The sequence below is a fragment of the Lutra lutra genome, chromosome 16 (assembly GCF_902655055.1).
Source record: "Lutra lutra chromosome 16, mLutLut1.2, whole genome shotgun sequence".
Taxonomy (NCBI): Eukaryota; Metazoa; Chordata; class Mammalia; order Carnivora; family Mustelidae; genus Lutra; species Lutra lutra.
The window spans coordinates 9,430,837-9,502,925 of record NC_062293.1 but is presented as its reverse complement, the minus strand read 5'-3'; positions in this window follow the sequence as shown (position 1 = coordinate 9,502,925).

Sequence of the window (72,089 nt, the reverse complement as noted above, 5' to 3'; positions counted from 1 at the left end):
AAATCATTTGGCTGAATTATATCTTTTAGTCTCAGTAGGGTAATCATCGTCATCATCTCAGGAATAAATTTTTTAAAATTCATGATAGTAATAGCAATAATAACAGTAATGATGATACAAATAGTAACTCCCTGACATGCATTCTTCATTTGCCAGGTGCTAGCGTATTTTATAAGAGGCTTTATTTCATTTCATCTTTGTCACAATCTTGGAGAAAAAATTTAATATTTCCCTGTCTTTTCAAGAACATTGAGGTACAGAGAAGTTATATAATTTGGTCATGAATTAGGAGGCAAAACCATGTTATAAACCCCATGGGTCTGATCTCAGGACCAAATTTTACTGTTATTTATAAGGGGATTGTCAAGTTAAATGTTCTATTCCTTGTGTTTCTTTTCTGTAGAGAAATAGAAAATAATTTTTTTTTCTCTAAAGACTAAAGTTACTTCCTAACACCCAGTCATGTTACTGAAAAGAGACAAAATAGGATAAGAAAAGGGGTCCCTGGGTGGATCAGTCGGTTAACTTTCTGGCTCAGGTCGTGATCTCAGGGTGGTAAGATCAAGCCCTGCCTCAGGCTCTGTGCTCAGCCTGGAGTCTTCTTGCTTGGGATTCTTGCTCTCCCCCTCCCCCGATTTATTTTAGGGGCCCTAAAATAAATAAATAAATCTTTTTAAAAAATAGGATAAGAAAGTAAGGTAATAAATTAAAGGGAAACTGGAGTATAAATTCAAAATCTTTCAAGAGGCATGGATACTGATTATTCTAACCATGGTGATTGGAACAATTTCTCCTTTGTGTCAAGTTGGAACACAAGCAAGTCATCCAACCTCTTTAGACTCCAATTTCCTCATTTATACTCCAGGTATTAAAAAGACCAATGACATAAGATAGGTCAATAAACCTAACATAACACCTACATCAATGAGATGATGGTGATTGCGTTATCAACGCTAGGATTCGATTGCTCTCTCCAAGCCATTGGAGAAAAGCTGTGAAAAATAATCATGCGCCTACTTTTGAAATGGGCTCCTGAAATGTCACCGAGTGGGTTGGAAGCATCTATGGTCTTCAGAAGCGTGGGTGAGCCGGGGAGCAGCAATAGCAGGAGCTTCTTAGAAATGCAGATACCCGGGGCGCCTGGGTGACTCAGTGGGTTAAAGCCTCTACCTTCGGCTCAGTTCATGATCTCAGGGTCCTGGGATCGAGTCCTGCATAGGGCTCTCTGCTCAGCAGGGAGCCTGCTTCTCCCTCCCTCTCTTCCTGCCTCTCTGCCTACTTGTGATCTCTCTCTGTCTCTCAAATAAATAAATAAAATCTTAAAGAAAGAAAGAAAGAAAGAAAGAAAGAAATGCAGACTCTCTGGCCCTACCTCAGACCTGCCCATGTGGGATCCCCAGGAACGCTTTCGACGTTTCGACGCACTGGTTTATAGAAGCAGATAAGGAATGGATGTTGTGTGTAAGCCAGCAGAGGAAACAGTGAGAAGGCTTGATTTCTGCCTCAAAAAATTGGAGACCAAAAAATTAAAGATGTGCCCTCCACCCCCAACTATTTGTTTGATTATTGTGGTTTTGGCTTGGCCCATCCATTTGTTTGTTTAAGTAATAAAAGCAAAAGGGCCTCAGAAGAGGAGACATCGTGAATGAGACACTCTAATAATGGAACCAGTTCCCGGAGGGCTTCTCAAACTCAGAAAGGAATGGGATGGAAAGCAAAGGTGTGTGCCTAAGTCTGGGGTGTCAAAGGGGATCCAGTCCTTCCAAGACAGGGAAGAAGGGACACTGATGTACTTCATGGTGTGGACAGAGGGCAGGAAGCTGAAGAAGTTAGGGAGCAAAGAGCAAGATGTCAAGTGAGGCAAGTGAGTAGAGCCTGGCTCGGGGAAAGGGATGAAGGCTTGGAGGTTTGGAGGTTTGGGGGATGAGAGAGGGGGCTAACTGCAGATACAATGACATGAAGAAATACTGACGCGGGTAGTGAGGATGAGGACATTCACTACACCGCTTCCGGGGCCTGAAAGAGGATGAGCTTAAGGGAGAAGTCATCTTACTTCTTACTTACTTACTTACTTACTTACTAAGGCTGTGGTGTATTTCAATTACATAAAGGAAAACTCCTTCTCTTGACCTTGAAAATGCTGGTCTGTTGAGATCAATGGCATGGGGGCTCTAAAGTGTGCAGTTCACTGGGAAGAAGATGAATTATGGTGGGTTGTGGGGGGGGAGGTTAAAACGAGCCTGATAATCATTTTTCACATTATATATTATTATTCACGTATTATATCAGAATAAGGAACTGAATAAAGGAAGGATGAGATAAAGGAAGGCAGAGCATTCTGGGTCCATGACTTATCACAAGAGCCATGAAAGTCATTTGGTTGAATATCCAGATAGTATGGAAATTCTGACTGTCATGTGCATTTGGTACAAACTAGTTTTGAAAAAGAGGGAGGAAGGGAGGGAGGGAGGGAGAAAGAGAGAATGAGAGAGAGAGAGAGAGGAGAACTAATTGCTTTCTGGGACAGCACTTCAGGCTCTAATACACCCTGAAAAGTATGGTTTTGTACAAATTAGGCTTCCATGTTCTAGGGACAGCTTGTTGAACTGACTCAGGCTAGCCATCCGATGAATGCAGCCACCCCGAGATGACAGTAGCATTTATGAAGGGCAGCCCCTCTCTCTTTGCAATTCTGTCTGACTCCTTTTAGTGATGCAGCAATATTGGAATGCTCACTGAATCAGAAGAGAAGTAGATTAGTGGACAAATCTTCCTTCGGAATAGGAAAAGAGCCGGATGGAACCAACACATCCAAATAATAACAAAAAATAAAAGCAAAGAATCAAAACCTCACTTACCAGTTCACCTCAGGGTTTTCAAAGATGAGGCAGAATATATCAACCACAGAAGTTCCCTCTGACCAAGGACACCAATTGTCTCCTCTAGCTTACATTTTTACCAATTAGAGACTGTTTTGTTTGTTTGGTTTTTTGTCTGTTTGTTTTAAGATTTTTTATTTATTTATTTGACAGACAGAGATCACAAGTAGACAGAGAGGCAGGCAGAGAGAGAGGAAGGGAAGCAGGCTCCCCGCTGAGCAGAAAGCCCGATGCGGGGCTTGATCCCAGGACCCTGGGATCATGACCTGAGCTGAAGGCAGAGGCTTTAACCCACTGAGCCACCCAGGCATCCTGAGACAGTTTTGTTTTTAAAAGAAATGTTCCAACTGGCTGGATTTGAGGGCGTAGAAAATTAGCCATCTTGTGGTACCTTTTTCTGATCAGATTCTTTTTTCTTCCTAATCCCTAGATGAATTATTCCAGATGGTTGTGTGTATGTATGTGTGTGTGTATGTGTATAATGTATATACTCTATTTATGTGATAGGCATACTTATATATTATATATAATGACTATATATTATACATAACATATTACCATATATACATAACATACATTTTTTATTTTTAAAAGATTACTTTATCCAAAATTTATTTATCCAAAAACCCTAAGAGAACAAGTAGATATTCAGTGCAAATCATGTTTTCTGTCTGCCAATGACTCTCAGTCTCCTATTTCCACACCTCAAACACAATCACTACTACAACAGTTTTATGTAAAAATCTACAGAGAATATAGGCCTGTGCCAGGGGTGCCTGGATGGCTCAGTGGGTTAAGCCTGTGCCTTCATCAGGTCATGATCTCCGGGTCCTGGGATCGAGCCCCACATTGGGCTCTCTGCTCAGCGGGGAGCCTGATTCCTCCTATCTCTCTGCCTGCCTCTCTGCCTACTTGTGATCATACTCTCTCTCTCTCTCTCTCTCTGTCAAATAAATAAATAAATAAACAAATCTTTAAAAAAATAGATGGGTCTGTCCCAACGTGTGTATAACCTTTTTTCACACAACTTGGATTATTGTACAAATTCTTTTTCACTCTACATTTTCACTTTCTCTTGGAAGTTGGTCCATATGGAAACATACAGACCTTCCTTGTTCTTTGTGACAGCCGTAGCTCTGTATTACTCCGCTGGATGGAACTACCAGTTTTTGTTCACTGACCCCTCTCTTACTGCACTTAAATATCATTCTGGGCCCTTTACTTTCCTAGGCAATGACACAGATGCCTTCTTGCTCCTACATACCTGCACACCTCTAATCTATAACCAAGACCATAAAAATAGAATTCTTTATCAGAAAATGCTCATGTAGAATTTGATGACTTTTCGCAAATTGTGCTGGGGAAGGGTCTATATTCCCTCCATATATGTATATGAAAGCATTTTTGCACATTCTCTTTGAGCTTACACTTTCTGGTCTTTACTAACCTAATTTATTTAAAAAGATATAATTTTATTTTTAATCTTGAACATTTCATATTTAAATTCATATTTAAATTTAACTTAATTTCTCTTTAAAACTCTAGGAGCTATCTGTTCCTGTCCTTTGACACTATTTCCACTGGAATGTTTGGTTTCCCTGACTGACTTGGTGGAGTATCCTATGCTAAGAAAATCAGCTCTTTCCCTATCGTAAGTGTTACAAAATGCATTGCCTATCACTTGACCTTGTTTGTATACTTCTTTTTTTTTTTTCCTTTCGGGCTAAAATGTTTAATAAGTCTTTCTAGAGTTTTCAAAGACAAGCCTCTATTACTATATGAGGACACTGAGTGGGGGCATCATTTCAGGGTGTCTCTGACATACCTCCACGGCCCACCTCCATTTCTAGCGCCAAGCTGCCACCATATTTTGAGAGTCAACCGACTTCCATCAAGGGAAGAGCCATCATCTTGCTCACTTGTCATAGAGTTTACATTTATATGACTCACATCCCCAACTGGCTTAATTGCAAAAGGAAAGAGACTTCTAACACATTCTTCTCCAACTAGGGTTTGGGGACACGGTTCAATGAAGCTATGATATATAATGTTGATGACTCGCTGATTATGAAGACCTGACCTGGAATGAAAGCAGATAGAATGGAAATGAAGGGTGCCTTTGAAGGAGAAGTAGTTGCCCATAAGCAGTGTTCAGAGGTTGATCAGATAAACCTACAAGAATAAAGGATTGAGCCATCCAGAATGGCTCCAGTGGGGAGAGCAGAAGTAGGGCCGTCGTGGATATGTTTCTGTGGAAAGTTGAGGAGCACAGATAGTGAGAAAGCCCAGAGGCACATTTTTCACATACAATTTTTATGTACTCAATTATAGATTCATTTTTACAAGCAGCTGAGTCATATATCAAAAAGTTTTGAGAATGGTCTAAGAGAAATTAACATTTAGCAGACCACGTAGCCTGCACTATAGGGACATACTATTTTGTAGCAAGTTATAATAGCCATGCTTCAATAGGATTGAGATCCCTTATCTAATTGGATCAATTCATTAGGCCAAATGACGGTGCTCTGATGATTTGAAAGCCAGATATATTACTCTGTTGCCTCAGCAAAGTAGTTTCCACCAGATTTTGAGACCTGGGTACACAGACAAAGCAGTCTAGCCAGCTGCAGGGGACCCATATTTCGCCAACTTTATGTGAGTTCCTATTGTCTTAGACCCTTTATTCCTACAGAATTGTTTTGTGGCTAGGAAGAAATGCCGTCTTAGCAAGGCTCTGAGAAGCCTGTGTTGCTGGGAGAGTTGCCAGAGAATGAATGGGAAGCTAAGAATAGCAATCTGTAGGTTTGCTTTTAGGGCTTTGATACAGTACATCTCTGAAGGCAGTATGCCATTAGCTAGAACATTCAGCAAAGCACCTGGTACTGAGCCATTTGCCAGTAAAACTGATGAATAATGAATGGGCACGCATGTAACTATGAGCCAAGAGGGAGGCTTCTCCATGGCTTTAATCTGGCTAATGAGTTGGCATTAATGAAATTCAGCAATGTGGGTATCTACAGGTTTCAGGGGTTGCCCATCCCCTGATTTTTTCTTTAATCGAACATGTCACATGCGCTAGTCTACCCTGCGTACCCTTTCACCCATCAGATGTTAAAATGACCCTTAATCTTTGCAGTTGGTGAATCCAATTTCTTGTCTCCACAATTATCTATTATGGGTAACCAATGCATTTACAAGAACGTAAGCGAGGATGAGAGTCACGGGATCCATTCGGAGGCCTCAGTCAGTATTCGACCTACACTGGTTTAATTGAATATTATCTGAGTTATAACACTAATACGAGTCTGTTGAAAAATAATGCCATTTCTTGTGAGCTCAGATATTTGCGTGCTCTTCAGCATTGATGCAGGCAATCTCCTGATAAGAAAGAGGAAAGGAATCTCTTATGACTCTGATCTGTCGGCTCCTTAGTCATGCACTCACTATTTAATTTTATTTCAAGGCATCTCTCAAAATGATCTCCTTGCCCATTTCTTTTTTTTTTAAGATTTTATTTATTCATTTGACTGACAGAGATCACAAGTAGGCAGAGAGGCAGGCAGAGAGAGAGAGAGGGGAAAGCAGGCTTCCCACTGAACAGAGAGTCCGATGCAGGACTTGATCCCAGGACCCTGAGATCATGACCTGAGCCGAAGTTAGAGGCTTTAACCCACTGAGCCGCCCAGGCACTCCCTCCTTACCCATTTCATCTCATATGGTGCCTAGCACTGTCTATGATTAAATGATAAATGAGAACAGAGTTAGAGTTGGAAAAACTATGGGTACTATTCTATGTCGATCTCATCTCTCCCAAAGGCCCCCCCAGTCCCAAAGTACATAGACTGGAATTCCCATTTTATTCTAAGTGTCATGCTCCATTTATCTTAGGATCTCAAAGTGTATCTGACAAGGGTGATGTTGCACATTATAATATAAGATTTCTCAAACGCTGCCCATCTGTTAGTGATACAGGCAATCTAAGTGTCCTATTTGTAGAACGTATATACATTTCCTGCATTGCATATTCTTTCAAATATTTGCACTTGGCATTGCAAGGTGTCCCACTGTCATAACAGACAAGTCATTCATTAAGCTGTCAGCACCTTGCTACCCTGCTCCCATAGAGGGCCCATTTCTGTGTTCTCTGTTTCTTGTTGGATAACCTATTCACTCATCATGAGCTAAGCAGTTACTCTCATAACGGGTGCAACTGAGTCATTCATGTCAACATATGTAAACCAAAGTTCTGCTTCTTCATTTCTAGCTGCCCAACACTTGACTGGTGGAGGGCACTAATGGGTTGGAAAACCAGCTTGCATTCATGAGAGTTAAGCTGGTGTCCCTATGATGCTGCTCTTGGCTGAGACATCTAAGGAAGGGACATTAAAAGCAAAGAAGTAGAACAAACAAGTGACAGCAAAAAAAAAGTGATTAATTGTAAACATTGTTTGAAAACCTGAAAGGGAATCAAGAAAAGAAATTAGCTACCCAGACCTACACATTGTAACTATTTGGAACAGATTAAGTGGGAAATTACAAAAATATATTAAACCTAAAAGTAAAGCATCTGGAAGATGAAAAAAAAAAGAAAATTAATTTCTGGAAAATTAGAACGAAGCTCTCCTGATTTTTAGCTTTGATTTTGTAGTTTCCCTTTTAAGAGGACTTGTCTTTATGAGAAATTTGATAGTCACTGAAAAAAATGAAGATAATTTATTTTTTGCTCGTTCAATGTCTTAGATTATGGTCCCTGAAATATTCAAGCCCCTTTCCTTAACTCTCTTCTCGACCTTTTGCCTAATCCATGATTATTTATATTCCAGAGAGCAGAAAATGGGGAGGGGGGAAGAAGGGGGAAATTAAATTGGCCAATTTACCTCCTAATTAACAACTTGATTCAAGTTTGACAGAAAGTAGATTAAACTCATTAACTTCTGTGAGATCCATGGAAAATCTGTAGTTTCCACTTAACCATGAACTCCCCAGAATCAGCTCTAATAGAGATGAAAAGATTGATGACAAAATATAAGAGACAAACACTCTCTCACACCATCTTTCTAAGTTACAAAGGTTTGGGTCTGTTATTATGGGGTAGAGCTGTTGATGCATTATGTTACATAAGATTTCTTAGTCTGAGCTTTCTTTGGCAAAGGAATAGAAAAGACCACCTCCCTAATCAATTAAGTCATTGCATATTTTATAGTGCATACTTTCTCGTACTCACTTGAAACTTGGTGATTAGGGAAGTGAAATGTTCTTCTCCCCAGGAATATAAAAGAGGCTTGAGGAGAAAAAGCTAATATCCCCCCCAAAACAAAAATATCAGATGGAACCATCCCCATTCCAGAAACACAAATGAAAACAGGGAGAGGCTGAAATCGAATCCTTATGCTAATTTATCTAACTAGTATTGCTTTTCTGTAGAACAATACATCTAAAATATTATGGTCCACATCGGAATTGGATTTTTTTGTCCACACTGTTTTCCAAGAGAAACCACTTTGTTTGTTAGACCAGAATGAGACAAAGTCATCATTCCATGGTCCTATTATGTATTACTTCTACTTCATTTTTCTGTAATGTAAAGAAGCTTAGCTTCACATAGCCAGTGCCCACCATAAAGAAACCACTCCCCCGTGATTTGAAGATTCAATGATACTGACATAAATGACAGTCTAAGGCCCCAAGATGGGGGTACAGTAGGTTTTTGCAATCTCTTTCTCTCTCTCTCTCTCTGTATGCGTTTGTGTGTGTGTAATAATGTTATTCTTTCCAAGCTATCTTGCTTTGAGTATTTTACATTGAAAAGTGCCTGCCTTTGATTTAACATGTTAATTTTTTTTTTTTGAGATTTTATTTATTTGAGAGAGAGAGATTGAGTGAGCACCAGCAAGGTTGGGGGGAAAGGCAGAAGGACAAGGAAAGGGAGAAGCAGATTCCCTGCAGGTCAGGGAGCCTGACACGGGGCTCAATCCCAGGACCTGAGATCATGACCCAAGCCAAAGGCAGACGTTTAACTGACCGAACCCCCAGGTACCCCAACTATGTTACTATTCTTTTTTTTTTAAGATTTTATTTAGTTATTTGACAGACAGAAATCACAAGTAGGCAGAGAGGCAGGCAGAGAGAGAGAGGAAGGGAAGCAGGCACCCTGCTGAGCAGAGAGCCTGACGCAGGGCTCGATCACAGGACCCTGAGACCATGACCTGAGCCGAAGGCAGAGGCTTAACCCACTGAACCACCCAGGCGCCCCCTATGTTACTATTCTTATCTCTTCATCTGTATTGTGGTCAGAAATTCTGTGTGGAAGCAGCACCTGGGGGAGCCAAGACTTTGGGATAACTTTTTCCATAGGGATGGTGGTCAAAAATTACTTTTTGTTCTAACATTGAATCCACATTAAATCATTTCTTCCAGGAGCTGTAGCCTCTATCAACAGATTCCAAGCAGAAACTAATGCAAGTAATATGATGGTTTACAAGCCTGTTGGTCAGTCAACTGCTTTGTTCTAGGTGACCAAACCTTGTAATTATGGTGACTACACGGTATAGATTTCCCAACACATTCCGACTTCAGATATCCTCCCCTATTGTTCCGAGAAATACACATATGGTTGCCCAAGTACATAAATGATATTTCTATTGGCTTGGAAACTATGACCCTTGTGTCAAAAAAAAAAAAAGTTTGCATACGAAAGTACTATGTAAAAACACTTTCAAAGCTGTGCTCTATCTCATGGAAATTAGGATAATTCCCAGAATAACACCAAAGTATGAGAATTAAAGTAACAGTTCAGACAAGGTGATTAATGAGAGTAAAGGTTCAGATAGGAGACAAACTCTAAATATAATTATTACCAAAGGGACAAATACAATTCCAAGTGAGAATCCAAAGTGTGAAGATACAGAAAAATGGATCAGCAATTTTGGGGGGTATGTGAGAGAACAGATTAGTGTATTAACCTTACCTAATAGGGATCTCGTGAAGATGCTCTCACAAGACAATGTAATGAGCCTGGCATTCACAGAGAAACTATTAACGAAATGGCGAAGCACATTAATGGACTTCTCAAAACTCCAAAACTCTTGCAATCACTTTTATTACCAGTAGACAAACACGATTAGACCCTTTCAGAAATAAATCTGTTAGATTCTGTCCAAGTCGGTTTCAGAGATGGAGTTCTACTAACTGGCTGTATATGTCAGAATAGGTATAACGAGGGGGTTCGTCATAAAACCGAACCAAGTCACTAAAAAGTTGGAGTTTATTTTTCAATCAGTCAAATTGGCTGGCTATTATTTTCATTTTGATGACAATGTTATTTTTAGTCTATGATGCTATATGTCATTGCTTTTTAAAATACAGCAAATTACTCACTGAATTTAATCAGACTCATCAACTTGTTAGCATTTGTTTGCTTCCCTGCAAATGGTCCCATGTCTGGGTTGGATTTAACAAATACATACCTTTGAGAGGTAGGTACATCAATTTTCCCTAGTGATTTGTTTGCCACTGGAGAAATACTGGTAACCAGGACCACCAAGTAATCTGTTCAACATGCAGGACTCCGCACTCTATCACTTATTTAGATGAACAGGTTGGAACTATTAGGGTGTTAGCTTTTCCTTTAAACAACTTATGAACACATCTTACAAATGGGTTTTTTTGTGCATAAAGTTGTCCCTTCATGGGTAGTTTGATAAGTAGGGAGGGGGTCAAAAAAAAGAGCATTACAAAGAAACATGTCAAGACCATTCCAAAGAAACATGTCAAATAATATTTTGCAAATTTAAAATTTCATAAAATATAACTTATTCATAAATAACAGTCAACCACACACAAAATGATTCCCTGGCTAGTGACAGATTTAGGAAATAAAAACTGCACAAGTTCAAAATACCTATTTTCGAATTTTATTTTTCAGCCAGGAAGAAATATCTTTCCATCTCTTATTGACTCAAACTCTACCTCCAAAAACAAAAACAAAAACATAAACAAAAAAAAAGAAAGAAAGAAAAGAAAAAAAACATAATACAGACATATGCAAATACTAAATAATATTCCTTATGTTATAAGAGTCTTATATCTACAATATTTAAACTTCTTAAAAATAATACCCAACTATCACCATTGAGATCTTAGAATTTGTTTTCATTTGGGCGTTACAAGTCACTTACTACCTCCCCCCCCCCAAAAAAAAACCTTCATGAGAAGGTAACCTGTTTTCTGGAAACCTTAGAATTCTTAGTTTAAAATTCGATGTGCTTCTTATTCAATAACATACCATGTTTACTTAAGGAGGAGTTATTCTTGGATAACGTTCACATTGCAATTTTTAGGTTGAATGAAAACAAGAGCCAAATAAACTTGGCAATTAGGTGAACAAAATTTCTGGTTTAAAAATGGCCTTTGTCTAGAAGCGCTGTACAAAGCTTTTCCCAAGTTCCCACTAAAAGAACTATGTAAAGACAGAAAAGATGCAAATTTATGACCTTATAAACTAAGATTGACAGACAACCCAAGGCCTGGATCTGGAAGGAATTTTCAATAATTGGAAGTCAGACAGAGTTGAGTGTATTAACCAATCAGTGCCCTTGTGTGTGTCATCGCAAGAAACAGACCAGCCTTGACAGAATAAGAGATGCTGGGGAGATAGCGAACCTGATCCACACACCCCCAGGCTCAGGCAGAGAAGCAGGACCTACACGGACCATGAATGACTAGAGCTGATGCTCTTCTTTCTTCCCTCCTTCCTCAGCTTACTCATTTTGTATGTTCTCCTAGAAACAGAAACTCCAAAACTACTTGTATAATAAGAGAGAGGGGAGCAAGGGAAACGTGGGCTGACAGTGAAATGTTAAGCCCATGGGTAGCGTAGACCCCACAAATAAAGTTCAGGAGAAGGCACAGCACAAGGTGGATTGTAATTGTTCACAGAGACATTAGGAGTTCTGGACATCCCCCAGGTCTTCAGCTACATCCCTGAGGTTAAATTTTGTTCAGCGAACAGATGACAAGCAAAGGGTTGGCCTATTCAGTCAAAATGTTAAGTCTGGATACATTCTTGTTCATCTGATGAAAGTAATGATAATAATAAAAGTTACAAAGAAGTTGCCATGGGACCAGGTACTATTCCTCCCAGTTAGAGATACTTAATCACTAATCCTCATAAAACTCAGGGAGATGGGTACAAAAATCCCCATTCTCCTGAATTCAGTTATATGAATTATTGATGAATTATATGAATGAGTAGTGAAGCTATGATTTAAACCCAGGCAGCCCAACTATAAAGGTTTTATACCATGATTTTAAATAAGTCAAGATGTAAGAAACATGTTTTTAGGGATGCCTGGATGGCTTAGTCAGTTAAGCATCTGCCTTCGGCTCAGGTCATGATCTCAGGGTTTTCAGCAGAAAGCATGCTTCTCCCTCTCCCACTCTCCCTGCTTGTATTCCCTCTCTCTTGCGCTCACTCTCTCTCTCTCAAATAAATAAACAAAATCTTTTAAAAATATATGTTATTAAAAAATAAAGCCTAAGTATGAATACGGTAGGATGAAATAAAAGAAATATCACTCTGAAAATTTTAGGAAGACCATGTGTCTGAAAATGATCTAGTAAAGGAACCATGATAATAGAAAAAAAAAAAAAAAAAACAACTAGAAAACGTTTAACATCCTGAAGAGGGTCAAGAAGACATGCCCTTTCTGAAAAAAGAATAGAAAGGCAAAAAGAGAGAGTTGGTTGGGCTAAGTGACAAGTGGATGAGATAAATAAAGATACAAAAGTAACCGATGCTTACAATGGGGACACCAATTCAGGGCCTCCCTGTAGCCCCTCCCTTCGCAACATGACTCTGAAGTTCTTCCAAAAGGAGGAGTCTATTTCCTTAGCCAAGAAGTGGGGCTGGACTTGAGACATATTTTAACCAATAGAATGCTCAGAAGCAGTATAATGCTAGTTCTGAAACTAGACCTCAAGAGGTTTTGTGTGCTTTTTCTCTCTCTGTTAGACCTTTCCATCTGTCCTGAGCATAAGCACAAGTACTCTGCTGGAAGTTGACGGGCAACATGGGGAGGCGAGGGGTGAGCCCATCCCAGACCAGCGAGCTCCCAGCCAACTTGCCAGCTGACAGCAGCTGTGCGAATGAGCCCAGGTGACATCAGCCAAGCCTGGCCCAGAGCCACAGAACCGACCACCTGACTCGTGCACACACAGGAAACATGTCACTTCTCTTTTAGCCTCTATGCATTGGATTAGTTTGTCATTTAGCAATAAACATGTACCTGGGAAAATATAAAGGTAGAATGTACCAGAAATATCAATGATACTCTCTACCAATTACTTTCTTCATTTTCTATGCTCCCTTTAGGAAAAAAAGAAAAAAAAAAATATATATATAAATGTGTATATGTGTGTGTGTGTATGTGTATATATATACACACATAAGTATATATACATATATAATATATTTAATAATATATATTATATAACATAATTAAAAATATATATAATCATATATATTTTATATATATGTATATATACGTATATATGTATATACACACATACATATATATACATATATATAAAACTTTTTTTTTCCTGACTAGCTGCCCTCCCAACTTCTTTTGAAGGGGCATTAGGCACCCTTAACTCCTTTGAACCCAGAGCAGAAATCTAGCCCAAGTTAAACCCATGAGATTCTCTTTTATGAGAATTTAAAATTAGCTTTCGAAGACTCTAGCCAGCATCTGAGAGGAAGCCGTTCTGAGGACAAAAATAAAATCAATACACAAAATGAAGTAGTGAAAAAAGCCTGTAAGTCCCCAGAAAGAGAAATAGGGAAAACTACTTAAGTTGCACGTCCTCTCCTTGGGGCCCACAAGATGTTTATATCCTTGTTTCCTTTCTTTCCACTATGAAATGTTTCCATTTTGTGTGTCCATGAGGGTAGCCTGCCCATTCTTCAAGACATCGCCAAAATTGCTAAATATTTCCATGGTTTTCAATAAGATGGAATGGCCATTTCCATAGGATGGAATACTCTTATTTATTGAAAGAGGATAAAACCAATTTTTAGGAACAGCCATGTAGAACTACAAGGTACAAAGGGCTTTAGCTTTTCAGGTTTTTATTATCCGGTAGCTCTCCTTTATCGAGTCGTTTCTTATGAAAGGTAATAAAAAATATAGGCTCTCGGGAGAAAATTTAAACTTAGTCTTTTCTTCCATTTTGGTGATGCGTGTGTTTACATATGAAGAGTAAAATGGCGGGGGACTGATACACTTACTGAGAAAAATCAGCCTTCTGTTATACAAAGAACATTGTAAAATAACAGGAATTTCATCTCCACCTCCTTCCAGTGGGCCCTGCTATGCAGAACCTATTCTGTTTCTTCCAGTGTTCTGGAGTGTTCTTCCCATCAAGTAGAGTTAAGACCTCCACAGCAGGACCCACTGGATGGAGATGGAGGTGGAGATGGAATTCATGGTATTTCCTACTACATTTTGCATGAGTCTTTTCTGAAGTGGTGTAAGGTGTCAAACAAGGAGATTTTGGAAACCATTTCCCTTCTCCTTTTTCATGTGTTCAAATTAACTATTGAAAAAATATTGTTTTGAAGGGTCTTCACATTCAAATCAAATCCACTGGAAAAGTGTGTGCATCTCCACTTTGTTTTATCTTAAATTTTGAGTGTAAGGTGAATTTCCTAGAAGGGTTGTCGTTTTGCCATATTTCCTCTTCTGTGCCTTTTGAAAAATGATATGTGAGACTTCCCTAAATCCAAGTGAACATAATAGCAGATCCAAAGAGATCAGGATGCTGATACCAAAGATGCCTAAATGATTTTTTCATTCCTTGACTGAAAAGGAGAGAGATGAAGGAGAAGAAAATTCCCCTGTGGACAGTTTATTCCCCTTATTTCATCTTTTGTCACTTATGTGCATTAACTTACCACTGGCCCTTTGCATAGGTCATATGTCCTCCTCCCCATTTCCACTCATAGAAGCAGCTCTTAATACTGGTCCAGGAAGTAGCAGCCTAGATTCTGAAGACATCTTAGAAGATGGTCCAACCACCTAATTACACTGATTCAAAACAAACAAACAACAGCAAGAAAGCAACAGCAACAACAAAACGAAACCCCAGAAGACTGAACATGTTGTCATAGACATCAATCCTAAATTTAAATACCAGTCCTAAATACAAATAAATCACATGGTCAGAAAAATAAAATTAATTAAAAAAAAAAGAAAGAAAGAAAGAAAAAGATGAAGAGGAAAAAAATAACATACAGATATTAAACTCTGAGTTTTCTGGCTTAAAGGTGAGAAATTGAAACATTCGTTGACAGCTGGGTGATTCTATAGGGAAGGGTTTGTGTTTTTGACATATGGAGGAGCCAAGGGAAGGCAAGGAATGAGTGGGAAGGCTGGAGCCAGACTGGACATTCTACTAAAGCTTTGTACTCTCTCTGTCTCGTTCTTGTAGGTGCTCAGTAAATATATTTATTTTTTGACCAAATCCTTCTGTAGATCCCCTTAGAGGGAGTAGAGACAACACAGATTTCTACAGATAAGCCCAGATATATACCCCAGCTCCCTAAAGAGTATAAATCTCATATTTTTTAGTTTAATGATCATATGTATTTAATGGAGTTTTTGAATACAGATGATGTATATAAAGGAACTGGAGTATAACAGGCAAGGGGCAAGAGCTTGTTATTATTACTGGTGGTGGAAGTAGTGGCTACAGAACTGGGTGAGCTAGCAGGAGAAGTTCTTGGAGCAACAGAATGTTAACTCTTACAAATTTGGGCAAAGAGAGGGGAAAAAAGTGGAAGGGATTCAACAATAAGAAGTTAATTTGAGGGACGCCTGGGTGGCTCAGTGGGTTAAGCCTCTGCCTTCGGCTCAGGTCATGATCTCAGGGTCCTGGGATCAATTCCCATATCAGACTCTGCTCAGCAGGGAGCCTGCTTCCCCATCTCTCTCTGCCTGCCTCTCTGCCTACTTGTGATCTCTTTCTCTGTGTCAAATAAATAAATTAAATTAAATTAAATTAAATTTAAAAAAAGGAGTTAATTTGAGAACATAGCAACTCCTTGCATCAAGAATGGTTTAGGGACGCCTGGGTGGCTCAGTTGGTTGAGCAGCTGCCTTCGGCTCAGGTCATGATCCCAGTGTCCTGGGATCAAGTCCCACATCGGGCTCCTTGCTCATCAGGGAGCCTGCTTCTCCCTCTGCCTCTGCCTGCCATTCTGTCTGCCTGTGCTTGCTCTCTCTCCCTCTCTCTCTGACAAATAAATAAATAAATAAATAATCTTAAAAAAAAAAAAAAAAGAAGTGGTTTATCTTACCTTCCCCTTAATTTGCTTGGTGAATTGTTTGGTCTGTTATAATGTGGCTGAAGTAAAGTTGTATGAATTCCAAACCCCAGGTCTTCACAGGGTAGACCACTTGGGCCATTTCTATGTTGGAACCCTGAAACCACGATAAGGTGAAGAAGTTAAGTCAAGTCTAATGGATGATGAGAGGTTGGCTGGAAGAAAACCAAGGAAGCCCAGCTTATAGCCAAAGTAGCGAGATCTGTGACCAATGCCATCTTGGAACTCCCAGCTTTAGCCTAACCATGAATAACTGTAGTCACATGAGGGATCCCAGGAACGGTCAGCAGAAGAACTCTCCCTGTTATTAAACCACAGAGTCATAAAAAACAACAAATACTCTTCAAAGCCACTCAGTTTTGAGCTGGTCTGTTAAACCGCAACCGATAACTGAAATAAAAATTGGGAGTGAGTTGCTGCCGTTACAAAGACCTAAAATATTTGGCATCATCTTTGGACTCAGGTGACTACAGTCATCCTTTGTCCTCTGATATTTATAAGGCACTGGATGGGTTGTACTGCAGATTCTCCTATTAAGAAAACACTGTCTTTATAGACAAGATATTTATTATGTTATTAAGAAGATCTAGCTAAGATGCGGCACAAAATCATGGATGTGGGAGACTCACAAACAAGTCTATGATGACATAAAGAAAAGAAAAGAGGGCTAATGGGAAACTTCATGAAGGACCAGACAATTGGGTTAGACTCACAGAACAGTGGGGACTGTAACAGAGATGGCGCTGATGAGCTTTCCAGCTGGGTGGACATCCCGAACAAAGGCAGGGACATGAAAAAGCACAGAGGAGGTTCTGGGACAATTGAGTAGTGCAGGTTGACAGGTGTATGATGTGCAAGACAAGAGGCAGACTTGAGGGAGAAGGAATTTGGATTGGAGGCAGAGTGCCAGGCCTCGAGGTCAAGCTAAGTAGATTGGGCCGTCAGGTATGAATGAAACATAGAAGGGTGCCAGGATGTGGGTCGGCCTGATTTAGTGACTAGCACTTCAAGGAGCTTGATCCAAAATAGTTCAGGACCCTCTGTGTATAATTATCAAATTCTCCTGACCTGTTTGGATTCAAGATATTGGATGATGGGTTATGTGTACTCGCCCTTATACTACTTAGAGAAAAAAGTATTCTGGAATAATGTTTTTTTTTTTTTTTCTCTAAAACAATGCTAGACAACATAAATTATGTCACAGGCTTAGATAACCACAGGATATTTTTTTATTCCCGGAGATGTCCTATAGGTATCTATCCCAAATTAGGCATATATATATATACAGAAAGTGAGAAAAAAAAATGAAGGAATACTTTAGAGTCTTAATTATGCCAATACCATTCTCTGACATAATTGTCAGACTTTTTAAAATCACGTTGTCTGAATTTACTTGCTCACCCTTCTCCTCTATCATCAGATAGCATCTTGTTTGTTGATGGTTCTGCTAACAGATTTTATACTTAAAAATACACAACCTAAAGCAAAACAGATGATCTCATCACCTATATAGGGATATCAGATAATTAAACATAATTAAAAGGTTAGATGTATCAGTAACAGGGACAAACAATCTCCGTGGGGCTCAGATTGTGCTATAACCTAATACTAGGTTGACCTTAGAAATTAACATGATTACAATAAGAGCCAGCACATAATCCCTTGTGTAATTAGTGGTTTATTATCTAATAAGTGATTTAATCTAACATACATTCAGACGCCACCATGAATGGGACTCCCGTGGTCCCTTGTCACATGGTATGCTAGAATGCAATATTCCTTTAAAATCTCCAAAATAAAAGAGGCAAACAGCAGCTTGAGGCCAGACAAGAAGCCTGTGAAACTTCAGACAGTTTTCATCACAGCTGGCCAGGCCTGGGAAGTTTCAGACAAAGGACTTCCGCCTTTATCTGGCCCTTATTCTGATGTCTCATTCAGCTGAAGATAAAAGGAAAGATGTGCTTTGAAATTTAACCATTAGGACGGCAAGGAAATCAACATGCAAATGTCACCCATACATGAATTCGAGATGAATTCTACATTTGTCACTGCAAACTTAGAACTCAGTATTTTTTTACTCCCAAAGCAGTAGGATAAAAACTGGGAATGAAATATGAGGGCTGGGTTTAGTTCAGTTGGAGCTCCTTAACTTACACATCTTATTCGCAAAGTGCACAGCTGGTGCTTGAGCAATGCAGGGTCCAACCCCCGCACGGTCCATAATCTGTGTATAACTTTTGACTCCCCCAAAACGTAATAACCTACTGCTGACTGGAAGATTAACTGATAACATAAACAGTCGATTAGCATCTATTTTGTACACGCATTTTATACACTGCGCTCTTACAATAGAGCAAGCTCAGGGAAAGAGTCATGAAGGAAATCATAAGGAATAGAAAAGAAAATGCATTGACAGAGCTGTACTGTAAAAACTCCACGTAGAAATGGACCTATACAGTTCAAACTTGCGTCAAGGATCAAGGAGAGAGAGACAAACATGTGGGGAGCAGGGCATGGAAAGACTGAGAAGAGAGGAAATGAAAAACAACAATGTGATATTATGATACCCTTTAAGGTAGGCAATCAAGAAGGCTAGGAGTCTCCATGCGTGTGTTTGCAAAAATCTTAGCAATTTCTATCAGGAAAATGAGCTCATTTCTTGGGAAGAGTGCAGGACAATTCTAAAGAAGCTCATGTACCTATAGAAGATCCGATTCACCCAAAGGTATGGACAGAGTCAAGGTTTGCTCTAAACATTCCTGAGGGGACAGATGTGCAAACTGCAAAGTTTGAATTGGCCCCATTTTCAAACTAAGAATAATTGAGTGTATATCTTCTGCATAGTTTCTCATCTCCTGATTCAGAACTAATTTTCTGAAGGGATTCTGAATAGTTTGTGGAATTTTTATGAGAATTTTACATTGGTTCCTGTATTTTTCCTATGAGAAACTCCAAAGAAAATGGATTTGTCACCCCCAACCCCAACTCTCAACACACAAAGTCATAGCTGAATGAAGAAGGTGATTAAGGATCAGTTAAGGATCTGAAGAAGTTTGCTTTAGATCAGAAGTTTTCACATTGGGGAAGGCCATGATGGTTATGTCAAAATAATTAGAAGACTCTAGGGCGCCTGGGTGGCTCAGTGGGTTAAGCCGCTGCCTTCAGCTCAGGTCATGATCTCAGGGTCCTGAGATCGAGTCCCACATCGGGCTCTCTGCTCAGCAGGGAGCCTGCTTCCCTCCCTCTCTCTACCTGCCTCTCTGTCTACTTGTGATATCTCTCTGTCAAATAAATAAAATCTTTAAAAAAAATAATAATTAGAAGACTCTAATATAAAAGATGAACTTTACTTGATATAAGGCCAAACTAAGAACAATATTTTAAGTGCAGTGAAGAAAAATATGTTGCTGTATTTAACTCAGCCAAAAATGAACAGTTCCTTTTAAAAGGCAAGGAAGCTGGAAAATTATCCTCTGGATTCATTTTTTTGGACAAGTACACTTTGGGAATACAAGTAAAATTAAGATATAATTTCTGCTTTATGGACTAACATATTCTTGAAAGGCAAAAGAATTAAAAGTATAGTATATTATGGTGAATACTTTAGGACGAGCTCAGAAATGAGTCACTTAAATCCATTCAAGATAAGCGTATGTTGAAGAGGGAGGTGTTCTGGAATACTTCCAGAATAGATAACATTTCAGTTGAATTTTGAAAGGAAAGTCAAAGATAGCCTTAGTTGAAAAAAATATTCTATGACTATTTTAGAAAGAATTTGTTAGTTCAGGCATTAAATCAAATGGTATTTAAACTCAATCCATTTGTGAATTACGTGATCTTAGATGCCAATCCAAGTTAATGATTTAAAAGTTTTGACCTTATGTCACATATAAAAATTAAGTCAAATAAATCAAAGACTTAAATGTAGGTTAAATGTTGGAAAAGTTTTATGACATTAGATTAGCAGTGATTTCTTAATTATGGCACCAAAAGCACAGGCAAGAAAAGAAAAATTAGGTAAATTGGATTACATCAAAATTGTAAACTTTCATGTGTTAAAAGGCACAATCAACAGAGTTAAGAGACCATAGAATGGGTAGGTAAATATTTATAAATCAAATATCTAATAAGGTTTAAATATCTAGATTATATTAAAGAATTTCTATTGCTCAATAACAAAAATGAACAACAACAAAAAAAAAAAACAACTAAAAAATGGGCAAAGGGCTTCAACAGACATTTCTCCAAAGAAGATATGCAAATGACCCAAGAGCACATGAAAAAATACTCTGCGTTTAGTGAAATGTGAATCAAAACCATGAGATACCACCTCACACCTTTGAGGATGGCTGTCCTAAAATCAAACAGAAAATAAGTAGTGTTGGAGAGGATGCGGAGAAGTTGGAGACTTGTACCTTTGGTGGTGATGTAAAATGATGTGGTTACTGTAGAAAACAGCATTGCAGTTCCTCGAAAGAATTTGAAAAAATAGAATTACTACCTGATCTAGCAACCCATCTTTACGGGAGCTAAACAGAAGAACTGGAAGCAGGAACTTGGCTAGATGTTTATAGACCCATGTTCATGGTAGCATTATCTACAACAGCCAAAAAGGTAGCACCAAATCATGTGCCCATCAGTGGATGAACTGATAGGTGAAAGGTGGTGTTTACATACAATGGAACACTATTCAGCCTTAAAAAGGAAGTTAATTTTGTTTTTAAAAAAAAAAAAAGATGTTAATCCTGACATCTGCTACAACCTGGAATAAAATTTGGAGACATTATACTAAACAGAATAAGCTAGTCACAAAAGGATGAATATTATTTTATCCCCCTTATATGAGGTACCTAGTGTAGTCAAATTCACAGAGACAGAAAGTAGAGTGGTTGTTGCCAGGGGCATAGGAGAACGAGGGATGGGGAGTTACTGTTTGAAGGCTCCAAAGTTTCAATATCACAAGATGAAAACAGTTCTGTGGGTTGTGATGACCGTACCACAAAGATGTTCAGATACTTGGGGGTGTCTGGGTGGTCCAGGTGGTTAAGTGTCTTGGTGTCAGCTGAGGTCATGATCTCAGGGTTGTAGGATCAAGCCCTCCCTTGCGCTCCATGCCTGGTGCAGAGTCTGCCTATCCTCCTCCCTCCACCCCTCCCCACCTCAAATAAATAAATAAATAAATAAATAAATAAATAAAATCTTAAAAAACAAAACAAAACAAAACAAAAAGAATGGCATTGAACTGTACGTTTAGAAATGGGGTCCCTGGATGGCTCAGTCCATTACGCAACTCCCTTCAGCTCAGGTCTTTTTTTTTTTTTTTCAAAGATTTTACTTATTTATTTGACAGAGAGAGACACAGCAAGAGAGAGGGAATACAAGCAGGGGGAGTGAGAGAGGGAGAAGCAGGCTGCCTGCTCAGCAGGGAGCCTGTTGCTGGACTTGATCCCAGGACACAGGGATCATGACCCGAGCCAAAGGCAGATGCTTAATGATTGAGCCACCCAGGTGCCCCACAGTTCAGGGTCTTGATCCCAAAAGGTCCTACGATCAAGCCCTGCATCAGGCTCCCTGCTTGGCGGGGAGTCTGCTTCTATCTCTGCCCTTCAGCCCATTCGTTCTATCTCTCTCACTCTCACCCTCTTTCAAATAAATAAATAAAATCTTAAAAAAATAAAAAAGAAAAGAAATGGTGAAGATGGTAAATTTTATGTTATGTGTACTTCACAATTTAAAAAAATTTTTGAAAATACTTACATTTAAGATACAATAAATTGATGTGTTTTTCTCTGAAAACTTGAGACTATTTTTCTCATTTCTTAGAATCAGTAAATATACTATATATTTACATTCATATATACATACATATTACATATGTATTATATATCTTATATATGTAATATATAGTATATGCATATATAATGTGTATATATGTTAAATATAATTTATATATAGCTATGTATATATGAAAGTAGAAACCATTCTACAATATAACCTACAGCTAAAATCTACAGTGATCTTTTTCTTTTTACAACGCTCCTTTTCATAGGTTTCTGGTTTTTTTCCACTTAGTTAACTTCCCCAACAGCACTGTTTGTGGACAAGAAATTCAGTCCTTAATGGCAGTATTGTCTTCATAGAAGCACCTTTACTGTTACCTCCCTAAACCCCAAAGTATTTCAAAGTGATTTAGGGAGGAGAAAGGGATCGTCTTCATATATATGTTCCACCCGGCTTCAGAGTCCAAGAAGCAAATCAAGCTCAATTATTAACACTTTATGGCACAAACCCTTGTTACCATCACAACAGATCTAGTTCATTGTACAAGGCCCAGTAACTGCGCTAAGTACTTTGCATGCATTACCTTATTTAATTACAAAGGCCCTCTTTATTTATGTGTTCTAAGAAGAGTATTTTAAACATATTATACACCTTTAATACCTTGGTATGAAAAAAAAAATCAACTCTCTGTTTCCTTCCAAAGAGGAAGGCAGAAACTCTAGACTGCACATTAGTCAAGGTCACTCTAGGACCACATCATCCTAGCTTTAGCAGTACTTAATAAGGTCAAACTCCTTTTAAGGAAATGAATTATAATTTAACTCAGCTCAGATGCTTTGGGAACTGATAGGAAAACCTGACTATGGTTGACAAAAGCAATAAAAAACAAACAAACAACAACAACAACAACAAAAAACCCACCAGGTGTATTTAAGTTTTTATGCAATGAATATCTTATCATAGTAATCTTAGCATATGTGAAACCTCTAGCCAAGAGACAACAGAAAAATTACTGAAAAGCATCATGTCTATATTAAGATTGGTAATGTAAGGAATAAACCTTCCGCTATCCTTTTGAGGACTGCTGTACTTTTATTGCTTATTGTCTACTCAACACATGAAACAATGTTTAAATAAAATGATGAATGAAATAACAAAGGAGAATTCCGTCAGTGGCTAGCTGGCTATAATGCGATGAAATTACACTGTTTATTTTCAAGTAATCCAACCAGACAATGGAGAGAGAGGACAAGGGACCAATTACATTGAGCGCTGAAATATTCTCAGTAAATACTTATATTACCTACACCTGTATCCTGGTGATGAGAGGTGAAGTCTAATTTGCCTACTAAAATGGTGGGAAATTTCTCACTGAACAACTATGATGGCTTAGGATTTATGCAATAGATTCCAATATAAAACAATTGTGGTAATAAATGGGCAAATTAGCTTGTTAAGGATTAGAGCTTTATGATATCACACAGCTAGAAGTTCTCAGCATTGAGCATTATTATTTTAAAGTCCTTTTCAGGCTAAGTGTTCAAAATGTGCTTCTTTAACACAAACAACTTCTCCGATTTGAAAATTATACAACTTTGCATCACAGGCATAACTGAGTTTAAATCGAAATTTCTCTGCCTGATTTTTTTTTTAATTACACACAACTCAGAAAATGATGATAGGTATTTCTTCATTGTGGCAGAAATGGCTTATGATCCCAATTTATAGTGCATAGTTGTCAGTGGGAACAACTGTGCAGCCAAGAACTGTATTTTTCAGCTGCCCTTGCATCTGGGTAAAGTCATATGGCTATTTCCCACCAAAGAGATGGGAGCAAAATGGTGGATGTCACTTTGGGGATGACGTTGCTAAGTAGTGGACATGCATTCTCTTGGTTCTCTTTCCCTCTTGGTTCCATAGTTGTATGTTGAAGCCCATAATAATTTTGTAAGGTGTCTTTTGACAATGTTAGAATCTCTACCAATTTGTTTCCTTGAAAGGCTAGGTTAAGAACAGCTCCTCAAACCTAGCCCTACCCCTCTCTATGCTGATTGAACTTTACATGAGCCAGTATCAAACTTCTTCTGCTTTAGGGCACTAAGTAATTGATATTAATTTGTTGTTATTTTGTTTTGTTTTGTTTTTGTCTTTCAGTAAGCTTTTTACCCAGCGTGGGGCTTGAACTCACAACCCCAAGATTAAGGGTCCTGTGCTCTACCTATGGAGCCTGCCAAGTGCCCAATTAGCATAAATTTAAATGGTAATCTCAACCTTACATCGAATCAAAAGTCTGCTAATTCTATCTCTTTGATATGTACTAAATCTGCTTTTTATTTTCATATGCACTGCTAGCGTTTTAGAATAAACCACCATCATTTGAAAGGGAATAGAAATAAGAGTCTCTTAGGAATCTCCCTACTCCCCAGTCTTACTCTTGTATCTAGGGTGACACTTAAAACTGAGAATCAAATTCTATCATCCCTCCTTCAAAAATCTTCAAAGGCCTCTTATGATACTAAAATTATATTCTTTCAAAATCTTACATTAGCCTAAAAAACTCTGAGTGACTTGGGTCCAGCCTGCCTCTCTAGGCTGGACCTGTGCTTTCTGACCATTCCCCTCCCAGCAAGCTCTGTTTTAGTCCCATGGTTCTCTTGTTCAAATTGGCCCCACCTTTTCTCTCTCAGAAACTCATCTTGGCTTCTTCTTCTCCTTGGATGGCAGGCTCTGAGATCTTCTCAGAGATGACTCATTTTTACCTTCCCTAGAAAAGCCTTCTCTTAACTATTCGGTCTTCCATTAGCCTCCCTCCCTTTTATATCACTTCATTTGAGTCACTTATAGTTCTTCCCACAGTCTGTAGTTCTTACTTGTTGCTAATAATGTTTGGTGTCCCCACATAAACTGTAAGCTCCGTATGTTTGGGATATACACCCAGAAGTTGATTCAGAGCCTACAAATAAACAGAGGGCCAATATAAATATTTTTAAAGAACTACTGAATGATTATTAGTTTGATTCTATATGAAGAAGAAATGGATTCTGATGACTGATATGCTGATAAAACCTATGGAGTGTTCCTGAGTCTCTTCTACTGAGTCTTTAGAATCCTGTAGCTCAGGATTGGTTGAAATCTTAAAGATTATCTTGTCTAAACACATTTATAATTTTTTTTTTTAAGGACACATTCTTGGTCTCACGAGCATAGCATGCCAGTCCATTTTGTGATAAATACCCAACAACTGCAGAAGGAGCCCCAGCAACACTATCCTTTACCACCATTGGGCTCTCCCCTCATCAGACCCTGGATACTTCCAAGATAGACTGTTACACATGTCTGAGGAGTAAAGAGTAAAGACTGGTTATTTCATTTAAGGACTAAGTCATGACTAAGTCAAACACACACATACACACATACGTGTAGAACTTTACTGCATTTTTGATGGAAACACTACTAAAGACTAGAACCCCTATGTTAAAAAGAAATGAATGCATATTCTGACTACAAGAATCATGATATGGTCTCTTTTCTCCACCCAGCTATACATTACAATTTGTTCTAAAAACCCAGGTATTCTACTAATGAAGCCTCTTCAATCATCACTTTGAGAGACATTGCATTCATTAACCGTTCTTAAAAAATTTCAGCAGCCTTAATTCAAAGTCTATCTAAAACCCTCTTTGTGAAAAGGATGCCAAAATTTGCTTCAAAGGTAAGGAATCAACTGTGACCACAGGAAAAAAAAAAGTTTTCTTTTTTTCTTTCTTTTTTTTTTTCTTTTAAATTCCCCTGTAAGGAAAGTTCCTTAATTGAGAAGCTTACATTAATTATCACTTCTTGTCTGGTTCCATCCCCAAAACAAGATCTACATCCTTCCCATTAAAGAAGGTAATGACTTACTAAAAACCTAATTCTAGGCTCTGTGGGTTCTGGTACACAGAGGAGGCGGCTGTCTGCCATTTTTCTATGGATCCAGATAATTTACACCATGTATATAGTCATGGGATAACCCTCATTATACAATTCCTAGTCTACAAAACCAGGAGAAAACTTATCAAAATAAATCTTAACTTCTGACCAAGGTAGAAGACCTACTATGGGGTATTAACAGAGTCAGGACTGTCAATCACTGCCTGGTCTCAATGTTTGTGTTATGAATTCCAACTCTGGTGGCATGAACTTAGGGTAAAAATCACTGTAAGCTGAGCAAATCCAAAAAATACAAACCTGGAGTGAAATATATTTGGGGCTGAGGTGACGTTACCAATGTCTGAGATGGGTTTTTCTTTCTTCTCCTCCTCCCCCGCACCTTCCTTTTGAAAGGCGATGCTTCTATTAGATTATTTCTATAGCCAAAAGACACAGCTACTGTCTGGCTGAATTTGCTGCTTTTCTCTTGAATTAAAATAAATAAATAAGAGAAAAGTCTAACTCTTTAAAACAAAACACATTGGAATATTTCCTTTTTTCTTTTTTTTTTTTCCTGCCAACTGAACACATTTTATACATTCAGATAGGACTCTGGGCCACATAATGTATGATATGTACCGGTATGTGTATATCCCATGTACATGACAAGATGGGCTTCTCACCATAAGACTATCTGTGGGTACACAGGTTGGAGGGTAGTTAGCAGCCTGCTACCCTTGACTGACAGCTGCTTCATTGTCAGTTCTGCTGTACACAGACTCCTATCCCACCTGCTTCATCCTTTTCCTTCCTGATCCTTAAAAGCCCTGTCATCTTCTCTTAGCACTCCCTGGGAGTTTAGATCACATGACTCATTCTCCTCACTTGACAGGTAAAAATGGGAGGGCTTGAAAAATTAAATCGCCATCACATTTTCCAAGCCATACAACCAATGAATGGCCAACCTCATGCTAGGAAGCCCTGAATTTAGGGACTGCACACTCTGTGTGTCAGAGGCACTACCAGCACTTTCCTGACACACCCAAGGGATCCCTCAAGGTCGCCCCACTTGCCATTGAAATAAAACTTGAAGGAAAGACATTTCACACGCAGGAGTCAAGCTCCTTTAGGCAACTGCAGATTCTTGTGCAGGACACGGGAGTGGAAGGTTGGCAGTCCTTACAGTTTACCTACCGTCTCTGACCTTGTTTTTGCAAGTTTCTTGGGACTTGCTGAAATTGCCTTTTGTGTGAGCGTCATTCTCTCGCCTTTGCATTGACTCCTATATTCCCCATAATCCATCTGTCCTTGACTTTCCAGCACGGAAAAGGAATTATGCATTGGATTTTGATTTATCCTGCATCACAATTTTTCATTATTTGTGTAAAGAACAGCTAGCACTTTGGGCCAACCATGTGTCAGGAGATCTGATAGACATTTGACCTAAGTTTTGCCTGATCTTTAACATATGCCTTTGTGATTAGGTGATGGCCCCTATGCAGAACTGAAAAGTAAACCTGTGTTTCATTGATTCTAAAATCTGTTCTCTCTTCATTAAGCACTGCTGTTTCCTGTATTCTCCCTGCATTTTAAAGTGCTGTTTTCCCCAAAACAGAGCTGATGTGTTAGCACAGTGCAGTAACACAGGATCCTCTAATCGTGGGATGTGCTGGTGTTCATTGGCATTAATCTTCCTTCCTCTTCTGACCAAGGACAGTGATCTGTTCAGGTTCAAGATGCCCTCTGTGTCCCCATATAGATGATTTTCTCTGAGGAAAATGAGTAATCCTCTAAAGAGATTGGTGAAGGCAGACAGTGGCCTCCATAGATTTTAAGGTTTTTATTACCTACATTACACGAAAGCTCCCCAAAATGTCTTTCAAGCACACAGTTTCCTTACAGATAAGACTGCTATAAAATTGAATAGAAATGATCACATGGAACTTAGAGTTGTCTGGAATGAGGAAAAAGACTTCTTGTGTATTCAATTTCCCACCCCACCTCAGCTCTTCCATTTCTGGGCAACATCAGTGATGCTATTTGTTCTGTGTGGAAACAGCACTCACGGTGGATTCTAGTATAACTAGAGACATGCACGGTGCATAGATTTAATTTGAGTCAGACCACAAAGCAAAACCTAAAGCAACAATCATTTGCCAACCCTCAATCCCTTGAGGGACTGTCAGATGACTAACACTGTTTTGCTATAGTCTGGGAGAGAATGGGGCTATCATTCTGAACAATCCACACAGTGGACCAGAAGTCTTGAGGGAGATTTTCTCTCTCCCTCCATCCCATCCCTCCCGTCCTTCCTCCCTCCCTCCCTCCCTTCCTTCCTCCCTTCCTTCTTTCTCTCCATCCTTCCTTCTTTCTTCCTTCCCATCCTTCTCCTCCTCCACCTCCTCCTCCTCCTCTGTCTCTCTCTCTCTCTCTCTCTCTCACACACACACACAGTTGGCTCAAGGCTTTTCTGAATTACATGTTTATTTTGTCTTCTTGACTGATATTTCCTCATGTCTGAGTATTGTGCCTCTAGGAAGAAAAGCATATTTTTTTTTAAAGGAGAACTTCTCTAAAAGTCTTGCCAAAAATAAAGTGGCTTTAAAGAACAGCACATAAAGCGCTTCTTTTGAAGAAGAGAATAATTTTGAAGAATTTTATTTATAATAATTGCTATTTTCCTACAAGTTTTTTGAAGAAGCAAGAAGGCCTCCATTTGAATAAGATCAGAAAAGACAGAGTCAATTGATGGCTCCCAGGGAAGGTGGGGTCACGGTGAAGGCTTAGGTACTACGGGACACACGGACATAATTCCTCTACTAGTCTTCCGTCATCAGTTTCCCACACCTGCAGTGATTTGGAATGTGAATTATGAATAGTCACTGCAATGGCTCTGTGTTCACAGATTCGTGTCCTGCACCTGCTCCCCTTCTCTGAGCCAGGCAGGGGTACTGACAGGTGTTAAACACACCGCACTCTGGCCTCTATTGTCTGCAGCGCTCACCTGCCTACTGGGCCTGACACTGCTTCTACTCATTCCTCCGGATCAAGTTGCCTATCTTCATCTCTGAAATGGGATCCTCTCTCCTCCCCCCTTGAAGAATTTTCTCCATCCTCCCTTGAACACGACCTGATTCTAGTTTGTCTGTCAATGAGTTAATGAATACTTGCCTGTAGATCTGTCTGCTTGGCTAAGTGAGTAAGTTGAGATGAAGCCCATTTCTTATTTACATGATGTCCTGACCATCCAACCCAGTGCCTGGCTGTTGGAAGGTGCTCAGTGAGCACCAGGGTTGTGCCTGGTAAATTTCAGGACTTGAGGCTGGTCTTGCTTTAAATGATACCTACATGACTCCAGAAACTTTGGCTGGCAGTTCCAATCAATGGTCACTTCCTACAGATTTTTCAGACATTTTCTCTTTTTCTATTAAATAGAAGAAACTGCTTTAAATTAGAGAAAATTTCTGGGACACCAGCATGGCTCAGGAGGTAAGTGTCTGACTCTTGATTGTGGATCAGGTCATGATCGCAGGATTGTGAGATCCAGCCCTGCATCACACTCTGTGCTGAGCGTGAAACCTGATCGAGATTCTTTCCCTCCTTCTCCGTCTGACCCCCGCCCCCCTGCTCATACTTGCTCTCTCTCAAATAAGTAAATAAATAAATACAGAAAATTTCTGTATGAAATTCTGCATTTCTCATACTGTGGGCACAATACTCTGCGAATAGTGAACATTATTAGATAAATGCCAAAAAACATTAGGGTACTTTCTCTAGGTTATGTGGCTAGGACAAACAGTAAATAAGTCCTTTAGGACTTAAAATAAGTCATACATTTCTCTAAACTTTGCAATGAATTGTCTCATTTGATCCACACAACTATGGCGGGGGGAGGAAATAAGTACTATTTTAGCCCCAGTTTATAAACATGCAGAGAGAAGGTAAGTTGCCCACGGTCATACAGTTGGACACGGTGATACCAGGATTTGGAAAGCCCGTGCCTTTAACTAACACCCTTAGCAGCCTTGATTAATGGATGCTGGGTAGGCTTAGAAATGCTGCAAGAAGGAATTCCACCTAGGAAGCAATCAAGAGCAGAGTGGGGAGGCTGCACCAGAAAAGGTAGGAGGAATCGTGTGTTAAATTACATTTTATAGGGGCGCCTGGGTGGCTCAGTGGGTTAAGCCACTGCCTTCGGCTCAGGTCATGATCTCAGGGTCCTGGGATCGAGCCCCACATCGGGCTCTCTGCTTGGCAGGGGGCCTGCTTCCTCCTCTCTCTCTGCCTGCCTCTCTGCCTGCTTGTGATCTCTCTCTGTCAAATAAATAAATAAAATCTTTAAAATAAATAAATAAATAAATAAATAAATTACATTTTATACATCTATGGTCCAAAGGTCTCTCAAGTCCTCTTGCTCATGCCGTTACTGCAAATGGCATTTGGTTTACTCTCGTTTACTCCTCCATCAATAAAACGTGTATGTTCATGGCATTCTGCTCTTGGTGATGTTGCTTTTTAGACTAAAAAAAAAAAAATGTAAATGTGGGGTGAAAAGCTACTTTGTTTTGCACTCATTTGGATTTCTGTATTATGAGAATGGATTGGGTTTGGGTTTGTGTCATCTTAAAAATTGATATTCTGGGTTAGGGAATGAAAAGTTCAGATGATTTTAAAAAGACGCTTTTTCGTCATTCTTAAAACCAACTTTACCGATGTGTAGCTAATACACTATTTTATTTGTAGTTACATTTTATCTCTTCCAGCTTGTCTGCTAGTGTTCCTACTTGGTAACATTACCAGCCTCTTGTTCCTGTTACTGTGCATCCCTAAAGAAATAAAACACCATTTTGAAAATGGCTCGCGACTGAGATTTCTAGTCCCCCCTCCCTTACTCCATACTTGAGTGATTCCCCCCTAATTTCTTTTCAGAATTCCATCTGCTCTGTGGTTCAGTTCTCTTTCTCTGAAATCATCAAATCCAAGGGAAACTACTTTCCAAAGTTTTGGAAGCAAGCTATTTAGGGAGCACTGACTAATGAGTAATCATACTTATCAGTGAAATTCTTGTGGAGTCTGTCCTCTGCAAACACTTAGAAAGTGTCATTTGTTTGTTTTATTCTTTTTTCCTTATGTTAACATTTTTGTTAAATTGGACATTATGGCTTGACCTTGACTCCAGGCTATAGGGATATTAAATAGCATGGGAGACATATCTCTTAAAAGAAGAAGGATCAGAAATTTGGGTCTTGGATATTGTAATGGATTTCATACATCTGGAATTGGAAATATGAAATCATCTTCAAGTGTACCTACATCTTCTCCTGGTGACATAACTGATTGTGTTTTCTTCTGCAATTTGCTTTCAGCTTTTGAAAGAACAATCACAGTTACAGAAGAAAAAAAAATTCCATTACCAGTAGATCAATAGCTTTTTATTTCTTTTTAATTTTTTTAAAGATTTTATTTATTTATTTGACAGAGAGAGATCACAAGTAGATGGAAAGGCAGGCAGAGAGAGAGAGAGAGAGGGAAGCAGGCTCCCTGCTGAGCAGAGAGCCCAATGCGGGACTCGATCCCAGGACTCTGAGATCATGACCTGAGCCGAAGGCAGTGGCTTAACCCACTGAGCCACCCAGGTGCCCCGATTTCTTTTTAATTTAAAGATTCTATTTATTTATTTGACAGAGAGCCCAATGCAGAGCTTGATCCTAGGACCCAGGGATCATGACCTGAGCTGAAGTCAGACGCTTAACGACTGAGCCACCCAGGCATCCCAGATCAATATCTTTAATATGAAACTTTTCTGAAACTCTTCAGGATAAATCAATATTATTATTATTATTATTATTATTATTATTATTATTATTATAGAAATGGGGAAGGAGCAGAGAGAGAATCTAAAACAGGCTCTCAACTCTCAACGCAGGGATGGATCTCATGACCCTGAGATCATGACCTGAGCTGAAATCAAGAGTCAGACACTTAACCAACTGAGCCACCCGGGCACTTCTATTTATTATTTTCTTAACAGAAAATTTATTCTTAAGCATAAAGGGTAACAGATTGTGAGGAATCGACAGTGTGTACTTTGTTCTATCAACATTTTTCACATTTGATAATAAAGAATACGATTCATTGGAATGGATTTCTCTGTTTCCTCTGGGTGGGTTACAGTCGTAGATTTCTACTTGAACATTTAGCCTGTCATTATCCCCACGCTCAAAGTTGAGTGCAGAACATCTAGTGAATAAGTCAAAGAATATAGGAAAGACTGATTACTGGAACTTCAAGAGTCCCCAGAGCAGTCAGGGGAAAACCCAATCTACGTCAGACTCTAATATTTATTGGGAACATGACACTGATGTGGTCACTTTTGCTTGTTTACTGTTGAAGTGCAGTTTACTAAAATTTGAAATTACTGAATTCCTTTTGCATGGCTAGTCATGAAAGCAAAAGGAAAACAGACACTGGAATGAGAAGGCAGCAGGAACATGGAGAAAATAAATTAAAAGAGGAGAAGTATATAAACAACATTCTAGAAGCCCTCCTGTCTCTACAATCTCTTATTAAGTAGTGAATTCTTCATTATTTGACTTTCCAGAAGATGCTGAAATGGTGTAAATACCATCTGCATGGTTGGACCCCGGAAAAACCCAACCAAACCAAAGACAGCCACCTGAGTTCACATATCAACTGTCAGGGGTCTGGGACTATCTGAACTTGGTGTAAAAGGGAATCTCTGAGTTTCCTCAAAGCTCTGTAAATTTGAGAGAAATGCCTTTTCACCCTGCACGTACGTGGGATGAACGCAAACTCACGTGGTTCAGTCAGCAGGAAGACTGACTTATGAATCATCCCCTAGAAAGAGCTTTGAGATGACTGTCTGCTATCACAGATCGGTGAGGTCGCTGTCAAAATCTGGTGACTTGGACTATATTTTATTAGGGTACTCTCTGGGAGCAAGAAAGGTAACTCTTGAGACCTATTCTGTGTGGGTCAAATCACACCTCACTTGTTTGAAAACTCCCTCTCTCAAATAGAATATGTTCTCAGAGAGAGAGAGGCACGAAGTTCCCTCCATTAATGAGACAATGGGGTTGCTGCACCTACAGAAGCAAAGGGTAGCGAAATCTTGATAGGATAGGCGAGCTTGGATGCTGTTGTGCAAAAGAAACTTTAGGGTTGTGGGTTATCCACGGTCAACCTGAAGCCAGTGCAGAAAAACTGTAGGCTGAGGATATTTTAACAGAGTGGAAGATTTTCTAAGAGATGGAGTGAAGTCTTCTAGTTTAAAACAAAAAGAAGGGGCGCCTGGGTGGCTCAGTGGGTTGAAGCCTCTGCCTTCGGCTCGGGTCATGGTCCCAGGGTCCTGGGATCGAGCCCCACATCTGGCTCTCTGCTCAGCAGGGAGCCTGCTTCCTCCTCTCTCTCTCTCTCTCTCTCTGCCTGCCTCTGCCTACTTGTGATCTCTGTCAAATAAATAAATAAAATGTTAAAAAAAAAAAAGAAAAAAGAAAAAACAACTCTGACGATTCTAACTCATTACTCTTCAAGCCCTGGTTATAATGCAAATTGACGGGCACATTATTGGGACTGCTGAGGCACTGGGTAAGAAATTGAGCTAAATAGGAACCACAGGTATTATTTACTAAAAACACAACTTGTGTTAGATCTCGTGGTAACAATGCGTATTACCATCGCTCACGTTCAGAAGAATTCCGTGAAGTTTGTATTACTATCCCTATTACCACAGATAAGAAAACAGAAGATCAAGAATGTTTCATGAAGTTCCCATTTCTGGTGAAAATTGGAGCAGAGGACGACACCAGTCTAAAGCTTTATGCCTACAAAACCTCTATCTTATCCTGGTTTTTTTAGATGCTCACAGAATCTGACACATGAACTATATCTTTCCCACCAATTAAGATGTTTTTTTTTTTAAATATATATATATATCCCCTCCTTATACTACGTCTAAAACCTGCCCATATTCTCTCAGATGTGCTAACAGCCGTGTTTAGTTAAGCTTCTGAAAAATTATGGCAGGAGCCTGTTCTTAAATCTGCTCTTCCCCCCGGCCATCTGTTTTCTCAGACCCGCTCAGTTGCTGCTTCTCCACCAACAACCCTTGGAGGGTCTGGCTTCTCTCCTTCTAACCAATCATTTGGTTGTCAACTCAGGAACAATGGTCTTCTCTCTCTCCTTAAGTATTCTTGATTTGCTATCTCTTAATACTTCTTTTCCTTCTTGACTTCGAGACTAATCTTCTGTGAGATGTCCCTCTGGGAAAGGTCTCCTATTCCTGGGACCTGCCTTCTTCTGACTCAAATCTTGAAGAGTCATAGAATGCCCCAAATATTAGTCACATCCTCTGAATTTCTATGCTCAAATACCTTGTGTACAACGAGGCAGCAAACTGCGGAGTCTCTTGGGTTTCTAGTTGTCTCATTTGCCGTGGGTGCATAGCATTTCCTCAAAAAAGTGTAAATTCCTTAAAGAAAGGGTTGTATCTGTAGACACACTTATTACTCTAAAACAGGGTTCACAATGGAACTTAAAAATATATTCTTTTATTTGACTTATTTACTCAATCAGGGCTTATAATTTGATGCAAAAAGCACCCCGTGTATTTTGGTTGATCGGAATTTTCATGAAAATACCCAGTTGACTTCGATCTTTCCTAAGTAAAAGCCAGTATAAGTTTGTATTTACATGACTGATTATATCAAAGGAAGTGACTAATTCCAGATTTTCTTCTAGTGGAAAACAGATTTGTCTCTAATTGGGAGAATCTTCTCTACTTAAGCTTTGTGTTATCCCCAAATCAGCAAACACACAGTAGATTTGAAAAGAGGACAAAACAAAAAAAAAAAAATCACCAACTCTTGAAGACCAGAAAAAAAATTTAACAACATGCACAATTTATTGAGAATTTATTATGTGCTGGAGTCCAACCACCCACTTCACGTACCTCTAAGGTTTAGCTTTCTAGCACATCTATGTGAACTGTCCATCAGCACCCATGAGTTTAAGGTGTTTAATGTGCAGAAAAAAACTTCCCAACTTTTAGGAACATTTCTGCTTACAATCTTACATCATGTTTTCCCTGTAGATTTACAAGTGCATATCCAAACTGTAACCTTATTTTTTTTTAAGATTTTATTTTATTTGAGAGAGAGAGAGAGAGAGCATGAGAGGGGAGAAGGTCAGAGGGAGAAGCAGACTCCCCATGGAGCTGGGAGCCCGATGCGGGACTCGATCCTGGGACTCCGGGATCATGACCTGAGCCGGAGGCAGCTGCTTAACCAACTGAGCTACCTCAGGCACCCCCGTAACCTTATTTTTTTAATGGAATCGTGGTGTCGTGTCTTTTTTTTTTTCTTTTCTGGTCTACGTAGGTAGTTTGTTGGAGTACCAACAGTGTTAAGTGTGCACACACCGATGCACAACAATGAAACGAAGTATTTTTAGTATCTGTGAGCATAGGTGTCGTGCTCTGAACGTAAGATGTGGAGAAGTGTGGCAACCTTTTTGAAATTTTGCTGCATTTTAGATAGAAAGCGTGTTTACCGAAGTCTGAGGAAGGCGCCTCAGTCACGTGATCTTGACGCGACCCGCAGCTCGCGCAGGCTCAAAGTCGATGTGGAAAGAACTGCTGTGCGCGAGGGACCACGCGCTTGCCCTTGACCTGACACCGCCTGCGCATGCTCTTTAACTAGAAATATCGCTCGGGGTTTGCCAAACACGCGAAGGCTGAGGCTTTCACCATTTCGCAAGCAAAGGACACAGCATTTGAACCCCTTTTGAAAAACTTCTTTTTTTTTTTTTTTTTCCACATTAAGAGGCGCCACACGAACAGAACGTGCCATAAATAACGTGTGCTAACATTTCCCAAAAACTGGACATCAATGAATGCTAATTTATGAGGAAACTTCTTTGGAAGAGATTAGTCCAGACTCATAACTACTGAAAAGGCTCATTAATATAAATGTTAAAGGGAGTTTTTTTTTAAAGGGAGGGCATTAAGGGAAACGCATATCATTACATTGAAAGCTCATAATTTATTGAAAATTCAGTGGAAAGGGAACTTTACACTGTATGTTTCCAAAGGTAATGTTTTAGCACATTAATCAAGGAAATAAAGTCAGGTTGAGGATGTGACCTTAAAAAACACATGCCGTGAAAATCCAGCGTAATGATACCTAACATTTATTGAATAAGTACTACGTGCGTCATTAGCGCACACTATCTTGTTTATTTTTTTTTTTCCAAACAATACTGTGGTGTAGGTCATATTATTTTTGCCATTTTATAAGGGAGAAAAACTGAAAATCAGGCAGATTATGTCAGGTGCCATAAGTCACAAAACTAACAACCGGTAAAACTCAGATTCGGAACCCCATTTCTTAAACCACACACAATACTACATTCTACTGCCATTGACGATTGTCAGATAGATGTACGGACAAATTTAGGTAAACTTATGTAATGCTTTATTCTCTAGGATCTTTAAAAAATCAAATAAATCATTTTTCCATGAGTTAAACTATACATTTCTACACATACACAAATTAATTCAACTCTGATGGTCTTAAGTAATTTCTTTGCTGAAATAAAAATGAAAAAAAGTTTATATTTATTTGGTTTCTTTAGGGATTGTGTGTGTGTGTGTGCAGATGTGAGTATATTTTGGTAGAGAAAAGATGGGGCATTGGGGAGAATGCAAGAAAGCAAGATTTATCCACAATCTTAAGATTGGTTATCTATTGCCTAATAAATGATAGATTTCTGGTAGATTTATTTGACTTTAATGTGCATATTTCTTCTACAACCTGCAATTGACCCTATAATTGGGCAGAGATTCTAGCAAAATATGGATTTTCATTATCTTAGTAGGCAATAAAATATATGGATCCTTCTAGAACAATGGTTCTCAAACTGGATCATGCTTCAGAATCATCTGGAAGGTTTGTCTAAGCAGAGGCTCCCAGGCTCTTGTTTCTGCTTCTATAGGTCTAGAGCAAGGCCTGTGAATTTTCATTTCTGACAAGTTCCAGAGACTTGGTGTTGGTTCTACTCTAGGGACCCTGCTTTGAGAACCTCTGCACTAGAACGGGCACTATTAATGGAATATACATAAGCCCCTAATGTACTTTAGTGATAATAGTCAAATATTCAATAAACAAATAGTGTAGTTTGTTTTTAGATCAATGAATAAAATATATATTAAGTAGTTACTGATAGATTTATAAATAATTATTACATTCAGTTCACAGAACAAACTAAAAGATTAATATCCCAAAATAATTTGCTATGATTATTGAATAACTTCAGACTTTCTAAGTCTTTTTGTAGCTACCAGCATTCTACTCAGGCACTCAATGTAACTTGAGGTTAAAAAGAAAGAAAAAAGATGAACTCTCAGGGCCAGTCCTTCCTGAATTCTCCATAGGAACTGAAAAGCTTTCAACCTGAATAAGTTGAAAGAGGGAATCTCATTAGAAATGGACCACATTCAGCCCACAGAATTAAAGGAGTTATATTTGGATGATTAAGTATTTAGAGCTCATCAGTGAAAAGACAAGGCTCGGCTATCAGGATAAACAAAGAGAATTCACCAAGGAAATAAGAAGGAAAATTAGGGATGAAGTTAAGAGGAATAAAAGATGTCACTTTCAATTGTGAAAGTAAAATCCTGTCTATGTTTTCTCAATAATTCGCTTTAAGGAAAACCTCTCCTCATGAATCTCTTCAGGGGCAGGCGGTTGTTGGCAAAATTGAGTATGAAATACTTCCAAAGTTTACTTAACATGGGTTTCTAAAAAACAAACAAGCAACAACGACAACAAAACCCCCCACAGACCCGTGTTCCCGATTCTACGGGAAACATTTGTGTATCAGTCCTGTAGCGTCCTCTGTAACCAAAGGAAGAAGTATGAGTTTAACATGCAAAATTCACTACATGAACCTGTGTGAAATGTTTCAATTATTTCTATAATAACATTTAACATGTTCCAGATACAGCGCATTAAGCATACAGCCAAGAAATGTTCCCAGCCTATGCTGTTTTTCATTTGGGTGTATTATAAGTGTATGAAACACATGTTAGGAATATATTTCATATTCTGCATTTGTAAAATATCAAATTTATATCAGCAGAAACCACAAGGCAGCACAGGAGCTGCCCCCAGAGCAAGGCCATTTTGCAATCAAACTTTTAACACCACATTATCATTTTAAAGAACAAATCTCCTGGTTGAAATGAAGAAAATGATTTTCACAACTCATGGAAATTTTCTTTATGTATTTATTACACAGGATTCAAAACACACACTCAATAAGAATTAGTCTCAAGTTTCTATTTTTTTGGAATATGTGCCATACTCCAAGTACATATTACAAATAAAATTAATTCAGCTTGGCTATCTTATTCTATTTTACAGCAGAGATAAAATCTTGTGAGACTTTTGAAGTTTATGCTGGGGTCTTCAGATTATTCTGTGCTAAAAAGCAATCAAGGAAGAAAAGTATTCTTCTCGTAAGCTAGATAAGTTTATTTGCAAACTTCTTTAGTATTAAGACATAAAATGTTGCTAGTTTTCTGAGAAATTCACTTATGCCACAGAATTTACCTTGCAGCCCCAAATATTAGGCTTTTCTCCCCATCTTATTTTGTAATTATAAATATTATGCTAACAGCTATATTTTATAATAATTATAAATGACATGGATTTGGGTAGGACCAGCATAGTTTGCCTTATATTGAATTATTTTCTAATATAAGTACTTTTGTGCCTGGTTCCACTATCATTATGGTCACATTTACAGATCCTAAATTACATACCCATTTCCTAGACCTGGCAGGTCCTGGTCAGTTTAGGATATGCTTGAGATAAGCTGATGTCCAAAATAGAACCTGAAATATCAATGCAGATTTCATACTCCACCGGTCGGTATACAGCTAGCTACAGTCATGGATCGTACCTTGGGGTTTTTCTCCCATTAAAGGAAACTATTTGATCAGTGTGTCTCTTGGGCTCCCACACAGAGCTGGCAAGTTACTTAATTTCTCTGTCCTCAGTTTTCTCATTGGGCAATTTAGGGAGAATAGGAACACCTGCCTCATCAATTTTTTTGTGAGGACTTAATTGAATTCATACCTGTAACATACTGAAAATAGCTTAGAGCACAGAGCAAATGCTACACGGGTGTGATAGGTACTATTATCCCTCACCAGTAACACTGTGTTCGCAGTGCCTCCCTAAAAGGCATATGCATTTAATAAATGAAGAGTAGATTAATAAATAAAATAATGACGCTTTTCCTTGGATTCCTCCCCACACTTTTTTTTTAACCTCTCTAATAAGTTATACCATATTTCGTATTAAATTAAAATGTTTGTTCTCATACTATGTTCCCCCTATATTACTTGTGGGCAGGGAGTGTGTACCTTGTTCCTATTTCTAGTGCCTCAATGACAAGGACCAGGGCTGGAACACAGGATATATCTATTATGAGCATGTGTGGAATGAATTAACAACAACAGAAGAGCCCAGAGAAATGTGAGAGACTTTGCCTCTCAATCATTAATTTTTTTAATTTATTTTCATTCCATATTTCTAGAGCAACTAGTCTGTGGATGACATTTTGCTGTGTGTGATACAAAAATGCATCACGGTCCCTTACTTTGAGAAAATTATAAATTAATAGCGAAGGCAAAATAACACAAAATGCTTCTACCTGGGTAATATTGGACTCACAAAAGAGTATTATAAGAAATGCTAAGAAATTCCACCAGAAGAAGACATTCCCAGCATCACAGAGTGCCAGAAAGGCATCACGACCTTGTACTAAGTTATCTCCTGCCTTATAGCAAACAACGGCCTGGCCCCATTTTCCCCCACTGGATTGGTTAAATTGATATTTGTTTGTTTGATGATGAATTAAATTTGTGTCTATTTCTACCCAGACTCACTAAACCACCTGTGAATTCAATCAAAGTGGTGAAGTGCATTAAATAAAATTCATGGGCTTTTTGGATTCTTGTCGGCATAGCTCAGATAATAATATCTGTTTGTTGACTTTGGGGCTATATATTAGGAAGCCAAGGAATTAGTGAAACTGCTTAAACTCATCAGTACATGAGTATTTAATAAAGTGTTCCCAGCTATCAGTGACCACAGGGAAAGCATATTTGATGAAGAGCCAGGAGCGAGTATAACCAAACTTGATCACTTTCAGTGTCGTGATCAGTTAAAAGAGGTAATCGGGCAAGCTTGTGTAGACACAGCATTGACCCACTTTGTGCATATGTGTGCATGTGTGTGTCTGTGTGTTTCCATGATATTCTCTTCCTCTTTTTACTTGGTAGAAATGGCTTGACGCAAATGTGAGTGGACCTGGCAAGACGTGTTCTATTTCACAAATTTCTAATCAGAGTGGAGGACCCAGGAGCCTCCTGCCAGCCTGGGGCCCGAGGCATCCTGCAATTCACATTGTCAAGTGTTCCCTGCCTGTAAACAGTTACCTCACGTTACCTCAGAGCTCGAGGCCATGTTTGCACGTGAGAGCCGCCAGCCACAGTATGGCTTAGCTGAGACTCTGACTTCTGGAAGTCATTTTCCACCACGTGCACGTTTCAATAAATCTGCAAAATAACTTAACCAAGGAGACCCTGGGTGATTTTTCTTCTTTCATTTTTCTCCCCACCCCCACCCCCACCCCCACCCCACGCCCAACTGAGCTGTAAAACTAAGTCCCCTTTATCACAAAAGTCTCCACTGTGTAATCCAATGGGCTTTCAGGGTTGGCTTTCACACGTGTTTGTCTCTTCCTGTGCCACTAAATTGTATCAGCTGCTCTGCATTTGGGCCTGATGGGGACTGCTGAGGAGGGAGAGGCGGTGGCTGTATTTGTTGGCTACGTCCTCACAAAAACGTCCGGATCAGGGAGTGCCAGTTGAGGCATTCGTGGAATTTACTAGATCTGTGTAGGTTATTTCATTTGTTTTTTAATTTGGTCTTTGGTTAAAAGAAGAGATAAAGAAATAAAAGATAAACACCTTGAGATCTGACTTGATTATAGTTTCTGTTTCATACCACCTTATAAATAATAATATGGCATTCTATATTCCATTATGTTGACATAGGTATGCATAATCCTACCGATCATAACAATATATAAATTAAATATATATAACTATAATAACACTATACATAGTAATGATACATATAATACACTATTTCTAATAACATTCCTGAGTAGCTCTGTGGGCGATGGATACAATGTTGTCTAAACTAAACAGTTTGTGTGGTTATGATTTTTGATAAATGCAACTCTCCTAATGTCAAATAAGTGTTTTACATGTATTTATGTGTGTGTGTGCTACTTTTAATAGAACCAACACATGAGATAATATGGCCAACCGGGGGTCTTAAGGGTCTTAAATGTATTTATTAGGAAGAATTACAATTCAGTCTTTCTTTTTTTTTAAGATTTTAATTATTTACTTGACAGAGAGAGACACAGCAAGAGAGGGTATACAAGCAGAGGGAGAGAGAGAGAGGGAGAAACAGACTTCCTGCAGAGCAGAGAGCCTGATGCATGGCTCCATCCCAGGACCCTGGGATCATGACCTGAGCCAAAGGCAGGCACTTAACGACTGAGCCACCCAGGCGCCCCACAATTCAGTCTTATAAAAAGCTTTGATTTCACTTTCCCAGAATGATCCTTCCCCTTAGTTCAGCCTTCTTTGGCGTATGCAGTATAAGTTAGATCTACTGGTCTGAAAGAAACTGGATTTTAATCCTTAGCCATATGGCTAAATTGCTGGGTGACTGGACAAGACCTTGCATCTTTTTGGGCCTTGCTATCATTCCGTAAAATGGAGAACATCTTACTTGTATTACTTCCTCATGATTTGGGGCCTGGTCAAATAAAATAATATATTTTGAAAATGTTAATAGTATCATCCCTAAAAAGATACTGCTAACACTATTGAAATTATAATTTAGTGATCATTATTATTTTCCTTTTCATGTTCTTCTTGGGTTTTCTTCCTCCTTTGCACATCTTGACTTATATTTCTCTGGATATTTCCACTGGTGTTGGAAGCTCAGGTTGGCATAGTTTTCTGTAACAAGCTAGATGGTAAATATTCTGGGCTTCATAAGCACCTGATCTCCATTGCAAACACTCAGTTCTGTCATTACAGCATGGAAGCAGTCACAGGTAATTGTAGGCAAATGGGCATGACTGTGTTCCAGTAAAACTTATGAATGCTGAAATCTTCATTTCATGTAATTTTCACATGTTCTGAAATATCATTCATCTTTGCATGTTGGTTTCATTTGTTTATTTGGGTTTTTTTGTTGTTGTTATTGTTGTTTTTTTGTTTTTTTTTTTCTATTTGAAAACAAAGAAGATACCATTCTTAACTTTTGGTCCTACAAAACAGGTTGTCTGAGCCAGATTCCTCCTGGGGGCCATAGTTTGCTAACTTCTGCTCCAAGCAAAGAGCTAACCTCATGACCATGCTTCAGACAAGAAGGGCAGTTCTTAGCTTAGAGGAAGGGGTACTGGTAGTTGGAGGTCAACCCCAAATCCCAGGTTTTACCTCTAGCTCAAATTCCAGGGAGCAAAACTAAATAACATATGATAAAAATATAATCCATAATGTGTATTTCTTTCAAACTACTCATCCTCAGGCAATCCAAGGACAAATGGCTGATTTTCAATTACTTTACCTTCAGTTTGCTACAACGGGCCAACTCTTCATTGGTGATGTTAGAATGTTATAAAGGAAAACATAAGCTAGAAATCACTTAGATCCTCTCTTTTTCTAGAGGAGGAAACTGCTATCCCACCAAAGTAGAATAGTTTGCTCAAAATCCATGCAGGGCAAGACTAGAACTCGTATGACCCAAGAGGGGGCCCTTTCCACTACATGATTCTGTTTTGCTCTAATTGCTCCTGGAAGCAAATCCCAAACAAAAACAGAACCAAAGTCACAAACTCTTGGACCCTTCGATAATTCTAGGTGAACATGCTGACCCAGTCATTTCTCCCTCGTTTTAGAACTACACGGCAGAGGGAGGGTTTTGAATAAATGCCAGTGACCTGCTCAATATCCCCAGTTGTCAGGTAAAGTTTTAGGACAAGCAACTGTGGTGGCCAGCTCCTGGAAGGGACGGCTGTCTCTGTTTAAATCACATCTTCTTTTCATGGGCTACTAAAAATTTTTAGAGTATTAGCCCTCAAAAAGCTTGCGCCAGCAGACAGGGCACCACAGGGAGTTTCGTTTTGATTTGGCTGGGGATCCACCCCCAGCAACCTTCCCAGTCAAACCCGCCACCCGTCTCTGGGAGAGTTCACCGCTGCACCATCACCTAAGGCCACATTTAAAATCCTGCAGTTTTTCATTCTCATGCAAACAGACACCAGAATGGAAAGGTGGTGCATATATTATCCACATCTGTCTGCTACAAATTCTGCTCAGTTTCATGCTTTTAGGACAAATTCCAGGCAAAGGGCCACTGGGAGAGGCTCCATTTCTCAGTACCCCATGCCCAGCTCTGTCAGTGAGGCGGCAGAATAATTTCTTTCATAAGGTCTGTCCCAGCCAAAAACAACATACCCGTGCCCCGTGGCATGGGATCTCCGAAGGGAAGGGACTGTGTTCTGAATTACACTCCGAGGGGAGCTGACCTGAGATCAGATGCCTTAAGACCTGGAAAGCAGCGAGACAGGAATATATCAAAGATGGACTTTATCATTTGGTATGGTTGGAAAATCAATTTTCTATATATGGAACCGTGGCATGGATAAAATCCTCCTCTCATACTACGCGCTCCTTCTCCCCCGGTGTACGTGAGAAGGACCGCATTTGGAGCTGGATAGCAACACTCAAGAAACAAGCATCTCCAAGTTGGAGCCAATCATTTAAAGTGATGGAAAAACAAGGCTTCTTTAAAAAAGACATGGAAAGATGTCATTTATATGCACAGATTAAATTAGCAAAAAATATAGGCCCATTCAAGGTCCCCACTGTGCTTCTTTACGTATCTAATGGAAAAATGGCTCCTGATCCAGGATTTTATTATTATTGTTATTATTTGAAATGCCACCTTAGAAAAAAAATTTCCATTCGATACCCACCTTACTAGGAGAGGCTCAGTACAAAAATAAATAGTCGAAAATGTGCTGTGACTAAAATAGCGTTAGCCAAATTAATGCTAAATTTCCATCTGGACTTCAACATGCTACCACCCAGAAATATTTTCTGGATCTCATTTCTATCTAGCTCTTTTTTTGTTGTTGTTTCTTTTTTTCTTTTCTTTTCTTTTCTTTTCTTTTGAGATTCTTTCCATTTGACTTTCTGTGGTAATAGGGTTGGGCAGTTGGTATAAGGCAAATTATTTTATCACCGCCTTAGGCTTACCGCCCATCTCTAGGAGGTAGGTGGTATCATGGGATTCCATTGGGAGAGGGCGCCTCTAATGGTGGTCTTCCACCCCACTCTTTGGCTGCTGGGCATTTCAGCAGGTTTATTCTTGGCTACGACATAAGGAGGCAGGCAGAGTCTCTGACAGCAGGGCACACTGTCCCTGCATCTCTTTATCATGCCTTGCTATAACTTTGGCTCTACAACCTTTAATGAGTAAAGGAACAAACAAACGTGGGACCAAGCAAAGCCTCAACCAGAAGAGTTGGACTAACCAGGTAGTGAAATAGTAGAATAGTTCTCATAATTAAAAATATTCTTACTATTGGCAATTCCAAAAACCCTTGGTACGTTGGACAAGTCACACCCACAGGGGCACCTGGGTGGCTCAGTGGGTTAAGTCTCTGCCTTCGGCTCAGGTCATGATCTCAGAGTCCTGGGATCGAGCCCTGCATTGGGCTCTCTGCTCAGCAGGGAGCCTGCTTCCCCCTCTCTCTCTGCCTGCCTCTCTGCCTGCTTGTGATCTCTGTCTGTCAAATAAATAAATAAAAATCTTTAAATTAAAAAAAAAAAGTCACCCCCACAGTCTGACCCTCTCAGAAATGAATTAAATTCTTACAATGGTTGGGGGAGGGGCGGGGGCAGGCAATAAAAACAGATTCGAAATCCTAAAGTCTAGGCCACTGTCCAAGTTTCATTATTAACTTACTCTGTGACCCTGTACAAGTCATACAACTACCTGGGTCTCTAGATCCTTCTTTTAAAAAATGGGACTAATAGCAGCTGTACTGCCAACCTCTTGGTAGTATCTAAGCAGATTCTTGGATAGTTGCAAATGGCCTTTGGAAGCACTAAAAATGTGCCCTAACAGCACTTTTTTTTTTCTTGCCAGGAAGATCAGCACAAATTATTTTATAGCTTAAAGAGATTGGTATTTGAAAATTCAAACTAAAATTTATTGGGCATCTCTTCTATGCTTGGCCCTTCCTAAATACTATCTTCAACCCTCACAAAATCCTTGGAGGTTATGTGTTTTTATTCTAATGTGACAAGAGAATAATCAAATCTCAGAGAGCTGAAATAACCTGTTTAAGATTGCACGTTATCCGTGGTAGAAGTGCTCTGAGCTCCCAGAACTGGCTGACCCAAAGAAGTGGGAGCCAGTCATCCACTAAGCAGTATAGAGACCTATTGCTGGGACTAAAGATTCTTGTTTCCATTCATTTTAGGTCAATTTAATAGTTTTGGGCAAAGCACATCAGAATAGAGTTTTGTTTTTGTTTTTAGGGCAGAGGTAATACTTAGTGGTACTATTTGGAACCAGAGGTCTCAGGATCTGTGATCCTGTCAACTGTGGCCCTTCAGTGATGTTCCACACAGTATGTGTACAGAAAAATAAGTGTTTGTGGGCTGTGTGTGTTGTTGTTGTTAGTAAATAAAGAAATTAAGGTGTTAAAAGTATAATTATCTTCTCTGCTTATATTTTTTAATTTATTAGCAATAGCCACTGTCATTTTCTTACCCCTACTAAATACCAGGTCCTATATGAGATCTTGAGGGGCCAAAGCAAACATGGTCCCAGCCTTAAGATTTGAAAGTCCATGTGGTGGCACAGAGTTAGGAGGTCTATTGGCTACTGGGAAAGCAGGTGGTAGTTTTAGCCTAGGGTCAGGGTGAAGAATTTGGGAAGAAAAAATACCTGTGACAGGTATTTAGAAGGTAAAAGCCAGTAAGTCTTGATTATGGACTCAGTCCATTTGGGTAAGGACATGGCAGGGAGAAAGTTCTCAAGGATGACTTGCAAGTGAGAAGAAAACTCTGGAGTATGGTGGCATTTCCCTTATCATTGAGTAGTAATGAGGATTAGGGCAAATGTGATTACATATAGGGGAATTCCATGTAGGCATTCGATAAATGCTAGATTGTGTCTTCCTGCTTCATTCGTAATTGACAAACAAACCAACGAAACTTCTATTTATCTCAGAATGTAAGTCACATGTGCAGGTGCTTGTTTCTTTTATTAAAAAAAAAAAAGACTTTATTTACTTGAGAGAGAGAGAGCACCAATGGGGTGGAGGGGCAGAGGGAGAGGAAGAGGAAGAAGTAGCTTTCATGCTGAGCTGGGAGCATAAGAGGCTTGATCCCAAGACCCTGAGATCATGACCTGAGCCAAAGCCAAACGCTTAATCAACTGAGCCACCCAGGTGCCTCTAATTTGTTTCTTATTCAGGAAGACATATTGGGAGGAAGGAATCCAAAGATATACTACCTCATTATAGGCTCTGGTACCTTCTTTTCACCTTGGTACAGCAATCTGCCCTCTACTTTTTCCTCCTAAGGCTACAATAGCAGAAGCAGAAATAACCAGGTTGAGTTTCTCTCTCTTGCCCTTCCCTCTGGTCAAGGTTCAGTCAATAGTGCTAATGAGCAGTGAAATGGCCAAGAGTAACGGAAGAAAGGAGAAGGGAAAGAAAGGGAGCAGAAGTCAAATACTATATGTTTTAGTGCTCATCTAAGATTTACATTATGCTTCTCTTCATAAGGATTTGAAATAAAATTTGTAAAAAAAAAAAAAAAAAGGAAGTGTCTCCCATAGTGTATAACAGATTCTTGTTGAACACATCAAATTCCTCTCTGTATCAGTTTTTACTAATATCACCTCACTCATGATTATCATCAGGTAAGCATCTTAGTGACTTGGGTTACTGTAGGAGATTTGTGGAGCAGGAGATCATTTTAGGGGTGTAAGACTTCATCAAAAAATATACTTTAAAACTCTTTACTTCCGGATCCAAGTCAGGATAACAGAGGAGACCTTCCTAGTCCCCATGACAAACAATGGAGGGATACAGATGGGATAAATAGGTAGACTAACCAAATGGCACATAAAGGGATGCATTCAGTCAGTAAGCTCTGAAAATTAAATCACACTGCAATTTATTAGTCTCTAAAAGACTTCCCTCTAGATGAAGAATAATGGGAAACATCACACTAAAATAAATGTTATTAATTTGAACTCTGATAATTAAGACGTTAGTCATACTTTTGGCTATAAGTGTTTGGAATAAATGACTGATATTAAAGACAGATATGAAATAAAGAACCAAACTAGAGTTTAAGGTTTACAGCAATATTCTATAAGTCATATTTTTCTCCTTCCACTCTCTTATTTTACTGTATCTTTGGTACTTGCTTCAGTTTCTAGCTGTATCACATCATCAGTTCCCTTCAGCAAAAGTTAACATCGCAAAATGAAATCTGAATTATTTCTCATTTGGACAAATGTTTACTGTCGGATGCACATTAGTGAGGCTTGGCCTGCTTAGGGTAGAACGACTTATTTTTTACACTTCCAGGACAGTTTCAAGAATAATTTAGGTGAATTATTAGGTTTAGAAAGAAATAGGATTTTTCATTACAGAAGTTAAGTTAAATAAAAAAGTCCCTTTTCTGGTACCGACTGAACACGCTGCTCTAAGGGACCTGTGTAGAAACAGGGCTCAAAGTCACGGGTAGAAGAATCTTTCTAATCCAGCATCGTGGGTCCAGCAGAGCCACAGGGTGGGGATGTGAGTCTGCAGATAAGCCTCTGCTGGTCTGAACACCCACAAAGAAACATTCAGTGGTCCGTACACTGGATCCTGAAACCACAAACCAAGGGAGTCTGTCCAAAGCTCCTTTACCAGGTTTAAATTGTGTGGGTGTGTGTGCTACCTTTTCACCCATCTCCTCAGGTTACAAGCAGGCACAGAACTGACATTTATGTTTCTGTAAAGAAGTCTCATTATCACTAGGTTGGTATCAGCCAACTGTGGGAAAGCGAAATGCACCTTCGGAACTACCTAACTAATGCCTCCTTTTAAAACGTGTGTCATCTTTGGTATTTCCTTTGGCCCCAGTGAAATAAATGACAACTGAATCATTCAGCTAGCTGACTTCCATATCAATTCACCTACTTCTCAGGAAATCAAAGTAAAAGGTATAAGATAATTAAAAGGCCAAGGTGTCATTTTTCCTTAACAAGGACGACTAAGCCCCGGCATATCCCTTCTGGCAACTCTGACGTGGTTTCTACTATTCACCCAGATTTGCAGTTTTCAAAACGTATTAGAATATATCCAACATCTCTTTCTACAAGTAAACTGCTGCTAAACAGTGGGGGGAAAAAAGTAAGAGTTTTACAAGGTTTCAGATGCTTTTACATTACATTGCAATATACAATGTGACAATTTTATACAATTTTCACTTATTCCTGGTTCTGAGTGAGGGTGTTGACGCTCTCTTAAAATTCCAATGCTAGAACTATACCACGAGGAGTATTTCAATCCACATTGCCTGCCCAGCACTGAATATGCTATATTCAGGCTTCTGTCAAAGGAAATTTTCCAGAACCTTCCACATCACAGATTCTTTGGAACAAGGGGACAAGAACAAGTTTCAGGGGTAAATTGGTCCATATCCATGAGTCGAAGGCAGATTATATGCTTGGTAGATAAAAGACTGAATTCTTTACACACACACACACACACACACACACACACAATGTGTCCTGGTAACAAGCCTAGCATTAACATGGTTAAGATACAGGAACATTACTTATTTTTAAAGTTGTAAACAACAACAAACTTGTTTATTTTTCCTGTTTGAATAATCCTTTAAATAACGGTCTTTCTCCTTTTCCTGTCCAAATACTCGTGGCCTTTTGGTTTCCCACCTGAGTTCGGTTTTAATCTTTTCTTTCAGAGCTTCTTCATGAACCCTGCACTCCCACGTAGACAGAACGAGCCAAGCACATGCACCTTGTTTTTGTTGGGGGGGTGGATAATGCATAATGGGTATGCAATCATTTAAATTGTTGATTAATATATCAATTAGTATATCAACATATCAAAATTTTGAAATAACTTAGTAACTTCAAATGCTTGTGAGTGTATTAAAGTTTAAAACTATTCAACTATTTATATGACTGGTTTATCATATAAACAACCTATGACTGGTTAATTTTGTGCCTGTCCTTTTGGTATCATTTAGGGAAGCTTTTACCTCAAGAATTATGTGTCCTAAAGCCTCTTTATAACAGAAATGCACTGATTTGTGATAATTCAAGAATGACGTATGTGATTCTTGGACATAAAAGAACTCATTGAATCATTTTAAGACCTAGCTCATAAGGAAATCAGCAAATTTTAGAGTAAATTTCAAGAGTTGAAAAAGCCCACGCTGTAAGCTTCCAGTAATACATATCTTGTGTTACACACAAAAAAATTTTAAAAATATATTTTACGGTTATTATTTGTGTAATATTGGCTTTTAGGAATTTTTTCAGCATTTAGTATCTTTGCAACTTAGTTTAAATATCATATGTAGAAAGGTTGAAGGAAGAAAAGTTTTCTTTAATTATGCAACTTAAACACACAAGTTCATATGAGTCATGATCTTATATGTACTTTTGCTGATTCTCTGAAATCTAAAAACAAAATGAAAATATAGTTGGCCCTTAAAGTAAGCAGGGGTTAGCGACTTTGACACCCTCCCCACCCTGGAAAATTGAAAATCCATGTATGGTTCTGAATCCCCCAAAACTTAACTCCTAATTTCCTACTGTTGACCGTAACTGGGGGGGCACAGTTGGTTGAGCATCCAACTCTTGATTTTGGTTCAGGTTGTGATCTCAGGGTCATGAGATCTAGCCCCACGTCAGGCTCCACAATGGACATGGAGCATGCTTGAGATCTTCTCTCTCCCTCTGCCTTTCCCCTCTCTCTCCTTCTTTTAAAAAGGAAGAAAGAAAGAAAAGAAAAAAAGAATATCATAATGAAAATATATTTACAGTACCCTCCTTTATTTATTTATTTATTTTAAGAATTTATTTATTTATTTGACAGAGAGAGATAACAAGTAGGCAGAGAGACAGGCAGAGAGAGAGAGAGAGAGGAGGAAGCAGGCTCCCCACGGAGCAGAGAGCCCGATGCGGGACTGGATCCCAGGACCGTGAGATCATGACCTGAGCCGAAGGCAGAGGCTTAACCCACTGAGCCACCCAGGTGCCCTATTTATTTATTTTTAAAGATTTTATTTATTTACCTATTTGAGAGAGCACAAGAGAGAACATGGGAGAGGGAAGGGCAGAGGGAGAACCAGGCACCTCACTGAGCAGGGAGCCCGATGCAGGACTCAATCCCAGGGCTCTAGGATCATGACCTGAGTCAAAGGCAGTCTCTTAACCAACCAAGCCACCCAGGCACCCCTATAGTACTCTCCTGTATTTATTCAATAAAACTTGCTTATAAAGTGGACCTGTGCAGTTCAAACCTGTGTTGTCCAAGTATCAACTGTGATTGCTTTATGGGCAGATTCTGTCTACACTTATTTTTAAATTTTTTTTACTTAAATCTAATTAATTAACATTATTAAGTTTAACATTAATTAATGTGTTATAAGTTTCAGAGGTAGAGCTCAGTGATTCATCAATCTTATATAACCCATGGATTCTATCTTTAAAAGTAGGAGAAAGGGGAAGCTTATTAACTTTTTGATACCTGATTTGCATATCCTGTAGTTATTTTCCTACAACAAAGTGTTAAAATTCCTATTCCAATCAGTGATGTTCTTGCTTTAATGCTTTATTCTGTGTTGTTTTACTCTTAGCAGCCATTCGATATCCATGCAATACAGCAGGTAACTTTTGAAAGAGGTGGAGGGTAGGAGATGATTTTAATTGGAAGGGGAAAGGTGGTTTCAATTTAATGAATCAGCTTCGTTTTTGCACTATTTCCTCTTCTCAAAATTGACATTCAAAATTGAGTTCGGTTTTAGCCACACACTTGTCTTCTACACTTTCCTTCACACCTGCCGTGAAGTAGATAAAGGTGTGAGAAATGTGAGCCCATTCCAGTCTCGCAGTTTTAAAAAATGGTCATGGTAATAGGTGTCAAACAGAGTTGTGGTTGTAAGAAAGAAAAATATGACTGCTTTAATTTTAATGTTTGAGCTTTGGCGATATATTTGGCTGTTGTATACTCCTCTTGTCCGTATTTTCTTTGAGTATTTGACTCTGTGAAGAAAACAATACATTTCCATACTATTTTAAGTTTTAAGAACCATTAGTGTATTTATACATAATGTTTGGGGTGGGGGAAGTTATTAGTATCTAGTTAGTTTAGTTTGAGCATTTAAATATCAAATATATTTATATATATAAACATATATAAATATATATATACATATAAACATAATATATAAATATAAATATATATATATTTTTACTTTTTGGGGAGTAATCTTTAAAATGATCTGTAGAGGAAGTAAATTTAGTAAAACGTTCACAATCTCATTTTTGTTTCATTTTGTTTTATTTCACTTCATTTCATTTCACTCTATTTTATCTTATTTTATTATTTTATTTTAGGGGATAGAGTATATAGTAAAAAATAACCCAGTGTGATTATTATTTACCCACTAAACTAAAAAGCTTTAGAGGAAAGTGACATACTCAGCCTCAAATCTAATTCTGATTGCAAGATTATTTCTGCAAGAGAAGTATAGAAAAAAAAAAAAAATAGGTACTGCAACATGTAGAAATCTTTCTTCCCCAGTAGACTGTGCCTGTAGGCGAGGTTCAGGAGCTCCGTGGCCACTGTTTATCCAGAAAAAGGCCACAGGAGTGTTGCTCTATGCTGGGACACTGTTTCATACTCTTGTTATCTGTTTAGAATCTGTCTGTCAAACTGAAACCTCGCATGCAGAATTTTAATTTTCACATTTTGCTCTATCTTTCAAACCCCTGTGCACTGTTAGAAAGAAAGGGAACCACAAGATCACAGCAGGTATCTTCAAAGTGGGGTGTGGTGATGAGCAGCCCAATCCTCTGAGTACAGGAGGAAAACAGAACTTGTCTTCATGCCTACATTTTATTTGCAAATGAAGAAATTAATATTTGCTAATACTTAATATACAGCTGTACATGGGTGTCTCCCCATGTCATGTGTCACTTACGGTTATAACACATAGATCGGTATTGGTATGTAGCAGATGGTCACCTGTCATGTGCAGTCCAAAAGGTATCCAAAGACAAGGGTGTGTGTTCCACAGTGCCAAAGTGTCATCATCCTCTTACTCTCAGATAACTGCAAGGCATTGTGAAAATATGCAGTTGAAATATATTTAAATAGACAGACCGGTAGATTGCAATGACTGCTTTTAACCACCCTAAGACTTGTAAAATGGACACAAGCCACAGATAGACTATCTTGCTATGAATCCCTCCTCTACCTTCGCCACTTATTAACTGTGTGACTGAGCACTGGGACAGTTTACATCTCTGGACCTCTGTTTCCTTATTCAAAATCAGAAAAGGGCATATTCCTCACTGATTGTAGAAGGCATTAAATGAGCTGATATCTGTAAATATCTTAGAACAGTGCCTACAACATAAAACCAGATAAGGCCAATTGCTATCACCTCTACTACCATTGCATTTACTGTAGGAATCAATAGAAGAAAAATATTAGAGATACAAATGCTTTTGCCTGAGAAAAAAGTTTCCATCAGGCATTGTATTAATCAGCGTTCTCCAGAGAAATAAAGTCAACAGATACATGAGTGTCTGTATATGTGTGTAGACATGCATGCATGTAGACATGTGTGTAGACATGTATGAAGACATGTGAGCTTTTAAGGAATTGGCTCCCATGATAGTGGAGGTGGTAAGTCTGAAATCTGTAGGGTAGACCCGCAGGCTGGAGACCCAGAAAAAAGTTGATGTTGCAGCTGTCAAGTCTAAAGACAGCCTGGAGGCAGTATTCTTTCTTCCTCCTGGTACCTCAGTCTTTTGCGTTAACATCTTTAATTGATTGGAAAATGTCTACACACATTAGGGAAGGTAAGCTGTATTACTCAAAGTCTACTGAATTAAACAGTAACCACACCAAAAAATAAATAAATAAATAAATAAATAAATAATAATGATAAGCCTTCACAGTAACATCTAGAATGGTGTTTGAACATCTGGACAACACAGTTCAGGCAAAGTTGACACGTAAAATTAGCCATCACAAGCATACTACAAGTCAAAAACAAGAAGCTAATCAGAACCAATCTGTTCAGTCATGTACTCATCTGCTCTTCATTCATTTTCAAAAAGAAAATAATCTGCCAGCCTCTTTCTTTTTTTTTTTTTAAAGATTTTATTTATTTATTTGACAGAGAGAGATCACAAGTAGACGGAGAGGCAGGCAGAGAGAGAGAGAGAGAGAGGGAAGCAGGCTCCCTGCTGAGCAGAGAGCCCGATGCAGGACTCGATCCCAGGACCCTGAGATCATGACCTGAGCCGAAGGCAGCGGCTTAACCCACTGAGCCACCCAGGCGCCCTGCCAGCCTCTTTCTATCAACTGGTCTATCATTCTAGGTTCTGAGGACCTAACCGTCAATGCAATACATTAGCCCCAGAATCAGAGAGGTTATATTCTGGTGGCAGTAGGTAAACAGTAAACAAATACATAACTTAAAAAATATATACATACCAGTGCCTATGTTGGGTAGGAAGTGATGATTTGCAGAGTAAGGGGATAAGGAATGTTGTGGGCAGAGAGGTATGTACTGTCCGTAGGGGCTCAAGGAACAGAGACACAAAGGAAATGAAGGAACTACTTGTGGAGACATTATGGGAAAGAGCACCCCAAACAAAGGGCAGGGCAAGGAATGTTCTTGATATGTTCAAGGATCTGCAAGGAGTATTTTGAGCAAAGGAAAGGCATAGTCTGATTTAACTTATGACTGTAGATGACTCTAAGTACTGTGTGGCTAACAGACTCTGTGGGGATAAAGGGACAATCCCTAGAAGGGTACTTCAATGAAATAACGTTTGGGGGGGTGGGAGGGTGATGATGGCAAGGACCAGAATGGCAGCAGTGATGGTGAGGGGATTGTTCAGATATCAGAAATAGAATGTTTTGAGGTAGAATCAAAAAGATTTATTGATGAATTAGGTGTGGTTTGTGAAGTAGGAAAGAAGTTACGTTGTCTCCATGGCTTTAAGACTGTACAAAGGAAAAAAAAAAAAGACTGTACAAAGGGAAGGTTACAACTCTTATTTACAGATACGGTGACAAATGAAGGAGAAGCCATAAAGGGGAGGAACATGGAGTTGAGCTGGGACCTGCTTCATCTGAGATGCCCCACAGATATAGAAGTAGGGGTATCAAGTCAGTGTTTCTAGAACTATCTGGAGTCCAGTAGAGAGGACCAGGTTTGAGATGGAAATGTATAAGTCATCAGTGATTTGATGGAAAGCCATGAGCATGTATGAGATCAGCTACACATGTATATGCCTGGGTGGATGATGGATGGCATACTCTGTCATTTAGAAGTCTGGAGAGAACAGAACGAAACAACAAAGTAAACACAGGGTCAGAAGGTAAGCTTGGAAGGAAGAGAGAAAGAGTTTCCCAAGCATCAGGTGGAGATGGTGTGTCAAGGAGGAGGGAATGGCCACCCAAGAAGGAGAGAATGGTCAAGTATTTAAGAATTAGCCAATGGATTTACATCTGTGAAGGTCACTGGTGACCTTGGAAAGAGCTATTTCAGTGGGGGCAGCACTCAAGGTGAAGGAGGCCTTAAAGGGAATGTATAGGAAACATTTTGGAAGAACTTTGCTATAAAGTAGGACATAGAGGAGGAAAAATAAGTCTCCTTTTACCCTTCTAGGTTCTTGGCTGAGACCTTTTGCAATAAAAGATGGATTAACAAGAGAAAAACCCAGGAAGGTTAATAGCATGTAAATCTCTTGAATACATGGATGATACCCAGGAAACCTGAGTAATCTTCAGAAATTAGCCCAAGACATTCCCTTAAATACCATCTACAACTAAAGACAAAAGAAGGGTGGGGGGGTGCGGAGTGGGAGGGAGGTCAGAATATGGGAGGTTATCAGCAAAAGCACAGTAAACAATATTGAGGATGTTGTGTTGACTTAATTTGTTTGTCTTCTCCATTGAGAAGTTTCCAGAGATTTAGTCATTCTTCACTTCCTGGTACAGAGAGAGACACTCTCACAAATGTAAATGTCTTACAAAAGGGTAACTTCAATTTGGTTTTTAGAGCTTCTCCTGTGTCTGTTCTTTCTTAAAAGGAATGAGCTCAAGGTAAAAGGTACGCAAAGAGATATGTTTGGGGGTGGCAAAGTCTTTTCCACAGAACAGAGATACTGAGCTATTAGAGTTCTGGAATGCTTTTTTGTTTTGGTTTTTAGATAGAAAACATTACAGAATGATTGTATGCTGTTTGAAACAATGCAAGAGAAGTCCAGGGAAGAAGACACCAATTCAGAAAGAACAAAAACAAGGCTACCAGGGCGGCTCAGTCTGTTTAGCGTCAGACTCTTGATTTCCACTCGGTTCATGATCTCAGGGTCCTAGGATGGAGACCCACACGGTGCTCCCTGCTCAGGGCAGGGTCCGAATGAGGATTCTCTCTCTCCCTCTCTCTTTACCGCCCCCCCCCCCATCTCCAGTTCTCATAGACGGGAGCACAGGCTAGCTCTCTCCAGAATAAATAAATAAATCTTAAAGAAAGAAAGAAAGAAAGAACAGAAACAACCGCTGGAACTAGGTCTTGATTTAGGAGATAAGAGGATGGGAATTGAAGAAGCTGCCCTTCCATAAAAGCACTGAATCCCCTTCTTATTAGCAAGCATGACCCAGAGCATATGCTCACGGATAGAAAGGGTCAGAAGTAGCAGTAGATACTATCACTTGCGCTTAATAAATACATTATTTATAGTGTAGCTATTCCTCATAGATCAGTGAGAACAAAAAGATTTTCATGTATGCTGTTAACGCTAAAAGATGTAAATGGCTCTTATATTTAAAAAATGTATTTCGAGTGTATTTAATACTGTCCTTGTCAACAAATACACAAACATGCTGGTATTTGAAATAAATGAAGACATATTGGGGAATAATCCTAAAATGTAATATTGGTAGGGGTATTGTAACGAAACTCAAGGGGTTCTCCCCTGTTCCCACGGGGGTGCATCAAATTCAAAGCAGCCCAAGGAAGTATTGAAGGCAAATAACTTCTTTTTACTTGTTACAAGGAAGGAGACAGGGAGAGCGTTCTCAAAGCACTGTGTCCCCATTGGGTTAGTTTCTTTTCATTGGGAAGCTTCTTTTTTTTCTTTTAATATTTATTTATTTATTTATTATTTATTTATTTGTCAGAGAGAGAAAGAGAGAGCACAAGCAGGGAGAGTGGCAGGCAGAGGAAGAAGCAGGTGCACCACGGAGCAGAGAGCCAGATGCGGGTCTCCATCCCAGGAGCCTGGGATCATGACCTGAGCCAAAGGCAGACACTTAACTGAGCCACCCAGGTGACCCGGGAAGCTTTTATTCAGTGTGTTGGGGGCTGGAGGGAGGGAGTTTGCAGAGGTATTTCTGGTTCGGTTGTACATTCTTAGCATGTCAACAAGTTAGTGTGTACATCCTATGTTCAAAAAAAAAAAAAAAAAAAAGGCAGAAAATTCCACCCATAGAAGGAGACCTTAGTATTGAAATAAGCCAAAGGTTAACTTCAGGTGAGCAGAGTAAGTGCTCAGCTCCAGTCTGGCTCGAACTGGCTCACGTAAGGAGCTCTCAGGGGAGACACCTAGTTGGGCTTCTCCTGGTTTGGAACTGCTGGTTCTGCAAGACAAAACACATTCCTTACTCCTTGAATAACCTTCTGTTGCGTCGGACCTATCAGCGTCCTCCTGTCATCCTAGCAGTTTGGGAACCCTGATTGTGGAAAGGGGTGTGTGTGTGTGTGTGTGTGTGTGTGTGTGTGTGGATGGGTGGGTGTGGGTGGGTGGGGTGGGGTAATGGTTAAAGTTAAGCATTAAAAGATTTAAAAGTGAAGATTTTAACATTTAAAAGTTAAGAATATGAATTCAGAAATACTCAGAATTCAAAAATAAGTCTTTAAAGACTTTGAATTTTTTCTTATCCAAAATGGTGAGGCATCAGAGAATTTAAAAAAATGGAATGAATGGCTGGATCCATTCCATTTGGGTTTCAAAAGCTTTCTCTGGTGGAGAAGTCATGAGGCTTTTATAGTAATAGCAAGAGAGGAGAGAAGAGGAGAGAAAGAGACAGAAGAGACACAGAGACAGAGAAGGATGATGTGAAATGAAAAGGACTGGAATTGGGGAGGGAACAGTAATATTTCGGGGAAAAAAGGACAGACTAAAGAGGACTGAGAGATGGTGTTCGTATTTATTGAGGAAAATTTCTACAGGGTCAGGAAGAGAATAATTCAGCAGGAAGTCTTGGAAGAGTTGGGGGAGAGGGAAATGATTCATTTATTTTTGGATACAACCAATTCTAAATTCCTGTGGCCAACCCCAGTGGGTCTATCCAGCAGGCCATTTTCTGGAGCCCAGAAAGGCATACTAGTACTCAAATGTTGGATTCATTAGTTTAACCTGAAATATTGCATTCCGACCCTGTCCTATAGTTGGCATATACCCTCCCTGTTCATGCTTTTTTATACTTCTACTACTTAGACATGTCCGTAAATAATAATAACGATGTTTTGATTTTTTTTTAAATAGCTTGCATAAATGGTACCAAGATGTGTTTACATTCCCTATTACACTGATACATTGATCTATTTCAGAGGTTGGCAAACGATGGCCCAGGGGCCAAAATCTGATCCTGCCCCTGTTTTTATGCAGCCTTCAAACTAAAAAAGTTTTTTTTTTTTAATGAATATTTGCAATCAATTTGATGATAGGAAACATTAACTTTGAACCTCAATTAGATGAAATTTTAGCCCCATAAAGGAGCCCTATTTTTTCTCATTAGTAGATCTGTACTACAAAATAAAATAAAATACTTAATTTTATTACTTATATTTTGAATTTCATAAAAAATATGGAAATCAGTGTGTTGTTGTTTTTTTTTTTTTCTTTCTCATACTATATAAGTACCTATACAATATCCTGAACTTACCTTGGCCGGCAAGGACTAAAAAAGTAAACTTGATCTAGGTAACTCATTAATTTTGACAACTGATGCTTTTCCATTTTATAAGTACATGATTATTTATGTGTTCGTTACTTAATAAACTAAATTTCATTGTTTTGTATTTTTTGCTATTAGAAACAATGCTTAAAAACTATACGTGTGTCCTCTTACACAGGAATGAAACTTTCTGTGTGTATGAACCTAAAAATGGCTTTGTTGTCTTAGAGGGTATGTGTATCTTCATTTTTTTTTTATTTATTTATTTGACAGAGAGAGATCACAAGTAGACAGAGAGGCAGGCAGAGAGAAAGAGAGAGAGAGGGAAGCAGGCTCCCTGCCGTGCAGAGAGCACGATTCGGGACTCAATCCCAGGACCCTGAGATCATGACCTGATCATGATCAGCTGCTTAACCCACTGAGCCACCCAGGCTCCCCCATCTTTTTTATATATTGTTTATTCATTCCACAAAGTGCTCTACCAGTTTACATCCATTCAGCAGTGGGAGAATTTCTCACCAACATCTTAACCAATACTTGTCAATTTCTTAAAATTTCTCTAATGTTTATTTTAATCAATATAATTTCATATCTGAACCATAAATTACTGAAAAAACAGGACTTCTAGTTTCTAAAATCTATTTTTAAATCTATCATTCTCTTTCTATTGTATGGACTTTTCAGTTAAAACATTGACCTAAATGAAACTGACATGTGGATATTTATAACATAGTATATAGTCAATTTGTCTACACGTTCCACTTGTTCTTGAAAAGAATTTGTATTTTATAAAAGCCTTGTGTTTTGTTCTCCAAGCAGTTAAACCAATTGCTTCTTGGCTTTTTGGCTAAGATCAAATGTAGTGTAGTCAATTAAACCAATCATTTATAATGTTGAAATCTATCATTTTTTTTTATTTTTTTAATTTTTTTAAATGATTTTATTTATTTATTTGAGAGAGAGAGAGAGAGAGCATGAGAGGAGAGAGAGATCAGCAGGAGAAGCAGACTCTCTGCCGAGCAGGGAGTCCGATGTGGGACTCGATCCCAGGACTCCAGGATCATGACCTGAGCCGAAGGCAGTTGCTTAACCAACTGAGCCACCCAGGCGCCCCTATCATTTTTTTTTTTTAAAGATATTACTTATCTATTGGGAAGAGAGAGAGAGAGGGAGTGTGCACGAGTTGGGGGAAGGGCAGAGAGAGAGGGAGAAGTAGACTCTCCACTGAGCAGGGAGCCTGAGGTGGGGCTCATTCTGGGACCCCAGGATCATGATCTGAGCCGAAGGCAGACACTTAACCAACGGAGCCACCCAGGTGCCCCATCATCTACTTTTTGCCTGATTTACTTAATTACTCTTACAGAACGGTATGCATAATTGCAAATTAAATTTCTCCTTGGTCTTCTGTCAATGACCACTTTATACATTTGGGTCTATACTATTAGGTACATATACATTTAATGTTGTTTTATGTTCCTAGCAAATAGCTGTTTTACTCTTGTATCATGACTCTCCTCTTACCCCCAAATCTACTTTCCAATATTAATAGTGACATATCATCTTTCTTCTGCCTCTTATTTCCCAGTGATGTTTTTCTCCATATCTTTATTTTTGATCTCACTATAACAAGATATTTAAGGAAAACCTCTCAAAGTGCTAGGTCATTTTATTATTCCAGTTTTAAAATTACTCCTTTCACAGAAGAGCTATTTTGTTTGCAGGTGATGTGCTTGCTGATACACTTGCAGACCTTTAAACTGTCGTGTTACATGCATTTTCTATTTACCATACTTCTTTTGCTTCTTTTTTTCTCTTTCTTAACTTTTATCCACATAAGCCCAGCTCACTCCCCTAATTCATTTGCCTATGCTCATTGTATTTTTATTCTTAATTGCCTACTCTTAAGTTGATGCATAATTAATAGACCTTAATTTTAGTACCGTTTTAGATTTATATAATAATTGAGCAGATTCTCTGTAGAGGTCCCATATATTCTCCACCCCCAATCCTGTATGCAATTTTCTTTATTTTTAACATTTTACACCAGGGTGAAATTTTTGTTACAATTAGTGAACCAGTATTGGTACATTGTCATTTCCTATAATCCATACTTTGCATCAAGTTTCACTCTTGGTTTTGTACTGTTCTATGGGTTTTGACAGATGCATAATGATAGGTGTGCACTGTTCCATTTTCACACTGAAGGAGTTTATCTGTGCTTTACTTACTCATCCCTTTCCTCCCTCCCCCAGGATCCCTAGCAACCACGGATCTTCTCACTCTTTCCATAGTTTTGCCCTTTCCAAAATGTCTCGTAGTTGAGATCCCATATTATGTAATCTACTCAGAGTAGCTTCTTCCACTTAGCAATATGCATTCAAGGTTCCTCCGTGTATTTTCATAGCTCAATAGTTCATTTATTTTTACTGAAAAAGAATGTCCCCCTGTATAGTTTGTACCACAATTTGATTATCCATTCACCTACTGGGTTGTTTCCAGTTAAGGGCAAATACGAATAAAGCTGCTATAAATATTTGTACACAGGCTTTTGTGGACATTAGTTTTCAACGCCCTTGGGTAAATACCAAGAAGCATGTGACTGCTGCATCGTACGGTGAGTATGTTTGGTTTTATAAGATACCACCAGACTGTCTCCCCAAGTGTCTGCACCACTTTCATTCTCACCAGAAGAGAATGGGCATTGCGACTGCCCGACATTATCTGCGGCATTGGGTGCTGGTAGTTTTTTTAGATTTTAGCTATTCTAATATGCATGTAATTGTGGTATCTCATTTTTGTTTTAATTTACAATTCCCAAAGGACATAGGATATTGGGAAAATTTATTTTTGTTAATAGACTATACTTTTAGGGGCAAGCATCTTTATTTTATTAACAGGCGTAATTTTAATTTCTCATGGGAGAATTTTTCCTTACCCAGGTCCAGACAGACAGCAAATTTCCTGTCCCAACGTGTGCTAGTGGATGAACTTTTGCCTGTTTCCAATTCATAAGGGTTACATTCCTCCCAGACCTTTGGGTTATGTAGGAGTCTCAGAATCAACTTCGCTCTGTGGTTCCAAAGCCGTGTCTTCTACCTCGTAGTGGGCCATAGCATTCCTAATAGCCACAGGATTCCAGATAGCCATGGGATTCCAGATAGCCAAGGCTGCTGAAGCCCTGGTTCATATGATTCCCTTTTTGCTTTGGTATCCACTCCTAGTTGCTAGAATTTGGCTTTCTCTTGCCTGAGTATCTATTAAATGAGGCATCATTTAAATGCAGCCTCTCTTTATGGGGTAGAAGCTAAGTATTGTTCAAAATTACCTAGGTAATATAATTTTACATTAAAAAAAGTAATGCGGATCCATGAATATTTTTCTTCATTTACATTAGGAAAAAACATTGAAATAAAAAAAAACTAAGTTACCACCTTAAGAAACTAGAGAAGAGCCCAACAAATTAAAACCAAAGAAGTAGAAGGAAGGAAATAATAAAGAAGAGATTAAGTGGGTTTTATTTTTCATTTTTAAATAGAAAAATAACTGAGAAAAATCAGTGAAGTGAAAAGTTGAATTTTTTTAAAAAACTAATAAAATTAATAAAACCCTACCCAGAATGATCAGGAACTAGAAGAAAAAAGATACAAATATAAAAATTAAGAATCAAAGATGAAATAATACTGTAGACTTTTATCTACAGAAGATACTGAAAGGATAATAAAAGAATGCAGCCAACTATGCCTACAAATTCAACAGCTTAGATTAAATGGACCAATATATATTTTTTAATTGAGATGAACATTTTTATTTATTTTTATTTTTTTATTATGTTATGTTAGTCACCATACAGTACATCATTAGTTTTTGATGTAGTGTTGTTCCATGATTTATTGGTTGCATATATTTTAAAATAAAATGCTGTCTGGACCCAGTTTGAGGCCTTGGCTAGAGGTTGGTTGATTTCCTTCCTTGCAGCCAATGGAGTCCATGCTCCAATCACCTCCTTGCAAGGCTCTCACACTCTCGACTGCTGTTCACCTGTCTTTATCACCCCAGAGCCAGATACCAAACAACTAGTACAAAATATACCCAGTATCCCATGAAGTTGTTCAAATGAGCCAATCCACAGGAACCCAGGAAACCAACCTGATCCTGCTCCACTGGCCATACAGAAGCTGACCCTCACAGCTCTGGTTTCCTGTCACCCTGTACCCCAGGGACAAGTCTTTGTGTGGCCCTGCCCAGCAGCCTTCTCTAACTTGAAGCTGTAAGTAACAGAGATCTGCTTTTCACCTACTCAACTCAACTCAAATTTTATGAGTCTAAGTCTTATAAAAAAATAAATCATGTGAAAGACACAAACTATCAAAACTTATTGGAGAATACATAGATTACCTAAATAATACCTGTTGTGATCTGAATGTTTGTGTCTTCCCAAAATTCACATGTTGAATATTAACTACCAAAAGTAATGGTACAGGTAGGTACAGTCTGGGGAGGTTGTTAGGTCATGAGGACGGTGTCCTCATTAATGGGATTCGTACTCTTATAGAAGAGGTGCCAGAAAAATCCTTTGCACCTTCTACCATGTATGGACACAGTAAGAAGGCTCTGGTTGTGAACTAGGAAAAGGGTTCTCACCAGATTATCATCAAGCTGACACCTTGACCTTAGACACACCAGCCAATGTCAGAATTGAGAGGAATTAATTTTGTTTTTTAGCAACTACCCAGTCTGGTTTTGTTGTTGTTGTTGTTGTTGTTGTTGTTGTTGTTGTTGTTGTTTTAGAGCAGCCTAAAAACAAAACAAAACAAAACAATAATATAGTTATTAGATAAATTGAATCAATAGCTAAAATCATCCAATAAGGAAAACTCTAGGCCCAGATAGTAAAGTCTCCCAAACATTAGGAAATAATACAAATACTGCACAGTATCTTTAAGTAAATGAGAAAGGAGGGAACACTGTACAACACATTTTATGATGCCAGTATGACCTTGATACCAAAACTAGATAAAAACATTAAAATCCAGAAAGACCATAAATCAATATACTCATGAACATAGGTGAAATATTCTCAATAAAATACCACACACTGAATTCAGTATATATAAAATTTATAAGTCACTCTACCAAATAAAATTTATTTTATTTGGAATGCAAAGCCAGTTCAACATACAAAAATCCATATTAGCAGAATAAAAGTTAAACAAACAAACAGAAAAGTTAATTACCTTAATAGTTGTGAAAAAGCATGTGACAAGGCTTAAAAGATTCATTTATGATAAAACTTTCAGCAATTTAAGGATAGAAAAGGACTTCCTGAACATGAAAAAGGCATCCACAGGGAGAAAGAACACAAGCTATTATTATAGTCGATTGTGAAAACCCAGATTTTTTCTCCCTAAAATTGGATACAAGGTAAGGATGTACTTGCTTTCTACTCCTATTCATCACTACACTGGAAATCCTGGCCAATGAAATAACACAAGAAAAAGAAATAAAAGGAATACAGATTTCAAAAAGGAAGAAATAAAACTCTCTTCACAGCTCATACCATCTACCTATAAAATCTCAAGGATTACTTCAAATTAAACCACAAAGAGCTATGACTACATAACCATTATAATGGCAAGAAACAAAACAAACACAAACACCTAACATTCCCAAGTGCAATGAGGATAAAGAGTAACTGGAAATCTTATGCATTGCTGGTGTGGGTGCAAAATGATAAGGCAAAACCATTTTGGAAGTTTTTATAAACTTAAACATATACCTACCATAGGAATCAGTAATCATGCTTCTAAGTATTTAATCAAGAGAAATCAAAATTTATGATCATTCAAAAGCCTGTATGTGGATGGTTTTAGCAGCTTTACTCAGAAACACCAAAAACTGGAAGCAATCTGAATGTCCTTCAACACATAAATGGTTTAACAACCGAGGTACATCCACACAGTGGAATATTACTCAGTAATGAAAAAGAATGAGCTATTGTCAAGTGAAATGGCATGGATGAATCTCAAATGCATATATTACATAATGTTAAAAAGCTACATATTATATGATTGCATTTAAATTTTTTTTTCTGGGAAAGACAAAACTAAACAGAGAAAATATCAAGAGTTGCAAAGGGTTGAGTAGAGAAAGGTTGACTACAAAGGAGTAGCACTAGGGAGTTTTTGATATCATGGAGGAATCATATTGTTTTGGGTGACAATTACATGATTTTTAAATTTTTGTTAATTTTAGAACTACATATCAAAAGAATAAATTTTAATGTACATTGATTTTAAAATAAAATAATGTCATGTTTTATTCTTATCACATCATACTGTCAGTATCTTTTTCCCATTAAAAATAAATACTCTTTACGTGTGTGGCTGGATTTTGTAATTAACACCCCTACCTTCCTGTAGAGGATCAAATACTAGTTACTGGCTAAGTCAGGAATTAGAGAGATGATCTGGTTTGCAATCATCATTTTTATGTTCTAAATAAACTAATTTTATATTCCCCAAATTATTTCCTAAGATGGATGGCTCCAGTAATTCTTTGCCTCCCTCATCCCACTTCCAGTAACACTAATAATTTGGGTTTTCCTAAATCGGCCCCGCCCTAAGGCAAAGACAACCTCCTGTGGGGATCAGCTTCTTGGTGAGAATCGGATCTTTCCATCCACCAGTGTATATTGACACTTGCTAGGCTCCTGGCCATAAATCACTTGATGACATCACATTGTTGCTATAAATCCATGAACAAATAAGCTATCCTTCCATTAGGGAACATAAAACGGTCCATTTTCAGACTCAGTCTGCATACTGTTTATGGGTTGCTTGCTGCTTTCAGGGTTTTTATAAGAGAACATCCACTGTTTCTTTCTGGCGCTACTCCAGAAAGCAATGTTAACATTGCCCATTTTCCAAGATATTTGGTGGGAACACTGCATAACAGAGCCACATTTTCCATCAGGGACCTGCACCATATTTTAGTCTCTATTTTCCCAGACAAATTAAACCCACTGTTTTATGAGCTTCTTCAAAGGGGCAACATAGTAGCTCATTTTATTAAGTATGGATCCTGCCACTCAGAAAATCAATCATATGATAACAGAGCCTAGAGCTTACAGATTCTAGAACACATTAATTACTACCTCAGAGTTTGACTCTAAATTACTTAACTTCCTTAAGGCAAGTTAGGCAGTGGGCTAGTGTATGACCTTGGAATGGAAAGCACCATGACCTCAGATAGGTTATCTGCTGAGGTGGGGCAAGGTAGAATAGTATAGGATCACTAAGCACCAAGCATCAAGAAGGGGGTACATTTTTACATCATGCATTCTGTCATTTCTTAATTTGAGCTGGAAAATGATGGTCTAGTATCAATACTGAGTTCTGTAATTTTCCTTCATGTTTTTAAAGTCAGCACTTTGGTTTGGGATTCCAACCCAGAAGTAAGTTGGAGAGACAAAGAATAAGAGGCAATAAGATTCCTCAGTTTAGCCCAAAGAAAGAGATGATAGATCGATGGAACTACAGATACATACATTTATAGAAATGTATAACCTTCTTTAATTATACATATTATAATTTATAGAAATATATATACAATTATAGAAACAAAAGTATACAAGTAAAGTTTTGAATTGTTACTTATTAGCCCACTCAGTTATTATTGCTAGGTTATCAAATCAGTTCCTGGTTTTTGTTTCTTTTGTTTTTCATTCTTTGTCATTGAAATTGAATTACTTAGGTTCAACAGGTTTTGGATGGTTCTTTGATTATTTCTATGGTTCTTGGTTCTTTTGTTTAACAAATAGAAATTACAGAAATACTCAGTAAAATAGCCTAAATTTATTTATGGTATGAGAGGCATGGCAGTGAGTGTTAACTATGTGTTCTCATTTTAAAATTGTAACAACTCTATGAGGTATGCACTGTTGTTATTCCCATCTTGTAGATTAGAAAAGCGAGCTTCAGAAAATTGGACACCTCCCCAGAGTTGTTCAACTTGTAAAAGAGGATCCTGATTTTGAATGCATGTCTAACTGATCCCAGGGAGCATTCTCAAAGAAACAATCTAATCCTGACTCAATTACTAGTAATTTAAATAAGATGAGTGCGTTTGTTGTTAATTGGTAAATACAGGACTTTACTATGAAAGATAGAGATAGCTATCATGAACAACTTAGAGAATATAATAAAAGCTATTGACCATCTCTCTCCAAAAGTGTCTATAAATGTTCTTTAACTACTTTTCATAATCTGTCCACTGATTTTAGATGTTCAAAAAGAGTCCTGGCAACAAGGCAATTGAAAGTCTGCATTTCTCTATTTCCTTTCTTGTAAATTCTCCCTCTGTATAAGTCAGGGTTCTTCAGAGAAACAGAACCAATAGGATACATGTCTGTGAAATGTATTATGATAAGGAATTGGCTCACATGATTATGGAAGCCAGCAAGTCCCGTGATCTGCTGCCTGCAGTCTGGATACCCAGGAAAGTCAGTGGTATAGTTCCAGTCTGAGTCCGAAGGCCTGAGAACCAGAGGAACAGACGGTGTAAGTCACTGTCTGCATGGAAATGACTGATGTCCCAGCTCAAGAAGGCAGACAGGAAGAAAAAAGGAATGAATTCTCCCTTCCTCTACCTTTCAGGCTATTCAGGGCCACACTGGGTTGGATAACTCCCACCCGCACTGATGGCGATGTGCTTTACTGAGTCGTCTGATTCAAAGGCTCCTCTCATCTGTAAACACCCTCACAGAAACACCCAGAAACAAGTTTTAATCAGACACCTGGGCATCCTCTGATCTAATCAAGGTGACACATAAAGTGAACTAACACACCCTTATGTCTCGAATGATTTTTCATTTTTGTTGGTTTTATTTGTTCACAGTAGTTTCAAGGCCATCCTGGATCATGAAGAGATATAAAAAATGGGTAATACATAATGCACTTCAAAGTGCGGGCTTCTTTGTCAGATAAACCTAAGTTTAAATTTAGCTTTCTGGGGCACCTGGGGGGCTCAGTCGGTAAAGCATCTGACTCTTGGTTTCGGTTCAGGTCATGATCTCCGGGTCGTGAAATCGAGCCCTGGGTCCAGCTCTATGCTCAGCCCAGAGTCTGCTTGAGATTCTCCCTCTATCTCTCTCCTTCTCTCCCCACCCCCCACTCTCAACAAAATCAATAAAGTCTTTAAAAAAGATTTATCTTTCTGATTCTTGCTGTGAGAATGTGAGCAAATTATCTAAATTCCCAAGACTCCGTTTCCCCATATATGAAGATTAATCTTATAGATTTTAGTTAGGTTTTAAATAAGATATATTTGAAGCCTAGCAAATTCTTTAGCATGTACTATACATAGTCAATATATGGAGGCAGTTACTGTTAGTCTGAAGTTCAGTGTGGCATAGTGTATGTGTGCATGTATGTTGGGAAGTCCCTTCTGCCTCGTGAGGATAGTAATAAGAATTGTATAAAATTCCATGAAATGCAAACTCTTTGTGAATTTTCACTGGAAAAACATGGAGCTATTTCTCTGGGTAGTGATGGTAGTGGTGGTGATATTTGCTTGTGTTGGGGTGGGTAAGGGTTCTCCCCTTCCAAATGATTGAATCAGAAGCACATTTGTCCACATAAATACTCCACCACCAGCAGAAAGAAAGAAAGAAAGAAAGAAAGAAAGAAAGAAAGAAAGAAAGAGAAAAGAAAGCCCTACAGAATTAAAAACCAGAAAACTGGCAAGATGGACTTGACATTCATGCAGTAAAATTTGAAGAATAAGTGTGTGGAAGAAACCTATAAAAAGCTACATTAACAAAATTACCCTTATTTTCAGTATCAAATAGTCCATGAAACCAACAACAAGAACAACAAAAAAGATGCACAGAGAGGAAGAACCAACCAAGAACACTCAGCTGTATGGTCATAGCAAATAGAGATTAGAAGACTCACAGGTGACAACACAGGTGACTCACAGGAACCCCCAGTAGATACAGCAAGAACTAGATGATGACACTGAATTTCCCCTTCCTGAGGTCCCCATCACAGAATGTCCGACTCAACCTGATGCAGAGAAAATCATAACCATGCTTTTCTTTTATGCTTTCCATGTGGACAGAACTCTAAAATTACATCATGGCAATGATACCATTAATGCTTTGATTCAAGTGAAGAATCTTCTACAGGCAAAGGTTACTCAATATTTTATCACCATATTTACCCCTACATTGGTGTATCTCTGGGGCTCTGGAAGAACTGTCCTTTATCTAGCTTTAAATTAAGGTTCAGTTGCAACATGTAACACTTGTCAGGTGTCCGTCTTTAAATTAAGATTGAAGTCATTGCCTTTGGAGGGTTGTTTTCAGTCTTTGTGGACAGAAGTGACCGGTCAGGGGACTGGAGAAATTGGAATGTCTGTTGGTCATTCATCATACAGCTACCAGGCTAAATATGACCCAAATTGTGTTTTCTTACTGAGGCTTCATCTTGGTCTAAGTTGTGTTCCAGGACCTCGGTCTTTCGACAGGAAGGCTCTAGATGCCAAGTATCAGCAAGGAAACATAATTATTACTAAAATTGAAGCAGGTACTATTAAATCTTTTCATTTCAATTTGGAAGTATAAGATGAAGAGTTTAATATTAACTCAATCAGTCAGTTTAAATTAGGTCACAGTGTATTACAGTTAATAGCATTAAGATCATTAATATAGCTCCTTGAAAAACAAGTGAAGTATTATAGTTAGTCCAAGTAGACATATTCTACAACGATTTGATTATATTTATATGTTTTCTTGCAAACTCCAGTGGTATTTCTCAAGATTTTTTAGGTGTCAACGTATGGTTTCAATTTCTCTGAAATATATAGCATAGCTTGTTCTCAGAGCAAATGCTGCCAAACAGGACTTGTAAATGTATCTTGAGGTAAAACTTAACATCTCGTCCTTTCCTATAAGGCTCCTTGACTAATGCCTGCATGACCACCTCAGATGGAAAATCACACCATTACCCAAATGAGGTTTTCTCAACTGAAAAGGGAAACAGGTTTCCCTTTCTTATGTACACTGATCTATACTATAATTGAATTTTTGCTCATCAAGAAGATAAAAATTATAGGCATGTTTAGCTATTTCATAATTGCCAGTGATGATCAATTTCACAACAATTCAAACTAAAGGGATCAGGCTTCCAACATTAGTAAAACAGAATATTTTATGTAGAAGACATCTTTAAATCATTCTTAAACTTCCCTGGTCTGCTGTTGCTCCAAACACAGAAAAAGGACATTTTTTTTTTAAAGGCTGCATTTTACTTCTAATAAAAATGTGGCCAGAAATCATGATAATGCTCTATTTTCTCGTAGAGCAAATATTTGTACAGAATTGTTTAACTTTAAGGTCCATTTCAAATTCACTATTTGTGCATTTGCTTAATACACATTCAAAAGTTTTCTGTTTCTCTTTTGTGTGTGTATATATGCATATATACATACACACACACACACACACACACCATATATATATATGTGTGTGTATATATATATATATATATATATATATATATATATATATAAAACATGTGTATATTTGTCTGTTTTTTTAAATAAAACTCTAGGATGTAAATGTAAAAATTCAGTTTGACATTTCTATGTTTTGTTTCTATTATAATCCAAATCCAAAAAAAGAACAAAACAAAAACAAAAACAAAAAAACCTTGTTTGAACCTGAATCCTAAGAAAGAATTATTATCCGCCCCCCCCCCCCAAAAAATCCAAATAGTGTATGAATCCATTTTTATTCCTAATACTTTGTTGTAGACATTTTCTTGTGCTATAAATTCTCAGGGGACCTGGAGTTGGCTGGTTTCATTGGTTTTGTACAGCATTGATCCCTGCCTAACACGTGTGTACCCACTACTGATAAAGAGGTAACATGGTTCATGTACGGAAAATAGTTTAAACTTCTGTTTTTATATTTAGGTAATAAGAAGACAAAACTGGTGAGCCAAGGAGGGACTTTGTCTATGAAATTGTCTCCTAAGTTCCAAATGATTATCTTGAAGTCCTAAACGATCCAGCCGTCCATTAAACTGTATCTCTCAATTACTCACAGTTCCCATGCCTGACCACCTTCACACTATTACTGTTTTGTCTCCTACCAAAGGTGTTTATAAAATCTGTATACAGAAACAGACTAAATAGAACGGGACAATGGTTTGCTTCAGTGAGAACAGAACACGTTCCGGGCATTTCCCTCACCAACATCAAGAATGTGTTGTAGGAAGTTTAAGACTCCAGTTACTTTTATAAGTTTAGTACTTCTTTTCTTTTGATTATAAAAAAAAAAAAGAGATTATGTGTAGGAAATGTTGAAAAATACAGGGAAGCAAAGACAATGAAATTAAAACTTGCCCAAGTCACTGCACAGAGATGTGTAACCACTCGTATGTGATTCTGTCCTCTTTAAAAAAAATAAGCTTACAACATATAGAATTTCCTTAAATATAAAGATAGAAGAGAAGCATCTTTCTTTCCCCTAAACACTTCTCAGTTTGGGGATTTTGGTTTTTTGTTTTGTTTACAGCAGTATGTTAAAGTAATTACAGCTATTACATTCCTGGAACACATCAAATTATATTTATAAAAACTATTGGACTTTTAAGTTATTTCCTGTCTTTTAGTTACTTCCCTTGTTTTTAAAAACCCAAGACAAGAATACTATTTATTGAATGTTTATAATGCGTTTAGTGCCCTGCATCTAAAAGCTAGTCCAGAGGCGGCAAACTACATTCTGTAGTCAGACCCAGCCCACTATTTTTTAAAAATAAACTTCTGGGGGCGCCTGAGTGGCTCAGTGGGTTAAAGCCTCTGCCTTCAGCTCAGCTCATGATCCCAGGGTCCTGGGATCGAGCCCCGCATCGGGGTCTCTGCTTAGCGGAGAACCTGCTTCCTCCTCTCTCTCTCTGCCTGCCTCTCTGCCTACTTGTGATCTCTGTCAAATAAATAAATAAAATCTTTAAAATAAATAAATAAATAAATAAATAAATAAATAAATAAATAAAATAAACTTCTGTTGGGACAATGCCACACCCATTGGTTTATATATTGTCTGGTTGTTTTTCCACTATAATGACAGAGTTGAGCAGTTACAACAAGCACCATTTGGCCTACAAAGCCTAAACTATTTATGTGCTAACCTCTGACCCGGTTCAAAGAACCTTCTATACTGATGGAAATGCTTTGTATCTGCCATTTCCAAAATGGTGGCCCATTCTATGTGAGAATACTGAGCATCTGAGATGGGGCTGATGCGTCTGAGGAAATGAATCTCTACTCTTTAACCTTGACTAACCTGAATTAAATTTAAGTAGTCGGATGTGACTAGTGGCAACTGTAGTGGATAGAACAAATACGGAAGTCCTGGTCTGTAATACCCCAAAGCTCATTCTCTTAACACACGACTTCTGAGAAGGCTAAAGATTTTGGACTTCAAAATTTTGTAGCTAAATCTTTTGGCATTGTTATTATTTTAGCATTACATTTTCATTAAATTAGCAATATATGACAAGTTATCAGAACTATTCTTACTTTAACAATGAAAGTAACTTGAGGCACCAGTCAATGGAGTGTCGGACTCTTGATTTTGGCTCATGATCTCAGGGTCGTGAACTAGAACCCTGCAACAGGCTCCACACTTA